The 72089-nt window shown below is 35.3% G+C and overlaps 1 protein-coding gene across 3 annotated transcripts; it reads left to right on the forward strand.

Moving 5' to 3' along the window:
* Positions 1-15917: 15917 nt before the first annotated feature.
* LOC145676187 (uncharacterized) lies at positions 15918-37193 on the forward strand. Of its 3 annotated transcripts, none has more exons than XM_081747096.1 (5): positions 15918-16106; positions 31727-31968; positions 33782-33953; positions 35604-35700; positions 37040-37193. In XM_081747096.1, exons 2-5 carry the CDS (start codon positions 31774-31776, stop codon positions 37104-37106), a joined length of 531 nt encoding a protein of 176 aa, XP_081603222.1. In that variant the 5' UTR covers positions 15918-16106; positions 31727-31773; the 3' UTR covers positions 37107-37193. The 3 variants fall into 3 exon arrangements, with proteins under 3 accessions (XP_081603222.1, XP_081603221.1, XP_081603223.1); XM_081747095.1 differs by lacking the exon at positions 15918-16106 and adding an exon at positions 26099-26233; XM_081747097.1 differs by lacking the exons at positions 15918-16106; positions 35604-35700 and adding an exon at positions 26099-26233.
* Positions 37194-72089: the final 34896 nt, after the last annotated feature.

Genomic DNA, 72089 nt, shown 5'->3' on the forward strand with positions numbered 1-72089 from the left:
CAATTGGGCTCGTACTTACTCGGACTTGCATTCACACGAGCGGGTCAAGATAGGAATTAGGTTGAGAACCACTGCTACAGATTGTTCACAATTTTTATAGACATGCTTAGCAAGAGGAGTCAGGAACAATTACAACAGAAAAAGAAATATTTTTTTCATTTTATTTATTTAAAGCAAAAAGGAAATTTAATATATTCTGTTTATCCAGTATATTAAAGCATCTACTTAAAAATACATAAACATATTAAATTAAAAAATAACAATATTCAAAATATTAAGTGAATAAAGTAAAAGAATAAGGAAAAGTAAACTTCTACAGAAATCAACAAGTCAAATTTCCTACGTGTAAGTTTTATTAATTCTCCAAAGGAAATCGGACATCTAGATTCCCTTTATTAATAGAGTTTAATGTACCTGGTATTCAGAGATGACAGGACTTCGAACTTCCAGAAGTAATGTCTATCTTCTGATGTCGGGCAGATTAATTCAGTGCACTTATTTCTATGTTGCGACAATTTTTCAATTTCTTCTGTAAAGAATAAAGAAAAGATAGAAAACGGCTCACAATCAAAATCTTGTATGCGATCCTGATTCTAGTATTTTATTTACTTATTTATTTTCAAACCGCAACGTATAAGTTTTATAATTCTTACTTTAAGTTCACAATAGGTTTTTTAAAAAATACTTTTGGATTATTTTAACCACTGTAAAATTAACCTTTTATATATTTTAAAATTACTTTGCTCTTTGATTCGGAGTGGGAATTCATTATAAATCATCTGAGCTCTGTAATATGTTTGATATTGAGTTATAGATTTACTCGTTGCTTTAATTTTTAAATTTTTGTTTGTCATATTTCTGGTTATGTACATGTTTTATTCCGTCCCATTTGTTTCTATTCTTTTTAACATATGACAAACACGTTCTGCGAATATAATTTTCAAAGTGGTAACACTGAAAATTGGTCATAGAGTCTATCTAGTCTACGTTGGCCAGATTTTGTAAACGAAAAACTGGGACATCAATCTCAGGCTATACAGGGTGATTCACGAAATACGTAACAGGACCTTAATTCAGGTTCTAGTGTACAGAAATCTTTGAAAAAATACCGAAGTGCATATGCTGAATTCGTATGGTAATGTTTCTAACATCGGGAACGTCTCAGTAATTTCTCTATGGGGAAACACATTCAAAATTTTAAATGGAAACAGGGATTTATTTTGTCCCCATTGAAAGAATCACTAAAGTTTGAACAACTTTGAGAGGAAACACTTGGTCATGTCTCTTTCCGTTTGAGAGCTACATGAGCTTATTAATACTTCAATGCGAGGATATTAAATAATTGAAACTAAAGCGAAGTAAGAAAGTGGACATGAGGAAACAAACTGTGTTATTTTCGGAAACAGTAGTTTCTCGTGAATACCTCTATTGGGGGCGGCCAACTTCAAAATGTCAGATAGAAACAGGAGGTCGGTTTTGCTTGCGTTGAAAGAAGCACTAAATATTGGACACTTTCATAACAATATTTCGTGATAGTTGGTACCATATGGATACTACAGAAGCTGAGTTGTTGGAGGAAAATATGATGAGATATGATTTACGACGCTACATTGGGGTGAATTTTGTTACTTCCTATTGCAAAATATCTTGAAAAACAAGCATCGGACGAAAAAAAACTGTACGAAATAAAAAAGTTAATATTTTGCAGGGATAAATTTACGTATGCTAGAATTAACCTTTGTTTCTCCACTTAGGGGCGAAACTGAAAACTGATATGCGAACTCATTTATTTTAATTGCAGATTCGGGTTCTAAGGGAAAAATACGTAAATTTTATCCGAAATAGTTTTTCGAACTCTGATAGGTGGTGATGTAAACAGTTTAATATAGGTTCACTAAGGTATCTTCATATCCAAAATGATTGTCGCATATCTATAACTGTTTTCTTGTAAGAATATAATTTGATAATGATTTTGTAGGGTACTTTTAATACTGATACTATTGTATAATCGGGAAATGTATATTTGTGGTAAAGTTCATAGGAAAAGAATTATAAATACGAAAATTAGAATGAGTAAAACAAAATGTTGCTAAATAAACAAGAAAGTTTTACTTTCGTTTTATTGTTCTTATTTACTGCTCTTTTGACATGAAATTTGTCACATAGACGTGTTTTCCGATTATACACGCACTAACATTGTAAGAAATACTGGGCAAATTCGTTATCAAATTATATTCTTACAACACATTTATAGACATGCGACATAATTTTGGACATGAGTGTACAGTAGGGAAGTTAAGGAATATGTTTCATATTTTTGGTTATATTTGATTTTATGATGATGATTGTATCTTCATGATTCTTTCAGAATAGCCAGTTGAAATTTTGATCAGAGTGGAATCTCCTGTCCACCTGTAGGTCTGAGGCTATAGTCCCTTAAGCCCTCGTTAATCCGACCCTGGTTCAAATGTCAATATTTTCACACCCAGAATCGAATACTTTATATGTAGATATTACCTTATTTGCAAATTACAAAATTTTATTTAAAATTAATTTATAATTATATAATACGAAAACAACAACATAATACACGTTGAACTGTAATTTAAGTCAAACATAAAACTATCATCTTTGGTATGCAAAAATAGCCGCCCCCCAAAAATGTCTATGTCTCTCCTTTGCCCTCCAAGAAATTAAAGTTGGCGTTGTCACTGTTGTAAAATTGTGCCTCAGAAGACAGCAGACAGGACGAAATAGTTTAAATGCGGTTAACAAGCAGCGACTGAGAGCAGTAGGTATTTCCATTGTTTACTAAAGTTCCAGCAATGAAACGGTTCTTCGCTGGCAATTGAAGTATAAAATAACTAGTAGTTAAAGCCTGTCACCAGAAAAAATACATTGTTTTTTCTATTGAAAGTAATATTCAAGAAATTAATGCCATAACATACGTTCCCTTTTGAATATTTTTAAAAATCCATTTTCTCCCTCTGGAAACTCGATAACTTATAGTACGAAAGAATGGATGTGAATTTCAAACTCCTGGTTGTTTGTTTAGTGAACTTAATTGGCTACACAAATCTTCCGAAAACCTTTCGTTTTTAGCTAAGACATACTATTTCTTGCATGTTAATTTTTTTCAACCTGAAGAACCAAAACCGGGACAAACAGGCATTCCGAAAGATTTTATCGGGACAGATAATTATATCATTGAAAACCGGGACTGTCCTGGAAACCCGGGACATCTGGCAACCCTAATCTGGTCTACTTCAGTCTTTGTTTTAAACATATTCTTACAATACTATTTTCTCGAACCATCAAAGGTTTTAAATGAGTAGGGTCAGCAGCATCCCAAATTAATATACCATATATAAGTATACTATTTACAAGAGCATGATATACAGTACGTAATATTTTTATGCTTACAATGTATGATAATTGAACAAATTTATATAATAATTTTTATATAGAAGTATCTTAAGTTTGACAACCCAAATATCTTTACTGTGGTTCAGGTTGCATAATTGACAGGCACTCTACCCAGTTAAATATGTATAAGGACAAAAACAGCGCATAGCTAAAATCCGCGCAAGCACAAAAACAGCGCATGAACAAAAACCGCGCAAGGATAAAAACAGCGCATGCAAATACCACGTGAACAAAACAGCGCATGCAAATACCACGTGAGCAAAACAGCACATGGACAAACACCATTTTACACTAAGCTCGCTCGTGCTCATTCTTTTCAACTGGGCTCGTACTCACTCGGGCTCGCGATCACTTACCTCAATTCGGCTCGCGCTTCCGACCATTTCCCTCGACTGTTCTCACAATACTTGGGCTTGCGCTCACTTCTCTCGACTGGGCTCACTATTCTTAACTGGGCTCGCGCTCAGTCGGGCTTATGCTCACTTCTCTCAACTGAGTTCGCACTCACTCGGGCTCGCGCTCATTTCCATCAACATGATTCGAGCTAGCGATCAGTTCCCTCAACTGGGCTCGTCATCACTTCCCCAAACTGGGCTCGCGCTTACTAATATCATTGAGGCTCGGTCTCACTCTAGTTCATGTTCAATTATTCAACCCGGGCCCGATTGAGCGTGAGTGCCGAGATCAAGAGCGTCGAGCTCGTTAGTTTGGACCAGAGCCCTGCAACCCCAGGCCTGAAGACAACCCAGCCCGGCCCAGATGGATCTATATTCTGCGCCCGCCCCGGCCCGAATATCGAACCGGGCACAAACGGGCCAGACCCTAAACTGGCCGGGCACAAATTGCCGGACAGAGATCTAAACGGGCCGGGCGTAACTTGCCTTAGAACAACTAAGTCTGATAAGTCAATCCTTCAATATGCAATGAAAAATGAGAAACGTGTCGTCATAATATAGCAATGTCTATTTGTTCTTCTCGAATAGGAAAATCGTGTGAAAGGTTATCCAAGGTTTGTTTCCTATATCCCTATTCTGTATGTCTGTTATCTATGCTTGCTCCGTTCAGCCATGTTTATTATAAAATAATACAATTGAAGGACGTAAAAGTTTTGTACTACACTCATTAGTGCATTACTAGTAACAGAGAAGATATGCAAAACTGCTAAGAAACATATGTAATACTAATACTACAACTACTACTGCTAATACTGCTACTTATATTACGATTGCGAATGCTAGTGCTAATTCCACTATTGCTGCCACTGCTACTGCTAATACTACTACCACTACTGCTACTACCCATTACAATACTAATACGACAGCAAATACCACTACTGCTATTACTAGTAATACGAAAACAAAACAATGAAAATGAAATCTTTGAGTTTTACGTCCCACAGTTATGCATGCTAGGCTAAAGGAGACGGTGATGATGAGAAACAAATAAAATGGTGGAATGAATAAAGTGGGAGGAAACTGGAGAACGCCGAGAAAACCATCCACACGGTTTTTGTCCACCACAATGTTCACTTTGCGAGAGCTGGGATCGAAACAGGGACCCCATGCACCAGAGGTGAACGCTCAACCACTGAGCAACCGTTCCAGGAACACCTAATCGACCCGGCGTCTTGGTGATTTATTTGATCATTATAATATCTTATGTTTGTAGTATCATACTATAAAGAATAAAGGAACATGCAACAACATTTGTAATTTGCCTTGATAATTGAACATTAGTACAAATTGCATTGATCTTACGAGCACGCCAGTTCACGATCTTGACCTCCGTGGTTTAATGGTAGAGCACCAAATTCTATTTAGTAGGTCAATTACTTGACTTTATCATATTTTCTTTAGGTAGCTACGGCTCAGGCCGTATGGATGATAATGGGATGAATTGGTGGAATGAATACAGTGGGAGGAATCGGGACTCACACGCACACGGTGTTTGCCCACCACAATACTCATATAGCACGAGCTGGGATTGATCCAATGATCTCTAGCACCAGATGTGAGTGTTTTACCTACTGAGCCACCGTTGTCCCTCGTAGATCAAGCATCGGTTCACATTCTACATAGCCCTGCTATAATAACTATCATTTCTCCGATTCTTTCTGTACTTAGAAGGTAAATTCGGTACCACCAGTCATGTCAACCCTGACGCGAAGTCATAACAGTTGTAGTAGTATTAGGAGTGGTTTGTAATAGTATTAGTAGAAGTAGTAGTAGAAGAAATAGTAATAGTAATAATATTACAGTACTTTGCAGCTTTGAATAAAGGGTCAGTTTCCCAAACACATTACGATTAACATAGGCTGATAACATTAGTTTTCGATCCGTCTCTCAGTGTTTGGGCCGGGCCGGCCCGAAAATACGTGTGCCCGGTTCGGCTCTCTAGCATTTCTGTCCGGCCCGGTCGTTTGATATTACTTGAAAGAATTTGCTATTTCCTAAAACGGGGCAAGGCCGGTTAATCCACCGGGTCAAACGGGCGCGCTCGGCCCGTGTAGGGCTCTGCTTGTCTGTGCAGATGTAGTGTGCGGTGCTTCCAACTATCTACCAAGGTCTCATTGTTTCCGTCCCAAACTGAATTGCTACTGTCCTGCGAACTAAAAGTAGACACATGAAATATTAAGTAGGTGGTCATATTGTTCTGGCTAGTCAGTATCTATTGGTAGATGGTTGATTTTTTATAATCTTGAGCATTGAAAGGCAAGAAAGTCACAATGTTGATATTGACAAAGTAAACAACGAATACCTCTTCCAAATGGTTTATCGGTTTGGAAAATTGTGAGCAGATTCCAGAAATTTTGATGGGTTTTGATATATTACTTGTGAACATTTTATTCTAATTTATTTAGGAAAAATCTGTTTCTGTTGATATTTCTTAGTTCAATGTATAATTGCTTAATAATAATAAATTATTATACAAGATTTTTTTTCCATAATATGAACAAGCAGTGACTGACTAGATGGAACATCATAAGTCAAAACTGTATTTTCTCTAAATTTTAGGTGCCTTCATGAACTTTACATATTTTAGCTGGGAGGTCCATGTGCCCTTAGTTAGGCTACTGTAAATATGTAGAAAAAATCATTAACATACGTAAAAATATGTGAATATATTTTCAAGCATATTTTTCTGCGATATTTTTCTGCGTGAAAAATATATATACATGTTTCATTTATTTTTGTTCTAGTTGCTTATTCTAGGTTGCTCTGAAAAAGTTATGCATATCTGCAAAATTATCACCACTAACTTGCCACGGACAGTTCAAATTTTCACAAGGAACTAATGAAAATGTATTGCAAGAAAATAGAAATCACATAATAATAATAATAGTAATAATAATAATAATAATAATAATAATAATAATAATAATAATAATAATAATAATAGTAAAACCCTCAGTTACTGCCCTGTATCTCCTACTCTCTATATCTATGTTATCTACAGATAATCAGAAGACAATAGTTCAAGCTCGTTTAGATATTATTTATTACAGAAGTATATTTCTTGTTTAAACTGTTTACTAGTCTGAAGTAATTACTGTATATCAAAACACAGATATGAACATACATAAATTTATGTTTAATGTTTTAGAAGACTACTATATTCACTCACCTTCTTTGAGTTTACGCAGAATTACAATGAAATACTTCTCAGTCTAGAATTTCGAGTGTCGTCCACAAAAAGCAACATATGATTTCTTTTACAACTGCTTTCACATTTATTTGTTGTAAATGTCTTTGCTTTGAGGAAAAAAATCCACATATTCATAATAATAATAAGATTACAAACTCAAAATGTTGAACACTGATAATATAAATATCTTATTTCTTTCCTTCTAACTAAGATCAAAAACGAAATAATTATCAGTACTATATCACTTCACCAGATAAAACAATGATAAAATAAAATGTTGCTAGTTAAAAGAGATTGTAAATGCTTTGTACAGTTCAAATTCTTAAAACGAGCAGCGAGAATTCTTTTGAGCTACTCCCGAAACATTTACGTACTAAAACTAAAATAACCATATACATGCAAAGATTATCGTTCCTGTACATAAGTATTCAAAAATTATGAAAGAAAGAGAAAGGAATACACTAACATGACTAAACATAACCAATGAATATAATCAAAAAAGGTAGTTACTAAACTATTAAAATAGTTGGCTAGGAAAAATTCCTTTTATAACAATACGACACTCTTTACTTCGTAGGTTTTTGTTTAATTAGAAAGGACTTCGATATTCCAATCAAAAGATAGCTTCATAATTAACTAATATATTGAATGGGAGATACCAAAAGTAGCAACTGTTTCACTATCTCAAAGTTGATAGTTAAGCATGCACTAGCAAACCTGTACGATACGAAGGTAATCTGCATTTAGTCCTCTTTATACATAACATGCTCCACTATACTTCATCTGTGCCGGAATTCACCATTGGCAAGTAGTAGATAATACCACTACGAATCTCTGTTCAAGGGATGAAAATTTGTATTATTCCATGTGTCAAGTTATTCTGGATAATAGCCACTATTACTTTACGTCATTCAACCTATTCAGCTCCAGAAGTTGACTCACAAACTCAAACTGTTCACCAACAATCTCCTTTGTTCATCGAACGTACACTGCAACTTGTATAAACTGGTACTGGAATGATCTCATTTGAGAATCAAAATACTTCACTTTATGCAGTACTAGCAATACTTTGTACTACAGTAATTCGTACAAATTATAAATGTTACTTTTCACAATGAGTAATAATATTCTTCCTTTATCCAAGTTATATAAAAAAGCACACGTGACCAAGTTGCGAACTATGTCAATGGAATATTTTTATAGTACGTCGCAAGAATTTCAACTTCGCAATTCTTTCACCATAACTACAGCTCAAAAACAAACTGTATATAGCAATTCTATAATTATCACTCACAAGAAACTTTGATAATCAAAATTAAAAATTGTAATTGATTAACAACTTCCTTTGTGTTCATTTTCTTCCCATCAGTGCACAGAATAATGTGCGCCAATTACCCATTACCAAGTAGAAGAAGAAGACAACGAAAGCTAAATAACTAGCAGCAACAAATAATGCTGAAATGTCCTTAATTAAGGATTAATATAAGTATATAAACTTACTGTTATTTTTGCATCATATTTACCTGCAACTAAAAGTTAAACATAAAATGAATGTCACAAGTAAATAAATATACATACATGCAGTAACCAAAATAGGGTTACTACAGAGTACCGTGTGGTCCAGAAGAAAGCTGACGAGTCAGCGGAAGTTTTTTTTTATCTTGAATTTTCTAATACCTCTGCCTTCTTTTCCCTAGAGCAATTGAATAGCTTTAAATTAGAGAAGTTTTGAGTACCTATTGGCTTACCATCTAATGTACTTAATTGGGCACTGTTTCTAAATATTCTTTCGACAAGATACGGACCAATGTAACAGTCTAAGTATTTACCAATTCGTTTATGCAAAGCAGAACTTTGATAATGAGTTTTTACCATTACCAGATCGTGTTCATGCAGTTCGGATTCCGCTAGAGATTTCTTGATTTTATTCTTGCGTTGATTTTTAGTAACATTCACCTCTACCATCAGATGTTTCTCTTGTGGCGACATCTTAAGTTCTTCAGGCCATGGATACCTAGACTTAAAATTATCAATGGCAGAGAAGTTCTGGAACAACTCAGCCGGAGCGAATCCTGTAGGGATAGATCGCGAATTATTTAACAAAGTTTGAACTTCGTGCAACTTAGTACTCCATTTCGTGTGATCTTTACTACAGAAACATCTAATAAGCTGATTTATTGATCTAAGCTGCCGTTCAACTGGATTAGCCTTTGGATTGTAACTACTAGTAGCAATGGGCTTGATATCCTTGTTGGAGCAAAACTTCTTCCACAAACTAGAAGTAAATTGACTTCGTTGATCAGTGATGACATATAAAGGATATGGGTAATGATAAAAGTATCTTTTCTCCAATACACCTAAAATTTCGTTAGTATTAGCAGTACGTAAAGGGTAAAGGCATACATAGCGACTATATACATCCGAAACTGAAAGTACATATTATATTTGTCACTTCTTCAGTCCTTTTTCATGCCTTTCCAATAAAATATTTGCCTAGCAAGGGAATAACATTTTATTAGTCCAAAATGACCTCGATTGTGAATTTTAGATACTATTTCATTCACTAAAGTCTGTGGTACTAAAAAACGCCACTGGACTTGTTTACTGGCTGATGATTTACTGAAAATCAAACCATTAAATACCTGCAAATTCTCGTTTGAATTTACTTTACGAGCTAATGACAAACAATATGGATCTTTAGTCTGTTCTATGTTCCAAATTCGATGGTCCAAAAATAACTCACTTTCCTGAAATACGAAATTCACATTGAATTCTTTTGTTTGTCCATTTTCTTCTGGAGGATACCTTGAGAAAGTGTCTGCTGCAAAATTGAGCTTTCCGTCAATGTGGACGAATTTTAAATCAAAATGTTGTAATCTAAGAAGTAACTTAATAGTACGTACATCTAAATTTTTAACAGTAAATGCATGTGTAACGGCTTTGTTGTCTGTATGTACTATGGTAGGTCTACCTGTAATAAAACAAGCAAAATATTCGCATAAATAAACAACAGAAAGAAGTTCCAATTGATACATTGACAATGACAATTCGTGTGGTTTAATCCGGCGACTGGCATATGCTATTACTTTTACATCATCTTCGTCATCAGGGATTTGAGCAACATATCCGGCTAAACTCTCGGAATTTGCATCTGTAAATAGATGGAACGGTAATTCAAAATTAGGTTGACAAAGTGCAGGAGGGGAACTTAACAACCTTCTGAGAATATAGATAGATTCTAAAGCTTTCTCGGTCATCACAAATTTCGCTTCCTTCTTTGTGAGATCAAATAATGGATTATCAATTGAAGTAAAGTTATTTATGAACTTTTTTCTCCACACAGCTATACCTAAGAATTTTCTTAAGTGCTTCTTAGTACGTGGTACTGGGAAGTTACGAATTGCTTCATTCAGTTTTGGGTCAACCTTAACATGTTTTCCACTAACAACATGGCCTAAAAATGTAATCTCTTTCATTAGAATTTACACTTCTTTAGATTCAAGGAAAGATTTGCATTCAAGAGAGTTCTGAAGACTTGCTCTAAATGTTCAAAATGATTATCTAAATTCTCTGAAAAGGTCAATATATTATCAATATATATAATTACAAATTTTCTAGTGTTCAAACTAAAGAGCTGATACATTATGTCTTGACAAATAGCACAACTAGACTTCAGTCCCATTGGTAAAACACGAAAGGAGAGCTGTCTACCTTCAAACACAAAAGAAGTACACTTATAAGAGTCAGGATGTAATGGCACTGAATAATAAGCATCCTTGGTATCACATGAAGAAAAGTAAGAAGCTCCCGCAACTCGGTTCAACAGGTCATTAATAGGTTCTACCTGAATATGAGGCGCTTCTACTTTCTCATTAAGAGCTCTTAAGTCTAATACAGGGCGTACACCACCATTTGGTTTCTTTACGCAGTGCATAGAGTTTCGGTATGGACTTGGCATCTCTACTATTATGCCCCAATCCAACCACTTCTGGATATGAGCTTCTAATTCTTTTCTCATGCTACACGGCACTGGGTAAATTTTTCCTATTACAGGTTTGTCGTCACTCAACTGGATCTTGTACGGAGAAACATTGAGAAGACGAGGTTTCTCTGAAAACAAAGTTTGATATGTTAATAACAGCTTCAATAGACGTTCTCTGACATCAGGATCCAAGTCTGTCCTAGCATTTACAAAGTCATGAATTTCTGTCTCAGAAATTAAATATTTTTCATCAATATCAGCTGAAGAGCTATTAATTTGCAAACCTGCAAGGCAAACATTAACCTGAGATAAATTTATTTTTACTTGACAACCATGCTTATCTTCAACTTCTAAAATATTCTCTCTTAAATTTAAAATAGCCTTGTGTTTCTGAAAGAAAGGCATACCTAAAATCATGTCAGTTTTTAAATTTTTTATTACATACAAAAGCACTTCAAACAATGTTCCATTAATGTTTAAATTTAATATCTGCATTCCCTTTACACAATAGTTAGTAGGACCAGCAAAACCTGAAGGTGAAATATGAGTAGCAGGCAAAAGCTTTGCCGAAGGAAATTTATCTTTAATTTTTAACCACACTTCGTAGTTTAACAAGTTTATCTCACTTCCTAAATCTATAGTACATTTCAGTTCCATGCCTTTAATGCAACCTCCTATAGTCGGGGACCTATAGGTAACAGAGTTTAAATCGTAGGTATTAGGTAAATCTTCTTCTACCACGAACCTTACTTGTATGACTACTGGCCTATCAAATTGCTTGCTATTAGACGGAAATTCCAAATTCTCATTAGTAGGATTAACTGAAATAATTTCTTTGACACCTAAAAGATTATAAACTATACTTGAACTATTCACCAAAACAGACCGACTTACACCTGTTACTTCACTGCAGCCAATCAGCGGCCTGGATGATGACTGCGTGAGACTTTTCCGTCATTACTACCCCTTACTGGCGCAGATGGGTAACTTCGACAGTGGTTTGTAATATTACCTGAATCGTCTTCAGCATGCTCTTCAGCCATACAAACTTAAACCTCTGATCGCGATTGTGCATTGCTCCCTGTAAACCTACCATGATTTGCATCATAACTCGTGCTCTTGGGTTCAGTTGGCTCAGTGTTATTAATCTGATCACTTATTTCTTGATTATTTTTCTCTGCATTGGTATTATAATACGGACGACGATTTTTCTTAAAATACCAATTTTTCGTTTGGTTATGGTATTCACAATTACAGTTACATTTTCCTTGCCTAGCAGTACTACTCTGACTGAAAATTTTCTTGTCAGCAACAGTATTAGCATGTTCATCTGAATAATTAATCACTTGTTTATCAATAGTACCATTATTAGTTTCATTATTGTTATCACTACTATCCTGCTTTCTACTAGACTCAAATTGTACATCTCTTACATTAAATTTCCTTTTATTATCCCTTTCGTAATTTACTTTATGTGTTTTACCAAAACCGTAACTCAACTCTATTTCCAACTTACTCTTTTCTTCAAGAACATTCGAATCTAATTCCATTTCAGTAATGCACTCTACTAATTTTCTTACTGTACGACAATGCAGTAATCTTAGATATTTAGCATACGAGAAAGGAATATCGTCTAAACAAAGATTTACTTCTTCCTCGTCCGGGTTTTCTATTAAGTTGGAATATTGGTAATATAACGACCACACAAAGTCTGCTATGGATGAATGTTCCGTACTATTGTATCTCAAAGACTGTAACTGCTTCAACTGAGCTCTAATGATTGGAGGATTGGTATACTGCTTGAGAAACAGGATGCGAAAATCTTGGTAGTTTTGTATCTGCAATTTCACGCTATTAAACCAAGCTAAAGCAGACTTACGAAGTCTCTTTTCAACAATTATTTGCTTATCTGTTTCATTTATCCTTGCTATTTCAAAATCTTGTTCTATTTCTTTCAAGAACTTTTTGGCACTATAGTTTAGAATTTGACCTGTAAATTCAGGAAAATTAGGTAAATCAGAAAGCTTCAATGCTTTACCAACATTTGTGTGGCTGAAATTGTGATTTTGCCCCAAAGGACTTTCTGTTTCTACCATTTCAAGTGGTTTGATCGAACTTTGGAATCGCGGCTGTCCATTAATTAAATTATTCAAAGAAATAGATGATGACTGCTTACATACAGGCAAAAACTCACTGTGAGCGGGATCATCAAAACTAACAATAGGCTTGCTTGTGCTAGTGAACGTAAGACCTGTATTACTGGATTTATTGACCGAAAAGTTCGAATTATAAGACAAATTACTGGGAAATGGGAAAGATATTGATTGATTGGAAACCGATGTTCCAGCTATAGTATTAACCACGCTACTAGTAACTACGGAACAACAGCTAACTGTTACCGCTACGGTTCCTAGGTAAGTATTAGCCGAAGAATTGACCAAAATTTCTCTTTTATTAGTTTCCTTAACTACCGAACTCTGTTCCCGAATGCTTTCTACGACTGAACTTAATTCGGAACGAATTGACTCAACTTCACTTTCAAGAGAATTCTCTCTACTCTTACACAAGTGAATTTCATTCTCTATCTCCACAAATCGATCATTCAACCCTGATATTCTTTGTTCTACATCAGTCTCTACATTATTTATCTTTTCTCTTAAACTAACATTCATCTCATCAGTTTTATTCTCAAGTGGATCTACTTTTGATATTATTTTACTTAATGCCTGTTTAGTTGGCCCAACAACCTGTTTAACCTGATCCTTAAGTTCAGCACTTTCTTTAGTAACCTCATTAAATCATTGATTCATATTTTGATTCAAACTATCTAAATTTCCTTGCATAGTATTCTCAAAACTAGCTAATTTCTCTAGGATCAACACTATATTAGTAGTTTCGCTTCCAGTATCTTTAATAACTGAAGACACTGACGCCTGACGACATTCCTTACAAAAACAACAGAAGGTTCGGTTAGCGTAGCATAAGCACTTGCTGCTAACCCTTCACATTTTAAGTGCCTCCAAAATTTACACTTACTACACTCTACACCTCTACCTGTAGATTTATCACAACATGAAAATTTACCATCTACTAGGTCAACCGTTTCTTCTATGTCTGACATTTTTTTTTAAAGCCAAAGTAAACGTTATTCTGAACTAATGAAATATGGATTTTACTTCCAAATAAAATTACTCAAAACAGTGAATAGCTCAAATTTCTCACGCTCACCTTACGGATTTGAACCGCAATGTACACATTTGATCTCTTTTTTTTTACTTCCGATCAATTAATATCATACAAGAAAAAATCATGTTGGCTGGGTCGCCATTAAAATCTGTAGCTCCTACTCTCTATACGTATCTATGTTATCTACAGATAATCAGAAGACAATAGTTCAAGCTCGTTTAGCCGAGTAGGAAATTCCTTGAACGGAGTACAGCAAGAAATATTTGATATTACAGAAATATATTTCTTGTTTAAACTGTTTATTAGTCTGAAGTAATTACAGTATATCAAAACACAGATATGAACATACATAAATTTATGTTTAATTTTTTAAAAGACTACTATATTCACTCACCTTCTTTGAGTTTACGCAGAATTACAATGAAATACTTCTCAGTTTAGAATTTCGAGTGTCGTCCACAAAAAGCAACATATGATTTCTTTTACAACTGCTTTCATATTTATTTGTCGTAAATGTCTTTGCTTTGAGGAAAAAAAATCCACATATTCATAATAATACTAAGATTACAAATTCAAAATGTTGAACATGATAATATAAATGTCTTCTTTCTTTCCTTCTAATTAAGATCAACAACGAAATAATTATCAGTACTATATCACTTCACCAAATAAAACAATGATAAAATAAAATGTTGCTAGTTAAAAGAGATTGTAAATGCTTTGTACAGTTCAAATTCTTAAAACGAGCAGCGAGAATTCTGTTGAGCTACTCCCGAAACATTTACGTACTAAAACTAAAATAACCATATACATGCAAAGATTATCGTTCCTGTACATAAGTATTCAAAAATTATGAAAGAAAGAGAAAGGAATACACTAACATGACTAAACATAACCAATGAATATAATCAAAAAAAGGTAGTTAGTAAACTATTAAAATAGTTGGCTAGGAAAAATTCCTTTTATAACAATACGACACTCTTTACTTCGTGAATTTTTGTTTAATTAGAAAGGACTTCGATATTCCAATCAAAAGATAGCTTCATAATTAACTAATATATTGAATGGCAGATACCAAAAGTAGCAACTGTTTCACTATCTCAAAGTTGATAGTTAAGCATGCACTAGCAAACCTGTACGATACGAAGGTAATCTGCATTTAGTCCTCTTATACATAACATGCTCCACTATACTTCATCTGTGCCGGAATTCACCATTGGCAAGTAGTAGATAATACCACTATGAATCTCTGTTCAAGGGATGAAAATTTGTATTATTCCATGTGTCAAGTTATTCTGGATAATAGCCACTATTACTTTACGTCATTCAACCTATTCAGCTCCAGGAGTTGACTCACAAACTCAAACTGTTCACCAACAATCTCCTTTGTTCATCGAACGTACACTGCAACTTGTATAAACTGGTACTGGAATGATCCTATTTGAGAATCAAAATACTTCACTTTATGCAGTACTAGCAATACTTTGTACTACAGTAATTCGTACAAATTATAAATGTTACTTTTCTCAATGAGTAATAATACTCTTTCTTTATCCAAGTTAGGGGAAGGTGCTCTCCCTAGGGACAGTATGTACCTGGGGACATTGCTTCTATACTTATTTGTACACAAACTGTGTTGTTGAGTATGTGTCAGGAAGGAAGTAAAAAATCCTAAGGATGTGGCAACATTGAAACAATTGCACACCGTGTAAGCAGTCGTGCGCGGGAAGGTGTTTTGAGTTTTTTGTGTCGGAAAGTAAATTTTTGTGATGATAGTTCGTTCTCATTTGTGAAGTTCTGACGTATGAGAGGGAGCCTGAATTTTGCAGAGATAAATCTACGTAGATTACTCCATAAAATAGCACAAGTAAGTAACTTACTGCATAATAACAAACCTAGTAATTAACGTTACGCTAAAAATTGGCACAGTGATGTACCAAGGGACCCATTACCGTACGTACTCCCATGTGCAAAAAATATTGCGCGTATACTGTAACTCACAATTTTTCGCAATTATTCCATTTTCCATATGTTTATTGGTAAAATTCAGTTATTAGTACGTGGAGATAATAGAAAGCAATCCATCTAAGGAGATATTTCCAAAAAATATAATAAAATAATAAAAATATAAGCAAAAAACAAAATTATGTTCGGTTTTGTGTATACTGGCAATAATGTTTTCGAGGGAATTTTCGGAGTAGCACAGCACGATTGCAGAGGGAATAACAAGATTAGTAGGAGAACAGCTGAATCAAGGAACTGGAAATTGGAGCAAAATATTGCATTTATTGGCTTAAATCTAGGGTGTAAATTGTCTGCCAAATATAAATTAGCTTCTGTAAGCAAGATGTTATACGGAAAATATAAACAAAGAGAAAAACTGTTGTCTTAAGTTTGGAAGTGACATGCTCTATAGCCATGAGTATTTATTTCTTAAGAAAAAGATAGGCAACAAAAGAAAATCTGTGTGGGCAAGTGGGTAGAGTGACGGACTAGTAATTCTTATACTGTTTTGACACCAGATCGAATCCCACCCAGTCCGGTTCACTTTTTTTTCTTTACAAAACATTGTAGAAAGTGTATAATTTTTATGTTAATAAGAAACGAAATAATATAATAATGAAATAACTTTTTGTTTTTCTGATGACGTATTTATTCAGAATTAGCTTACTATTTATTACTAATAGCGATTGTTTTTAGTTTATGGTATGGTATGCTTAACCGTTCCCTCTCCGTTTTTACACAGCTTCAACTCACTGCGAGTGTCTGTGAGTCAGGAACAAAAAAAAACAAAACAAGAGCAACCTGCAGCTTTACACACAGCGTGAGGAACACAGTCACAGCGATAGCTCGTTGTCATGAAGAAAAAACTGTTCTAGTGTTTCTGTGTGTGTGTTTCTTTTTAAAGTATTGACTCTCTCTCTCTCTCCTTTTGTTTCATATCCACAAGTGCAACAAATGCAAGTCTGTGTGAAAAAAAATCAAGAGTGCTTTCTTTAAACAAAACTAAATTTTACAGCTCTCTTTGTGAGGAACGCGAATGCTTCCAAAAGATGCCATGAATATTAATTATAATCGTACCGAATTATACAGTAGCGTGAAAAACTGATAATAAAATGATGTAACATGCATAAGCTTTTTTTTAGAGTAACCACACATTAAACATAACAAATTAAATTTTTTGGGATTACAAATTATCACATTACGTGTCGGTGTAGGCCTATTCGTTTTCACATTCGAGCGACGAAAAAAGAAAGTGTGGTGATAGTTATAAAAACCGAATACCAGATTTCAATAATTTCAAGTTACATGGCTTCTACATAGCGAAAAAAAATGATTTTTCGATGTCTGTCCATCTATTTGTCTCTCGGTTCGTCACGCTTTTACACGCACTCAAATAGAGGCCATACTCTTCAACGTATCTGCACCGAATTCTAGACATAACGTTTTAGTAACATAATATCTTTCGAATTTTATGTCCTTCGACACCTAAAAGCAAGGGTAATTACTGAAGGATTAAAATTTAAAATAATTCAATTTTCTCAAATAAAAAAAAAGCTGTGACGATTTTATTTACTTTTGATAAATATATATTTTATTAACAAATCTCCACCACATATGAATAATTTTTCTGAAAAAATATATATGGTGTAATTTACTGTATGGTATGCGTTCTTTTTGCACAATTTTCTCAACCACATTTCGTAAATAAACGTATCATTAATTACCTAACAATATGTCAACTCGTTGGAAGGAGTAGCTTAATCTTAGGGTGAGCTTTCCCCCGATGGTTTTCCCATTAACGCCTCGGGCAATTTTGTTCATATTTCGTAAAGAAATATTTCATTATAAACTAACATAGAGCATAAATAGTTTATTCCGATAACATACAGAAGAAGTGGTTTTCTCAAGGGTTGTTTTTTTTTGGACAATTGTCTCAGTTATTACTGAAATTTCTATTTTTACTGAAATTTGTTCTAATTTCAGTAAAAATATTTTCTGTAATAATCTTACAATATGGCATAACTCGCTTGTTCCGAAAAGAAAAATCCAAAAGAGATAGTTTGCTTTGACAATGAAATTTTTCCCGACGATTTGCTTAAAAATTACTCGATATACTGTCACAATTACAGATAGAAGAGTTTACCTTTGGGGGTAAGCTTTTGCCGATGACCTTACTAAAAGCAACTCAGGAGATGTTTGTTGTTCATATTTTATAAATACGTATTACATAAATACCTAGCTATATGGTATAATTCCCTCATCCGGAAAATCTAGAAATGGTATATTGCTTTTGACAGTAAGTTTTACCCTGCGATTTTCTCAACAACGACTCAGGCGATTGTGTTCGTATTTCATAAATAAATGTTTTATGAAAACACTAACAATATAGCATAGCTCGTTTATACTGAAAACATCCACAAGGGATAATTTATTCTTGGGGGTGACTTTTTGTATAATTTTCTCAGAAATTACTCAGACGCTTTTGCTTATAGTTCACATACAATTATATCCTTTATAATTCTAATATATGGATCAAGTTATTTCTAACGGAAATATGACCAATGGGTACTTTACTTTTGGGTCTGAAGTTTCTTCTAGCAAAGTTTTCCAAAACATTATTTTATTCGTAATTTCCCAAATAAATGTATCAATAACAGTTGCAGCCTAACATAAGTCAGTGTAAAATATTCGAGCGAGAAAGTACAGTGCGTTTACTCCGTACCCTTTCTTAAATATATTTTTAAATGTTACACCTAATCACAATTTTCCGAACAAAACCGAAACTTCTTTTTAAATGTGCCTTGTTGGGGTCAAATGGGTCAAGTGCATTGGTTCTGGATTAGATTTCCAGTGAGAGCTAGTGTATCTTCATCCAAGAGATGTGACACGTCGGTGCAAAGAAGAAAGTGTTTAAATAAGCCTAACCAAGCTAATCAACAAAAGAAATAATACAATGTTACGAAATTATCGTAGAAACGTTGTTAATATTAGGCAGGTTCGACTGGAATGTCCAAACAATTGTCAATTCCAAAGGTCTTTGTTTTCGTCCGGCGGGAGCTCATGTGGTTCGGATTTCACGTTAATCAGTAGGTCCACGTCTCATATAGCCTCGCTGCTGAAAGGGACGATAAACTCAAAATCACATCACACATCTTTGTTTTCGCCTTTGTTTTAGCTCATAAATGTCTCTGTTCATAAGCTCCTTAGGGGTTAGCGTACGCGCCTTTGGCGTGGAAGACCCGGCTTCGATTCCCGGCGAGAGCTCACGTGGTTCGGAGTCCACGTTAATCAGTAGGCCGACGTCTCATATAGCTTCGTTGCTGAACGAGACGTTAAACTCAAACTCAATGTCTTTATTCATAAATGTCTTTGTGTATGGTTTTTCATATACGTGGCATGGACATTAAATTTTGATTTCTACGCCATATGTATCTAATTACATACACACCTATAGAACGAACACAACAAACTTGGAATATCTACATTGTTTGCGTATGGAAAATAATCACGCTCTACTGTACAGGACAGCCGTGTGTATGGAATTCCATACACAGGGCAATCAACGTATTAAGAAATGTATAATAATAAGAATTATTATTATTATTATTATTATTATTATTATTATTATTATTAATAATAATAAAACGATACGATCACTTACATAATTTATAAATATAAGTTAACATTTAATAAGCATATAACTGCAATGGAATTAAGTTGTTTTTCTCTCTCCCTGAACGCTACAGCCCTTATTGTTCTAACGCTTAGAAGAGAACTTGTGGCACCCACGATTTGGGGCGGTGTGTGGTCACAACTTGGTATCCCTTTGTTGTTAGTCCTAGCTTTCTAAACGGATGCAGTTATTACCGGTAGAATATACAAGCAAATTGACTTTTGTATTACTATTAAAGTAAATAATTACACTCATTCCTTCAATGTGATACTTGTGGTTGCTTAACCGTATACAGACAGCTGATCCATGGAAAAATCGTTAATAATAATAATAATAATAATAATAATAATAATAATAATAATAATAATAATAATAATAACAAATAACAGGAACTCGACAAATATTCTTGCAAATAATAGGAAAAAGTTTGCGTCACACTGTTCACTTTGCTGGGCACACCAGTGTGGCGCGTTATACCGATTGTGGCACACTGGAATATAGGGTATGTTTTTTTTCAACTATTCCAACTGCTTCAATTGAAATGGATCTATAATAATAAGACAATGAATTTAGTCTTCTTACCCTTCAATTTAGAAATAAGGTTCGCGAGAATTTCATAAAATAATAATATACTCAGAATTGTATATAGTAGTTTGTTTTATTCGAAATTACATACTTCCTGCAACTGTTTTTTGATTGAAATGATTTGAAATGAAATTTTTAAGTTTTACGTCCCACGAAAATGCCGGATAGGCTAAAGGAGACAGTGATGATAAGAAATGAATGAAAAAAGTGGGATAAAACGGGAGAACCTCGTGAAAACCCACACACACAGTGCTTGTCCAGCACAAGGTTCACTTGGCGCGAGCATAGATCGAACCAAGGACTCCATGCACCAAAGGTGAACGCTCTACCACTGAAACACCGTGGTCTCTGAAATTACATATGGAACTACCGAGAACTATGCTGTAATATTTGAATGTGCTTCAAGTTTACAATAATTAGTTTAGTTAAATTCATTATTAGCAATTAAATAATTGCATTCATTATTAACAGGTAAATGCTGCTGATGCAAAGACTTAAATCTAGCGATACCGCGAGCGTAAGTATTAAACAGAGGGATTTTAAAGGGCCCCCTGAGCTGGGAGCCCTGGGCTCCATTGGCTCCGCCCTTAATCCGCTAATGCCTATAGATTATAAATTAAAGGGGACGGGCCGGGTCCGTTCTAAAAATTCCGGCCTGTGCAGACCTCTAGCTCCTGTGTATATGCTATCTGAAAATACAGTAGAGTTTCGTTTATCCGACATAAAACAGGCAGGCAGAACGCCGGGTAATATGGATGTGTTAAGGAAAGACCTATAAAAAGTCAAACTATGATATAATTTTACACATTACGCATCTAATTATCATCTTTGCAAGAAACAAATATAATGCATTGACTCAGTGACGTATCCAGCGTGAGGTCCTGGAAGCTGTCCCTTACCAAACCTCAAGCACTTTTTAATAAACCTACTTTTTCCCTTTTGAGTTTTTTTTTAATTTATGTCAGATTACTTTGAGTCAGTGTCCAAACTGTGGACAATGCGTTGTTGTTATAATTCTAACAAGTAACACTTCCCAAGTGTAGCACTCCGATTTTGATAAAATTTGGCAGGTAGATACTATACATAAAATAAAAAAATAATTGCTTTTTTATTTTTATTTTTTTTTGCTGAAAAACGGTTATAGGGGGCAAAAGCCCTCACCCAAAATTTGAAAGTTGACGCTCGAAAGGCAAAAACAAGTGGACCAAAGTGAACGAAATTGTGAACAGATATTGCGGACATAAAATTAGAGAATACGTGTTTTGTATTTTCCTGGAAAATGTATTCGTTTATTTTATGTGTAGTGTCTGCCTGTCAAATTTTATCAAAATCGGAGTGTTACACTTGGGAAGTGTTACTTGTAAGAATATACCGTAATGCCATTGATACCAGGTGGGATTAAAGAACACTTTTAAATGGGGTTACAATTTCGTTTCCATTCTGTTTATAACATTACTGTATTAGAACGATACACTCATTGCCATTTGCTATTTTTGTTATGTGATATACGTAGCAGACAGTTTTCCTTACATGTCTCTAGAAAATATGTTTTTGATTTCGTTTGTGTTAGAATGCAGTTTGACCGGTTCATAAATGAAAAGTAAGAAATGTTTAAGAGAAATACAGAATTGTTGCATTATTATTATTATTATTATTATTATTATTATTATTATTATTATTATTATTATTATTATTGATATTTTTGAAACATTAGAATTACGTGCTTACGAGCTTTCGTGTCGGGCCCCCTCCGAAAAGTAAAGCTGGATATGTGCCTGCACTGAATGATAGATGTATGAGTCAAGGTATAGACGGGCGTGCTAGGCGATCGAGTCCGGAGCATCAAAAAGAGACTAAGACCACAACTTGCAGTTTTTGTTGCCGATTGATGCTGCTTTTTACCTGCTATGATATGTCGGATAATAATGTGAAATAAACAAAGGTCAAGACCATGGCGTATTGGTGTTTCATGCACCTAGACCAGTAAAATATTTGTGCCGAAAACATCTTTCACCCACTAGCTAAATTTGTGGGTATGATCGCACATCTTGCCTTATAAAGTATAGTCTTATAAAGAATATATAGGCCTATAGCATGCTAAAAACCTAAAGACCAAATGCAATGATTTTCTATAGTTTTCTTTTTTAATAACGGGAAACTTGTTTATTTCAACACGATAAATCACGTTTGACACTAAGATGTCTGTTTCTGTCTATATATATTTTTCATACTTTATTGGAGACAAATCTGTTTTTTTTGTTTTGTTTTTTTTTTCAAGAAAAGAGGATGATAAAAGAAGCTATATAACAGCATAAACTGAAACCAATGGCTATTACTAATAGTACACTAATTCTAAATAAATACGTCATCAGAGGAAACAAAAAGTTATTCCCTAATTGTATTGTTTCAGTTTTTAATAACATACAAATTATACACTTCTATAATGTTTCGTAAAAAAAACTTAAACAGGATCGGATGAGATTCGATCTGGGATCAAAACAGTATAAGAATTACTAATCCGTCACTCTACCCACTTGACCACACAGACTTTCTTTTATTGCCTATCTTTTTCTCAAGGAATGAATGCTCATGGCTATAGAGCATGTCACTTCCAAACTTAAGACAACAGTTTTTCTCTTTGTTTATATATTTCCGTACAACATTTTGGTTACAGAAGCTAATTTATATTTGGCAGACAATTTACACCCTAGATTTAAGCCAATAAATGCAATATTTTACTCCACTTTTCTGTTCCTTGATTCAACTGTCCCCCTGTTGTGTTACCAATTCTGTAATTCCCTCTACAATCGTGCTGTGCTACTCCAAAAATTACCTCGAAAACATTATTGCCAGTATACCCAAAACCGAACATAATTTTGTTTTTTGCTTATATTTTTATTATTTTATTATATTTTTTTGGAAATATTTCCTTAGATGGATTGCTTTCTATTATCTCCTCATACTAATAACTGAATTTTACACATAAACATAAAGAAAATGAAATAATTGAGAAAAATCGTGAGTTACAGTATACGCGCAATTTTTTTTGCGCATGGGAGTACAGTAGACGGAAAATATGTAACAGACTTCAAAATATGTAAAAATATGTTACGTGATTTTGATTTATATGGCTCCTCACATCGTAATTCTCCAGCATTTCTGGTTTTCACCAAGGTACATACAAAGAAAAAATGTAAGAGCATAAATTCCGTGGATTAGTTATAAGCTATTCTTAATACTCGTGAATCTGTTTTACTTCAAGCAGAAATTCGGTTCTCGTCTAGAGTACGTTTGTTTTCACCTTGCACGCTTCCCGCCTAAAGGATGTATCTGTCTGCAATGTCTTATTGCCACGACAGGGTTAAGTTAAGAGTTACAATTCGCTAGGAAACAGCAAAACGCCACTCCTTTTAGAAATCGCAGTAACACGTTTCTCCGATTGTGGTAACTAAACATTCCAAATACACATGGAAGAATTAACACATCTGGAGGCACGGGGCTAGAAAAAATATGTGACCCCTGCTGACGTTGCCTAATAGATATATTTCAGTGAAAGTACAGTAGGAAAGTTAAGGGAATATGTTTCATATTTGTGGTCATATTTTATCTTCTGATGATTGTATATTGTATAATTCTTGAACTGATGATGATTTTATCTTGATCAGAGTGGAGGCTCGGGGCTACAGACAACCCCTCTAAGACCCGCATTAATCATACCCTGCCAATACGCACCAAATAGCAATGAATTCATTTGACGGGCAGGCTGAAAACTAATGTCACCTACACGAAAAAAAACAATAAATCGTCTATTGGATTAGAACATTAACGTGAGTGCTAGCAGGATATACTTTATAAGCCAATCAAGTCCATTGGCGGGAAGTGTATTAAACGCATTCTAAACTCCTGTCATAGTCCTACATTTCAGCGCCTGTGCATATTGCGGCAATGCGCTGTTTTCGTCCACGTGGCATTTGCATGCGCTGTTTTTGCCTTGCACGGTTTTTGTTATTCCGCTGTTTTTCCTCACGGGGTATTTGCATGAGCTGTTTTCACCTTGCGCGGTTTTTGTCTACGACGCGGTGTTTGCATGCGCGGTTTTTGTCCACGCGGTATTTGTATGCGCTGTTTTTGCCTTGCGAGGTTTTTGTTACTAGGCTGTTTTTGTTACTGCGCTGTTTTTGTTCAGGAGGTATTTGCATTCGCTGTTTTAGCCTTGCGCGGGTTTTGTCTACGCGGTGTTAGCATGCGCGGTTTTTGTTCACGCGGTATTTGCTTGCGCTGTTTTGGTCCTTGTGCGGTTTTTGTTCATGCGCGGTTTTTGTCCACGCGGTATTTGCATGCGCGATTTTTGTTCTTGCGCGGTTTTTGCCCACGAGATATTTGCATGCGCGGTTTTTGTCCTTGCGCGGTTTTGTCCACGCGGTATTTGCTGCGCTGTTTTTGTCCATCGCTGTTATTGTTTGCACGGTATTGACCTAGAACCGCTAATGGTTAATTTTAACCTTAAAAGGCCCAAGGGGTACCTGTGAGACTCCCTGCTGCATATACAAGCTACCTGAACCCACCTTCAGCATTTTTATTTTCCGTCATCAATAGAAATTGCTAATCACTACTTTGCTAAGCAATCATTTATGAATGGTAATAAAAAATAAACAGTAAGACATAATTAGAAAGTGCATATTTCAATAGAAGCCTCAGAGGCACCCCGTGGGTCGTTACGTTAGTACAAAAAGTAACCTTACTTATCTCAGGTAAAATTTTAAAAAATGCTTCGGTAACGCAATCAGAGGGTGTATTTCAAAGAGATAGAAGAGTTCTAGAGCGTAGGACATGACTGCCGTGTCGCGACAAAACGCTGTAACTTGAGTCGCAAACTGTTTCTGGAAGATTATTTGGCCTTGAATTCACATCAAATTGCACAATTTGCCCATCATGCTCATGCGAAGTGGTTTTTGTGCATGCTTATGGCAGCTTACGTATTATATGTATTTGCCATAAAGACATGGTCTTGCAACATTATTTTCTTACTTAAAGTTTTTAAAATCGGTATTTGTACGCAGAGGAATCAAAGGTATGAGCAGCATAGACGTAAGTAAAAATTAAAAAAACGCCTAAAACGTTTTCTATCTGACACATTGTTTCCTCTTTGAAGACATAAACACAGGTGGGCAGAAAGTCCAGCTCTAGCTTTGCCAAAACAAAAAGAAAAGAAAAATATAATACATGTGTATTAACCAACAATTAAAACTAAAAGCAAGAGAAAAATTAAAAGAAATACGTAATTCTCTTTCGATGGTTTTTCTCGTCAGTAGTTGGAAATAAAACAAGATTCAATTACCATGTTTTTCTTTTTCTATCATTGCCATTTCTATTTTGATGGTTAAGGTTATTCTTTTGTCTGCTCTTGGTATTACCCTAATAGCATGTTGGTTTGCAGCAAGTCTTTCATTATATTTGATTTTAACTTGCTAGACTTTCCGTGCACTGTACACCTGCTGCAGGCTTTTTGAAAGAGTTACCCGCAAATGTCGTAATTTGATTTTCACTTGCTAGATTTTACTTACCTCGGAGGCTTGCTGGAGATTTGTAGCAAGTGTATCAGTTCTAGTTTCTACCAACAGGTGGCAAAAAAGTCCAATTTTAGAAATTTCGCGCCAGGTCGCCATTTGTACAGGTGCTAAGGTAGAAGCAAGGTTCGTATATAGGTAGAAGTGGATAATTAAGATAATTACGTAAGTATCCAGATGTAGAGATAATTTATATTTTAAACGTGTATTGTTTGACTAAGTTGAGAAAAATATACTTGAGTGTATGTTCGTATGCAGTAAATGTTTACTTGCATTATACCCTTGTGTACGGGAAGGTTCTAGATTACTGGTTTGTAAATGGCATTCAAAATTAATCAGTTTCTACAGCACAATATGTCTTTATATACGTAAAAACACACACACATATCTTAATTATCTGATATGAGCCGTAATTCCTACTGTCTATTTTCAGTTGTTACTATGAAGTGGACAATCAGGACAAAATAAAAAAATTCAAAATAACTTATCACTGGTCCATCTCTATCATTATTCGATGTTACTATATATTGGTTAATAAAACCAATGTAAAAATATATTTTGTAACATTGGCTACAATGTGACTTGTGTATTTAATATGTACTCGAACTCATGTTTAAATACTGTGCTACTGCAAGTGAAGATTTGCTGTGAAGTTTACTTGCATTATACCCTTGTGTAGGGGAAGGTTCTAGATTACTGGTCCCCCATGTAGATTAGTAGCTGGGTAGGTTTTAAAGTTTATACATTTAGCTTATACATATTGCCGAGCGAGCGTTAGCGAGCGAAGGCGGGTTAGAGCCCCGCAGGGCACGTTGTTTTCTGTCTTTATTACTGCTCAATGGGAAGGGGCACCAGTAATCTAGAACCTTGCCCTTGTGTACATTGATAGTTAATTGAATACTTACGTAATTGTAGCTTTTTGATCCTGATTTCCACTTCATTAAAATCGAGAACGGGGGAAAGATACCGATAGTAATTGCAAATAATGGCTTAACTTTAATTATTCCCCTCCACTATCAAAAAATCGAAATACTTAATTCACAGAGTACTATTACCTTTTAGATGTATCCCTGCTCTATCAAACCTACGAAAAAGTGCAATAGCCTACTCAATTCACACAGTATTGCCGAGCGAACGAAGGTGGGTTAGTAGCCCCGCAACGCTCCTTGTGTTCTTGAAATTCATTACCGTGGTAGTAATAGTAGTAGTAGTAAGAACTCGAAATTACCATTCCTTACCTCACTTTTCCTACAAATTTTGCAAATGTCTTGTCAAAATGGAGGGGAGTAACTAAAGTTAATACTAAATAATGGAGAAGTCTAGGAACGCCCCTCCAGTTTCACTGGGCAAAAAGCTGCGGCATTACTCGAGCAGACGGCTCTACCAAATTTTCACACATTTATTACGTTTTCCGATTTCTTCTTGCAGAGCATGCACTAAATGAGGAGCTAATGCATAAACCACGAACTAATTTGTGCTAGGTGGCCACTAAAAGCACGAATGCTATCTAACCGAGTCAGAGCAGGAACGCAGCAGGGGGCCCGAGCGGAGCGAGGGGTGCGTCCGTAGGGAGCAGGCGCGTCAGCGACGAGGGCATACGCATAAACAAGGATAGTGGAAAAATACATAAGACATCCGAAATAATTTTCACCTTCAAACACACTTAAATAATTGTAATAACTCTTACTTTCAAAGTGGCTTCACTGGTTTCCCGGGTACAAATGGCCCGCTGCGAGGAGGAATTCGTATGTTTTGAATTTTTGCTTCTTTTCCACACGTCACATAGTTGATTTTACGTTTTAACACACCATGACGCTGCAAAAACTATAATATGACACTTCTTATCACCCAAACGACATAAGTGTATTAACCGCCTGCCCGGAACACCGACATATATTGCCACAAAAGTGCCGAAGCCACCCTTCCCCATCCTGCTTGCTCTGAGGTGAGGAGCAAAGTTCTAGAACACTCTCCCTCTCCATTGAGTTGTAATAAACGTAGAAGCAACGTGTCCTGGGGGCTTCAAACGCGCTTTCATTCGCTCGGCAATAGTGCGTGTGGATTAAGTATTTATTTGTTGTACAGAAAGCAGCGAATCTCACTCACGTGAGAGGACCAGTGTTCTAAAACCTTCACGGAACTAAGCTAACTGAAGCTCGTAATTTGTTTGGGAACCATGGATCCGCTTCCAAATTACCCGATCGAGTCACCATAGGAAACCGGGAAAGGGGGCATGTGTTAATTTTAGTCAAAGTTTTGAGAAAATTACCGTGCGAAATGGAGAATTTGTCGTTTGTATGCTTGATAATACGTGAAGATGTATTTGTTCCATAAGTGATGATGGAATTACTTAGCGGAATGTTACAGCATCGTTGGATTGTGGAAGTTTCCGAGCGGTACGTGCTAATATTTAAGAACGACACCGCGTTTGTTAAATCGAACAGATATTGAAGTAGGTCCAGCAAAAGGTGAACTATTTGTATTTTCCAAAATACAGGGTAAATAATCATAGTGAGTTTTTTTTAGCTACAATAACTCTTAACAAATCTGTTTACACAGCACATTTAAAGAAATAAATAATATGGTATGTATTAGCAGGGTTTGAAAAAACCCGGCCCGGGCTTTTTTGAAAAAGCCCAACCCACCTGGGCCCATATGGGTTTTTCGGGTATAATTGGGGTTTTTCAGGTTTTTTCGAAATGTTTCAATGTCTTTGGGCTAAAAGTGTTAAAATGTGATTTATATTTGAAGATTGTCATTGTCACAACTTGCAACAATTTTCTACTCACTGCTCTTTTGAAAAAATTGCCGTCATTTTGAAATTTTACATTAGATTCCCGAGAAAATCTGTACAGCAAATTTAGCGTAACTCGTGCTTTTACTGTCGAAATTTCAACTTAAAAGACTGAAAATTGCGCTTTGTACCGTGGATAATCGCTGTTTTGAAAAAATGGCCGCCATTTTGATATTTTACGTTGGTATACCGCCAAAATCTATGCAGGAAATTTAGTGTGTCTCGTGCTTGTACTCTGAAAATTTTAACTTAAAAGGCCGGAAGTTGTACCCTGTAGTGTGTGTGGTAGAGGCAGTCAAACGAGTTGAGTTGCTTTTGTGTTTAACGTCCCTTTCAGCAGCGAGGCTATATGAGACGGGACCTACTGATTAACATGGAATCCGAACCACATGAGCTCCCTCCGGGAACCAAACCTGGGTCTCCCACGCCAAAGACGCGTACACTAACCGCTTAGTCATGAAGGAGCTCGGCAGACAAACGAACAAATATACATCAAGTCATCCAGAAGCCTGACTGACGTTTGCCAAATATGAATACCAAAAGGGGTCTATTAATTTAAAACAAAGATACAATTCATGTTATATGAAATAAATAAATGTTTCAAAATGTTTTATATGAAATTAACATTTTCCAGCGTAAATGAACTTCCCATATTTTCTCCATGAGAATACGGACACCTCAGATCCCCCCTCAACTTTCCAACACAGTGCAATGAACTGTAGTCTGGTTATGAACAAAAGTATAATAATCCGCCGTGGCTCAGTGGTAGAGCATTCACCTCTGGTGCATGGGGTCCCTAGTTCGATCCCAGCTCGCGCCAAGTGAGCTTTGTGGTGGACAAACACCTTGTGCGTGGGTTTTTTGGAAATCTCACGTTTCCTCCCACTTTCTTCATTCCGTCATTTCATTCATTTCTCATCATCACCGTCACCTTGAGCATAGCAGGCATAACCGTGAGACTAAAACTAAAAGATTCAATTTAATTTTTTTTTCAAGAATATAATAAGCGAAAGTTCACTAAGCACCAGCTGCTTTTCTCTCTTCGTACCCTGCAATTAATTGTGCGGACTGAAGATGCCTAAAAACTTAAGATGTGCTATAAAAATGCTTTATAGGAAAACAATATGCAAATTATTTAAATCAGTGGTACAATCTGCCTTCAATATTCTTCGCGCGTTTAGCAATATTTATTTACATGGCTGTATTTGCCAAAATTACGTTCGTCAGTTTAATCTGATGAAAAGCTGATTTTTCTCCTTGTGTCGTGTGTAATTGTCAGGACCAGATTTACATTTTTCTAAGACCTGGACCAAGCAGAATTCTGTACCCTAGCCTCTGAAAAAGATTATAATTCTTGTTAACTTATCTAATGTGTTGCCGGAGAAAAGGTTAGTCATCTTCCCTGTGTTTGTAAATGTAGAAACACTCAAAGCCATCTTTTTTCTTTTAATGTTCCGGAAATTATCCGAGTTTCCATAAAATGCAATGGAAAAAGTAACATTGCAAATTTCGCTCGCTATCAAGTCGGATTTCGCCCGCTATCAGGGTGGTGTAATAACTTCCTCGAAACTGTTACCTGCAACAGTCCACTGTTCATTCACTAATTACAGGATTTCCAGCCAGTCAGATTTTTTTTTTAACTTTTCGAATAAGCTGATATTGATAGCAGAAATGGAACGGAGTTAAAATACGAAACATTTCCCTGTCACGACTAAATTTACGGGGACGCGGGACACTCGGGCCCAAAAACGGGACTGCCCCGTTTTTTACGGGACGTATGGCAGGCTTAAGCGTAAAATAAACAGTTTTATTGTTGAAGTATTCATTTCCGATCCTTCTGCGTTTAATTTCCCGAGCACTTCTTTCACGGCGTGTACATCAAAACTTCCATTAGTACGGAAATTTGAACTCAGAACTTGAAATAGCACTTGAAAAAATTGTCGGAGCTGATCTTTGATTTGTAATCTTTAGTTGGGCCGAATGACTTCTTGATATGTCTTCAAGTTCCCAGGTGTGGCAAAACCAAGATGTCAACTAAATCTAATATGGCCATCACTCAGGTTTAGTGTTTCTCTCTGTAACTTGGAGATTTAAAGCACATACATTGGCTAAATCTCAACAGAACACATTACATATTATGCTGGGTCAACCAAAGAACGTTTGTTTGTATAGTGTAAAAATTGAACTGTTACATTGTGTTGGGGAATTCTGCTGGACTTCAGTTGGTCGAATTCGACCCTTAATTGGTAATCTCTAACGGGCAGGTTTGGCAGACATATTTCTGAAGGGCCCTATTGTGTTTGCCTGGCTACAGTATCTTTATTAGCTGTTGTCACTCGGATGGTTAAGCCATTTTCTTGTCAGCTCCATTAAAATAGGCGTGGTAAAATGTGGGTGAATAAGAGCCATAATGTTTTTTTTTTCTCGTAATAACGGTTAACCTTCCGATTTTGATATGCCAAATCCCTGTAGGTGCAAATTATTTTTTTAAGGAGTGTAAGTTACGTGATGAACCGGGGATCAAACCTGGGACCTTCGAGCATACGTCCGATGTGCTACCAACTGCGCAGCCAATCGATTCACTTCTCAACCACATAACTTCCACTCTATAAAAAGTTGTATACATTCTCTTTATTGTTAGTTCCCTTTTTTCTCAACGTAATTACATTCACCAAGCTTTTTGTTGCTGGTGTAACTTTTATTGTAAACTAAGATTATTCTATATATACAGTATATATATACCTTAGAAATCTAAAAAGGAACAGGTTAGTGGTAGCTCATATAATTTCACGGAATGTATACGCTTTGTGAACGTTACAATTTATTCAACTTTACACTGACGTAATTGAAATTACCTGTTGCAGTACATGAATCGTTTTCGAATCGACAGTGGAGTATTCTACAACAGTGGATGATAGATTTATCAAACAGTGTAAACAATCTGGATAAAAAGGTGAATAATATTCTAGGCAGTAAGGATGTATCAGAAGAAGACGAGAATGACGACCATTTTGCTTCTTTGGGCGTGCTACCGTTGAAAACATTGGAAGACTTCCATAAGTTTGAACAACAGTTGAAGGACAACTCTAAACTCAGATTGAAATTGGTAAGCAACATTTTTCCTTGAATGTAGCTGTGTATATTATATTGTAGTTGGAGTTTATTCTGAGATCCTAATTCTACAGGTATTCACCTGTTCATCGATATGTCAGGCGTTGCTTTTTATTTTATATTTATAGGTTATACCTTTCTAGCTTGTAGTGAGTGCTACTTTCTTTGATCTATGTTTTTTTATTCACTGATAGAAGTCATGGGGAACCTCCCCGATATTTCGTTCTCTCATACAGTCTGAAACTACTTGGCACATACATTATGTGCTTCCCATCTAATGCTGTATGGTAAACCGTATTCCTCAAAATACTGTTTACGTGGGCCTGTTCGAACCAGGGGCCCATGGTGGCTCAGAAGTAGAGTACTCACTTCTAGTTTCAAGGATCCGTGTTCGATCGCAGCCCTGCCAACATCGTGCTCGTGGGATTTATCGGGGCTTTCCCATTTCCTTCCACTTTCTCATTCCACAATTTCATCCATCCTTTGTCGTCTCCTTCACCCTAAGCTGGCACAACCATGGGGAGCTAAACTAAATATTTCGTTTCATTTCGCTTAATTTATTTTTGAAGCAATGTTATCCTTAAACAGTCGACGGAATCGATTGAAAGTTAATTTTAAAAGGTGTGGAGCGTTGGGTAATTATTCGCTAGGTTGTGAGTTTTAATTACTTTTATAGTCATCCTGATTTTTTTTAAAGTTTTTTATAGTTCCACGTAGACATTTCCGAAGTGCATCACTGAGAAGAGATGGGGGCTTAGTAAACCCAAGATTTTTTTGAGTTCGACAGTTTCCACTATAGCTTGAAAAACAGAAGGGCAAAGATTGGCACGTGGGAATTGTCCAATCAAATTTATTAGTGCCTAATACATTATGGAATACTTCTATCTTTCTTTTGTAGATGCTAGTGATAACATGGGCAACAAGCACCATATTGTTGACATAAGTATTGTATATTATTATGATGATGATGATTGTTTGAAAGTTTGCTCATGTCATGTAAGCTGCGTACTAGATTTTTACGAATAGAATTGGATCATGCTTATTTTTAGGCAAATACGATATTTTATTTCTGTAAATACTTTTAGTTTACTAGAAAAGTGAAAAGATAACTAATAGTTGAAACCTCTGTATAGTCTTTCTTAAACAGGTTAATGATCCAGCTTCTTCTGTTGCATGCTTGCAAAACCTGCAGAAGCTTATTCGGAAATAATTTCTCTATTGAAATTTTTTATTACATTACCGAGCTCCAGTTCCTTTACTGTTGCTTGAAAAGGGCAAGGAACTATCTCCGATTTTCAGTTTCTGCTGATGGCCTTCACTCGTAGTGATTTTATTTGTGCACCGAAAAAGAGAGAGCTTATATACCAGATGGCTCTACGAATAGATGGCAGAAACCTCTCTGTATTTTTTTTTGTTTTAACTTGGTTCAAAATTTCAGAGAAGGAAGCTCATAACCATGTAAAGGGTTCTATTTATTTTCCATACTCTCCATTGTTAAAATCAGTTGACTGATTCGTGATTAGCAAATAATTCAACAGTGAAATTGTTGCACAAATGAACAAAATAGAAAATCACAATACGCCACGCATTAAATCCTTTATGTGGATAGGAACAGCCTTCTCTGCAAGCTTATACTCTCTAGGTTTAAATTTGTAATATCCACTTTTGTTTAATGTGAGTGGGAAAAACACGTTTTAGAGGAAAAAGATAGTTCTTAATAAGACAACTTTAGTCTCTTACATGTAATATGTAAGCTTGTAGTTGCTTATTGTGAAAAATAGAAGCATTAAATATCTGCATTTTTTCAGGTTCAAATGTTAATCAGTACTGGTGGTCGTGATGAGAAGACGCTCATCAATAATATGCTCCGACGCTTCTTACATGATGAATTGGCCCAGATGTTCACGTTAAGTGGGAGATCGACGAAGAAATTGGATAAGAAAGCGTTCATTGGGACACAAATTGGGAATATTGTATTACGTAAGTACTTTATATAAAATTTTCTTTATACTGATACCTATAAATCTCACTGCTCCGATCGGACTACCTGATGAGGTTTCCCCTTATGTCTTTAGTTCCAGCAGACGAATGATGGGATGGTAGATTCTGGGACTCTGCCTGTCCACATCCCGGCCTGAGCCTTAGATACCCAAGAGGTATAAATACATTCTTTCAAGTTTACTTTGTGAATATGTCTAAGATTTTAAAATGTGAGGGCAGTAAGCTATAAATAATATGCATTTTAAAATTTTTGAAAGATTTTGCAACTTTATTATGCTATCACCCACATCGTATATTGCACCAAGACACCAACATGGCAATTCTTCATTAAGATGTCAGGTAGGTGTTGCTGAAAGAAACTGAAATAATTGCTGGGAGTAAATTAACTTTGGAACATCGGTGATTCTTGACGCTACATTCGAATTATTGAATTAGGCAGCTGTTTAGCGTGATTTTATTTTAAATAAATATTGAAATAGTTGTCATGACTTATGACTTAACCCTCATATTAAAAGAGGTTCCATAAAAATATTAAATGTAGTTTTAAAATATTTATATAGGATTGCGCTTTACTCACCAGAAGGAAGACATTTTTCAGTTTTACCTATATATTGTCTGTTTACCAGAAATGTGGAAATATCTGCAAATTTGTGTAGCTATCAATATCGGGCCTGATATTTTAGTCGTAATTTTTAACAAATGACAAACCTGTAAGACGAGTCCGAGTTTCTTTCAACAAAATGTGTCGTTGGAAGTTTAAATTTTTCCTATTCTTTTTTGTTACTTTATACGTAGGACGACCTTTGGCTCTTAGAAGTTGTCTGTTGCCGTTTAAATAAGTTTTCGGGGCCAATTTACTGCTGAAATATTCGCTTGTCGCCTGCGGTGACGTTAGGGTTGGGAAGTGCTTTCTCCCATGTACAACAATGATCCGGTAACTTACCTTGATTCGAGGCTTTGTTTGCCTTTAGAGGCGCGTCAATATTGTCACTAACGAAGACGTAAACACATCTGCTTCTAACTCGAAAATACGAATTTGAGAGAAAAATCTATATATAAAAAAAAAGGTCCGATTATCGAAATTCAAGAAAATTGCGAGTTTTTCTCGCTTTTAGAATTTCAAATTTGATCTTTCTTTGAAAGATAGAATCGTGGGAAGCGCTCTCATATAAATCAAATAATAAATCTTTATATACTAATGATAGTGCTCTCCACGCTTTTCCCTTCGAAAGTTTTTTTTTAATTTTTATTTTATTTTTAAACTTGTTTTGCATAGTTGTTTGTAAGAATATAGATTTTAATTCTCACAGCCAATAGAACTACATATTGTATGAATAAATTTTATATTTCTTTTTTTGCGCTATAGTTTACAGTTTGTAAACTGCAGCAATGTCCGTGGTGTTTACCTTGTAATTTCATTTAAAATAAAAAAAACAAAGGGATGGAATTAACTCCATGTCCAAGCTGCTTTGTACAATATGAATAAATAATTCCAGATCTTTCTGTCCTTGCGAAAAAATGTGAATATATTGATCTAGTCTTGTTCATAAAACTTCGTCCTTACCAGTGTCTTGCATTGCTGTGTATACTCAAATACAATTTTTTAAAATTAATTATTTCTGTTTTTAGATGCTTGTAAGAAAGTGTACATTAGTACTACTGATGAGAAAGTGAAAGAAAACATAGGCGATTGGCTGCACCAAGCTAAAACTAGGTTGATTAGGCTGTAAGTAGTATGCAATTTTATAATTGATGGGTTTGTAAATGAAAACTAGATTTTGGGTTTCGTAAAAGGAAACTAGACTGGATATTTAATAGATTTCTTAATCGCGTCAGCGACTGATCAAATATCATATAAGGGTAATACGTACTTCTGCTTTGTAGTAAAAGTTATGCGTTTCGCTTCTTTAAGCTGATTCGTTGAATGGCTCGAGGGCTGATTAGATACCCAGTAAATCTGTTTAAAATATTGTCGAGGACTCAAGTTTTGTCCTCGAGTGTACCAGCTAGATTCAGAAAGATGATGAAGTCGGAGTGTAGTACTGAAGTACAAGATGGTCATACAGGTGTCCTATTTAGAATTGAATTTAGAAACAAAAGTAACAAACAGGACCTCTTTTATCAATTTGTAAGAATGAAACGGAAACACACTTGAGAATAGGTGATTGTTTGAAGGGAAAGAATATAGTAAGCTGACTGGACATTCATGAAGTCACGTTTAGGTTTCTTAAACTGAACATTTCAAGAATACAAGACTCGGAGAAGAAACAATAGGTGACGAAGATAACACGCGACAGTGTTGTCCACCAGAAAGAAATTATTAAAATCCCTGAAAAGGACACACAGGGGCTCATTCTGATTCATTTTGCTCACTCTGACTCATTCTGTTCATTCGCGCTTATTTCCCTCATTCGGATTCTTAAGATTTCAGTCTCTACACCGAACTACAGTCTCTCCATATCCATTTATAACCTGTAGCAGTACAGTAAACAACTCTATTGAACCGAGTATCTCAAAAAGCGGATTCAACGTCTTTACCGCCGATGCAATGGAACAGCAGACGTAGAAGATACAAAAGATGCCAGTGTTTATTAACCCTCAAGAAACCTAAACTGTGTACTGAATGTCTCATTCCTTTAAACAATTACACGTTCTAAGTCTCAATTATTAGAAATAATAATCACAGTCTTTAATCACTCACTTCTCAAACAAATCACCAGAATTTAGAGAAAAAATATCCAGCCAGAGAAAGAAAAAAGGTTTAGTTTGTATATAATATATTAGATTCGGGATAGCGTTGATAGATACTACTTATATAAGATTTAAGGTAAAACGCTGAGATAGTGACGAAGATATTGCACAAGCTGCGTGGGTGGACAATATATCGTAGTAGGCAGTATTTCTAGTAGAACACTCGAAATATAAAAGTAAACTCCAGTAGACACCTTGATTACAGACATTGTGGAATTAATAAAGCGAAAACTACTTTAAAATTAATTTAATGAAATATGTAATGAATTTATAATATAAGAAATTGACGGTTTGCATTTCCTTTTATATTTCAGTAAAAAGAAGCAGCAAAAAGAGGAAGCAGCTGCAGTTGGTGGGGAACAAGTGGAAGAATTAACGTAGTACTTTGAAAAGCAAATTTTGTATTACATATTTAGCCCATGGACGAAAAAAAAAGTTAACTAACAAGGGCAAAATATAATTAATGAAACTAAATTAAGTGTTGTTCATTTATATTATTTAGAATACTTTCCTTATAATATTGAAGTATTAATTTCTTTTATGTTTTTATTTAATTTCCTTTAGAATATGAACACGAGCCTATAAAAGTCGAAATATTTTTAAATAGACATGAAAAGAGCTAAAATCACCGGGAAGCATTCCAGTTTTCACCCTCCGACGTGTGCTGTTAAGTTAAAAAAGTATTTCTTGCTGTAACGTAAGTCTAGGGTGAGATTTTTCAACATCAAAGGTATAAAAAAAAGGTGGGCATTCTAGAGTCTTATTGATGCATCCATTCTCAGAAGATCAAGGTTTATGCACTAGCGTTTAGTTATAGTTTTGTCGAGGAATTCCATGTGGTTGGATTATAATTGCTATAATCAGGAAGCTTACACACATGTTAAAACTGTTTTAACGAACCACAATGCAGATACAAATAATAACTTGATTTTTCACGGTTACAGCAAAAGAATTTTTAGATTATTTTGTCACATTTTGCTGTTGCAGAATTTTAGGCCATATTGTCATTTTCTTTCATATCAATTGCATTCTTGTATGAGTGTAAGTTTGCATGCAGTACCTTCTGCAAGCGTTTCACTTCCATAAGTCAGCAGGCAGTGGCGAGATGAGCATTAACCTTCGCGGCCTAGACTTTCCATTGTAAAAGAAAAATGCATGTTTTATTATTTCTTTTACAAGTACATCACTTGGTCTCGCCAAGTGGTATATTTGTATTATAGCAAAATAATGCACTTTTCTTCTGCAATGAAAGTGCAAGCTGTACTCGCTAACGCATCCTTCAATGTGCTATCACTAGCAGAAGACTTGCAGAGGAAGTAAAGTGCTTGCTGCAGGCTTGCTATGCTAAGCTCCGCACACTTGCAGTAGACTTGCAATGTAAGTATATACCTGCAGAAGACTTACTACACTCACTTGATGAAAACCTGCTGTAGGCTTGCAATGTAAGTATATACTTGCAGAAGACTTACTACAAAACTTGCTGTAGACTTGTTAGGGACTTGCAGTGCAAGTCGTATACTTGCAGAGACTTGCTTATAACCTACAAAAACTTGCTGCCAACTTGTTGTGCACTTGCAGTGCAAGTGACATACTTGCTGAGACTTGCGTCAAACCTTGACTAGCTAGCTGGCAACTTGCTGCGCACTTGCAGTGCAAGTAGAAACTTGCTTTGCAAACTTACCATACATTTGCACTGCAGGCGTGCTGCAAGTTCGAAGAGCGTCAACTAGGAAGTTTGCATTAAACTTGCATCAAACTTGCAGACTTGCATCACAAGTCTGCTGCAAGTTTGCCAGACTTGAATTGCAAATCTGCTGCAAGTTTGTTGCAAGTCATTTTTGCTATCTGGGTATTGTTTCTTCATTCGGATCTATTGTTTGGTTTCTCGCGTGAGTTGCGAGTTTCTTATTATAGCTCTTATTGTGTGAACGTGATTGCTGGTTTCTTCTGTTTCTGTACAGTCTTGGTTCTGATTCCTCTTCAGCTTCGTGTTCTTTGTACACTGAATTTGATATCTTTGATTATTATTACCCTCATTGTACGAATAGTCTCGTTAGTTACCTTGAAAACTGAGACTTTGCTTGTTATTACGGTTATTACCCCGTTTGACCCTTTTTCGTCTGTGATACTTCGTTTGTCACTACCACCGCTACTAATGGTGTCCATAGATTCGTAATAAGCAGAATCGCTATAGTCTCTCTTTCCAGGTCGTTAAGGAATGTCTGTTTCTAATTAGGCTTCAGATTCATGTGTTTTATTTTTGGTACATTCTATTCTGTGGTTATTATCACAACATTCTCTTTGTACGACATCTGACTTCTGACCTAATTCGGTCTTCACTTCAATAAATTTATACATTTTTTTGGTAGTAATCTAGCAAAATTCTCTTTATTTTCATTCCTTAATTCTACAGAAAAATAACGGAGAAGTGTGCCTTAAACATATCTTAAAGATATTTACTCCGTAATTTGGCATTAACATACAAGAATATGTGAGCAATATATTACGTTAAATTGTATGAGCACATATCGTTTGAAATTAGGTGCACAGTTAATAAAAAATAAATAACAATATAATTTGTAAATGCGTATGTTTAAAACATATTTTTTGGTGTATGCCAGTGATGCTGAACTATTGTTATTCTTAAACACTGTAAATAGTACTTTCATGTAAAAACCAATCACAGCAAAGACAATGTTCATTACTCAATCATGGCAGTTATTAATAATTATAAGCCTACGAAATTAGGATAATAAACAAAATTAACTAATTTATTAATATAGAATTTTGCTAAAACGAATTGAAAGGAAAAATGCAGGAAAGTTTTCAACAGACAAATTAATCAGTGTGTACGGCAGGAGGGTAAATAAACGCACCCTCAGATTATCGGTTAAAATTTAATCACAATGGTCCTTATGCAGAGTCGTTTTGAAGTCTGATTAAAATCTTACTACAGAGTTGACTAACGGGTGGTTATCAAAATTGTATTCAGAGTATCTAATTAGGACGTAGTATTGGACGAAGTTAATCACATGTGACTAATTAATCTAGAGCAGATACTAATCTTTTACCCACGGGTTAAAGTGCGACACAACATTTTGTATTTCGTAATTCATGCATTTTCATCTTTACAGACTACGCATGCGCTCATTTGCTTTCCCGTAGTTGTCATATTTATTTTACTCACCGATGCGTTGGGGTTCTATAAGTTAATCATTCCCAAATCATCATTTTAGTTTTACTCAAAGTTGATTCTGAATACCAAAAAGTGCACTTTCCTTAGTAAAGAGTTAGTATGCATACTAACTAGTCTGTTACTAAACTTCGATTAACGAATTCTCTCTGAATACTGCCCAATGCGTTCTTGGGATCCCAAATAGTGTTTTCACAAAATTTCAGACAGCGGACACTTCAAAGTGGTTTCCAAAATTACGATAGAATTTACCATAAATGGGAAGGGTAGATAAACGGGCTTTCGGTTTTTCGATTCAGATTTGATCACAATATGTTCTTTGGATCCCAAATAGTGTTCCACAAAATTTCAGACCGCAGAAATATCAAAAAGGTGCCAAAAATTACGATAAAATGTAGCATTTGTTACTACCTACGGACATGTTAGGTAAAAGGGCCCGCGGATTTTGGGTTCAAATTTAATCAAAATGTATTCCTCCGGTTCCAAATAGATTTTACCCGATAATTTCAGAATTCAGAACCTCAAAAATTGTTCGCAAGAAATTTGAAAACATTAAGAAGGAATTTACCGCTTACGTTTGGAGTAAGTGAAAGGCCCCGCAATCATTCGCTCGCAATTTGTTCACAATGTGCTGTTTAAATCTTACAGTTATAGGGTAGTATTCCGAGAGAATTCGTTAATCGAAGGTTAGTCACAGCCTAGTTAGTAAGCATACAAATCATTTACCAAGGAAGGTGCACTTTTTGGTATTCAGAGTCAACTTTGAGTGCAACTAAAATGATGATATGGGTATGATTAACTTATACTGTGGACTCTTTTTAATTCGAAGTCTAAGGGGACACGAAAAAACTTCGAATTATCCAAAATTCGAATTATCCAACAACATTCATTTTCACATATATTGCAACAAACAAACCAAAGTACTGTGTATCAAAAACATGTTCATATGGTGTAGACTATACCTTTAAAGCAGCTTATTATTTGCGTGATCGAATACCGCAAACTAACAAACGACATTGACTCCACATAATTCAAACTACGTGTACAATGGAAAATATATTTACGTACAACACTACAACATACATTGAATAGCCCAAACAATTAAACACCAGTAACAATTTGAATATCCTGTTCTCACTTTTAAAAAGTCGTAAATCTCATTTGTTTAAATTTGATTGTTTTTGTACGGTGAATAAATCTTGAATTTTATGTATTGCGTGTAATACGATATTAATGACATTTGGTTGACTTTATCAAAAATTCATCTTAAATTTTCAACCAATTCTGAAACAAGATAAGATTGGTACACGTTCTCCATGTTTACTTTTTCCCCAACTCGCCTTCATCTTTATCATTACACAGATTTTCTATTTATCTTTTGTATTACTCTTCCCTATGGCTGCATCCGGATAACTGAAAGCACGTTAAAACTGTAATTCTCTGTTTATATCTGTCCAACATTAAAAATTTTCAACTGTATTTACTTCGAATTATCCAAAACATAGGTTCAAAAGTTCGATTTATCCACGATTTTTTACTATTGTTTCCAATACAGTTTTAAGGGGAATGGACTTTTGTTCGAATTATCCAATATTTCGAATTATCCACGTTCGAATTAACGAGACTCCACTGTATAACCCCAATGCATTGGGTTAGAAAAATAAATGTGGCAACTACGGAAAAGTAGATCAGCGCATGCGTAGTCTGTAAAAATGAAAATATATGAAATAAGAAATACGGAATGTTGTGTCGCACGCTACACCGTGGGTAAAAGATTAGCCTCTGAACTATATTAATTAGTCACATGTGATTAACTTCGTCAAATACTACGTCCTAATCAGATACTCTGACTCAATTTTGATAACCATCCGTTACTCAAGCCCGTAGTATGGCATTAATCAGACGTCAAAACGATTGTGCATAAGGCACGTAGTGTTTTAGTTGAAAAATCAGACCATAAAAGCTGAAAAAGAGAAAGAAAATAAAGAAAAAATAAATTTTGATTATAATCTATTTTCGGTATTCCCATTGATGCGAGCAGGGTTTTTTCCAAGGGGTATAAAAGATTGATGCACTTTGAAGCACGTGTTAACATAATACAACTATAAAACAACTGTTATTTACGTACGTATCCTTATTAACTACATCAAACTATAGAACTTTAATACAAATATATTAAGTACACGTGAGTAAGTAAGTACTCCTTATATCTTCGCATGAGAACTAGAGGAACGTAACTCCGAAAATGTGGTTTTCGTTTTCTTCATTTGTGGTCATAATTTTGAAAGTCCAACTTCATGTAAATGGAACGAAACGTCATCTATTCTTGTCGATCATCTGTTGTAATGTAGCTCAATTATCATCTTATTAAAAACATCTTTCTAAGAAAATAATATTTTTATCCTGACGCCTGTAAATCTACCAAAATGGAGTTACGTTCATTAAGTTTTCATGTGATTATATGTATTCTCTGATAGAAAACTAAATGTACACCTCCTTTGTGAACATGGCATTCGTGCGCTCTAACGATGGAGAATGTGACAATTAAATCTATCAAATGTGGAGTGAAGGGTAAGGAGAAAAGCGTAATCTGAATAAGACATTGAAGAGAGGCACAATGGTGTAAATAAATGATGACACCAAAAGATAAACTCAGAAACAGCAGGTAAACGGAGAAAAGAGTAAAAATTGTCGAAGTGGGAACATAAAATACAAATGCGATCAAATATGCCAACAACGAAACACTTGCTAAGCAAAGATACTGGTGTAGTGGCTAAAACGCTAGGTTGAAAATTCAAAGGAAGTACGTTCGAATCCACTCCAAGCAGAATGATTTTTAATAATGGATACAGCACGTGAGAGGTGGTAAAAGAGAGCATATTACCCGTTTGAGATGTTAAGTGAATAAGAGGTAAAAATTCCAGTGACATTTACTGGAGAAATGAAACAATGAAAACCAGAAAGCAGGTATATCTAATCAGGGGTATGTGTCAGAAGGGGGGATCGAAAAATGAAATTTTTCCGAATTTCACACGCGTGAGTCTCTACAATAGGCAACAAAATTCTTCAGAAATGTGCCTATTGCAGAGGCCATCACACTCCACCGCTTGCGCTAGCTAAGTTTGTTTAAGAAATGGTATAGTGTTTTTTTTTCCTTAGAACGATAAATTAAAAAGTGTATACTGCAGACGAACGAAGTATTTCGAATGTTCTGGTAATTCCCTTCCCCTTTCCTAATTAACAAGCGTAAATCGTTTCCATCATAATACAAGTGTTTGCGTCAACTTTCTTAAGGATCGCTTATTTAGTATGAGAACTTACTCCTTGATTCTTCACGATTGATTAAAAAAAACTTGAAAAGGATTTGAAGCTATATTGATTAGCGGTATGACTCAAAACTCCAGCACTTCACCCCTACATTATCTTCTCATGCAACATCATAAGCTAAATATTGCAAAGTTCAGCCCTGATGTTTGGAACGAACCTGCAATCTTCTTCCTGTAATGATATTTCCACCAAAGTGCATCTCGAAGCTAATTTATTTGAGGATCTGGAGACAATTTAGTGCCCACTAATAAACTAAATAACATACAATACAGGAAAATTACAGAAATGATATCGTATTATACAGTAAATTCTCAGGGCAAGTTCAAAAGTGTAATAATAATAATAATAATAATAATAATAATAATAATAATAATAATAATAATAATAATAATAATAATTCCCCTTCTGTCCTGCGCGGAGAGTGAGAAATAAATCAATCAAATGTGTAGTGAAGGCTAAGGAGGAAAGCCTAACCTGAATAATACATTGAAGAGGGGCACAAGCTGTGAATACGAAGCATTACCTAGGAAAAGGATCAATAGTAACAGTAAAAGGTACAGTGACATGCTGGTAAGCAATTTAAAGCCTTCAATTCGTAATAAACACAAATATTTATTCTTGGAAGGCATGTATTGCATGACAATGTGCATCCACACCGGTAAAACTCGTCAGACGCTGCGTTTCGAGATGTAGGAGCATCCCGCATATAGTCTTTATCTTGCACTGTCGTATTAGTATCTGCTTCGTCCATTTAATGATACTCTCACAGACTCTCGATTCAGCTCCAATCAACAAGGGAGTGGTGCATTTGTGGCTTCCTGCAAAACTCGAATCCTGGCAATTGAAACGGAAAGACAAATGTGCACATACTTCGGAAGGTGATTCGCAGCACCAAAAGAAAACAAAAAGTCATCTTACATGTTGTCGAATTCCGCGTCATGTACTTTGCATACATCTTTCTATTCCGTTGCAATTGTCAATATTCGAATTTTGATTCCAGGCTTGTACCCCTTCTACCTGCACAACCAATAACCTTTTCTGCAAAGTGTAAAGGAAACCTTGTGTTACAGTGGACCAGGTACGTTGAAAACCATGGTGACTATGTTTAAACTTAAATAAATAAAAAAACAATGAATTCCTGTTTTAATAAATATTAAAAATTGATTGCAGATACTGACTTACCCTCGAAGTAGGACACGTTAAACATTGTGCAATCTCACAAACAAACACTGTCATTTGAAGCAACTTATGCAAATTAACCTCTTCACTTAAATGATTCTCAAAACATTAATTGAAACCTGATTTACACATTGTGATCAAATTTGAAGCGAAAATCCACAGCCATTTTTATCTACCCTAAACAGAGATCATACGTTCCATCGTAATTTTAGTTACCTTTTTGAATTTCCCGCGGTCTCAAATTTCGAGGAACATTATTTGGGACCTCACGAACACATTGTTATCAAATTTGAACCGCAGACACTTTTATATACCCTGCCTATATATGGTAATTCGCGGGCCGTTTATCAGTCCTCCCAAACATGGTAAATCTATCGTAATTTTGGGGACCTCTTTGAAGTTTCCACGGTCTAAAATTTTGCGGAAACATTCTGCGGGGCCTCGAGAACACAGATACGAAATTTGAATCGAAAATCCGCGGGGGCTCGTTTATCTACCCTGCCCAAGTATGGTAAATTATATCGTAATTTTGGGCACCTTTTTGATCTTTCCGCAGTTTGATATTCTCTGGAAAACAACTTGGAGCCTCGAGAACACATTATGATCAAATTTGAATCCAAAATCCGAGGGCCCGTTTATCTACCCTGCCCATATATGGAAAGTTCTATCGTAATTATGGGCATTGTTTGAAGTTTCTGCAGTCTGAAAGTTTGTGCAAATTCAATTTACAACCTCAACAACACATTGTGATCAAATTTAAAGCGAAAATCAAAGGGTCCTTTTATCTACCTTGCATATATGTGGTAAATTCAATCGTAATTTTGGGCATCTTTTTGAAGGTTTCGCTGTATGAAATTTTGTGGGAACACAATTTGGGACATCAAGAATACATTGTGATCAAATTTGAATCAAAAATCTACGGGCCCGTTTAAATACCCTACCCATATATGATAAATTCTACCGTAATTTAGGCACCTTTTCGACGTTTCCACAGTTTGACATTATCTGGAAACATAACTTGGGGACTCAGTGAACATAATTTGAATCGAAAGTGCGTGGGCCCGTTTATCTATGCCCATATGTGGTAAATTATAAAATAATCTTGGGAACCTTTTTGAAGTTTTCGCTGTCTGAAATTTTAAGGAAACACTATTTGGAGCATCAAAAACAATTTATGATTAAATTTGAACCGAAAATCCGAGGGCCCCTTTATCTACCCTGCGCAACTACGGTAAATTCTACGGTAATTGTTGGGAAATTTTTGAAGTTTGTGCGGTCTGAAATTTTACAGAAGCTTATTTGGGGCCTCAAGAACATGTCATGATCAAATTTGGAACCGAAAATCCGAGAAACCGTGTATCTGCTCTGCCCATATGTGGTAAATTCTATCGTAATTTTGGGGACCTTTTTAATTTACCGCTGTCTGAAATATTGTGATAACACTATTTGGGGTCTCAAGACCACTATACAATCAAACTTGAGCCGGAAATCAGAGGTCCCGCTTATCTACATTGCCCGTATAGTGTAAAGTCTGTCGTACTTTAGGGGATCTTTTTGACGCTTCGACAGTTTGATATTTCCTTGAAATGCTATTTGGGGTCTCAAGAACACGTTATGATGAAATTTGAACCGAAAATCCGAGGGCCCTTTTACTTACCATGCCCATAGGTGGTAACAAATGCTATATTGTATAATAATTTTGGCACCTTTTTGAACATTCCGCGGTCTGAAATTTTGTGGGACACTATTTGGGACCCCAAGAACACATTTGATCAAATTTGAACCAGAACTACGAGGGCCCCTTTATCTACCCTGCCCATATATGGTAAATTCTATTGTAATTTATGGGACCTTTTCGAAGTTTCCGATGTCTGAAATTTTGTGGAAACACTATTTGCGACCCCAAATACACATTGTGAACAAATTGGAATCGAAAATTTGCGTGCCCGTTTACCTACCCTGCCTGTATATTGTATATTCTATCGTAATTTGGGGCACTTTTTTGACGTTTCCGCAGTTTGATATTTTCTGGAACCAGTATTTGGGGCCTCGAAAACAGGTTATAACGTAATTTGAATTGGAAACCTGAGTGCCCGTTTATCTACCCTGCCCATATATTGTAAAATATATCGTAATTTTGGGCACTTTTGAGGTTTCAGCTGTCTTAAATTTTGTGGAAACACTATTTTCTACATCAAGAATACATTGTGATCAAATTTGAGCCGAAAATCCGAGAGCCCGTTTGTCTACCTTGCCCGTATATGGTAAATTCGGTCGTAATTTTGGGCATATTTTTGAAGTTTCCGCTGTCTGAAATTCCGTGGAAACACTATTTGCGACTTTAAGAACACATTATGATCATATTTTAATCGACAATCCGCGAGCCCGTTTATCTACCCTGCCCATACATGGTAAATTCTATCGTAATTTTGGGGACTTTTTTAAGGTTTCAACAGTTTGATATTTCCTGGAAATACTGTTTGGGGCCACAAGAACACGTTATGATCAAATTTGAACCGAAAATCCGAGGGACCGTTTATCTACCCTCGTACCAGTGTGTACAGACAGAAAAAGCATAACTTGCTACCAGATTTGTAGTAGATATACTATACTTGGCCTAATTTCACCTTGACAGCCTCTTAAAATAGATAGTTGCTAGGTGCTCCCACAATGGAACTCCGGAAGTTCCCATGGGAAATAGATTTGTGGCCGGACTCCGTCGAATTTGGCCTTGAGTTTGCACGTGCTAGGTGACATAGCGAATGATGACTATGTTGAAGAACTGATGATCAAACTGTGTTGAAATAGGCCTTGGGTTCCAGGTGAAATTGATTAGTTGCTACGGGGATATAGCATTGATGGCTATTTTTTGACGGAAGTATTGATTCACATGGTATATGTTTGTGTGTGTATGTGTGACTTCGTATACCTGATGTAGTAGAATCACGTGATAAAAAGAAGCGAAATAGCTGATGACGTATATAGTACGTAGAGCGTACAAGTGTGTGTATGTGTAGATCGCTCCGTAAGCAGTTGTTGTAAAAGAAGAAACACCGAACTAAAAGTAGCATCGTCATAGTCAATGGATGCACTGAAAAATTAAAAGCAGAATTTACCACTAGAAAGGTTACCATGCCAGCCAGGTCACATTTCTTTTTGCCCATTAATATCAAGAATCGGAAAATGGATACTCAGTATTTTATTATCTCTCCATTAGATAATTTATTAGACAAATACGGGTTACAGATTTTGCCTACTAAAGTACGTAAGAATAATTTCACACTATTAATATCAAATCCAACTAATAGGCCCATAACAGTAGTAAAAAAACACCGTTCGCATATGTTGAAGAGAACGTTCTAGGAGATGTACAGGGTGATTACCAAACAGACGAACAAAATGATGACACATTCTATAGAAGTGAACAGGAAATTCAGAATAGGCTGGACAGGACCAAATCACTTTTTGATATTAAGTTATTCGACATAAACCCGGATTTAACGAACGAACAGAAAAAAGTTGTACATGATCTACATTTTAAGTATAGGGATATATTTTCATTTACACCAACAGACATAGGCTATTTTCGTGGTTATGTACACAAGGTAAGTATAGATAAAGGAGCCTCTTTCCATCAAAGGCCACCTCACATTTCTTTGGCAGTAACGCCGCAAAATGATTTGCAAATTAAACAGTTTTTAGAAGGTAAAATTTCAAAGAGACTAGTGACTGTTCCTTCTTATCGCCACTTCTCATAGTTAGAAAACCAAATACTTCAGAATTCCGCCTAGTTTTGAATCTACAGGCGTGCAATAAGATTACGATATATTTGAATATTCTATTCCAGTTCACAAAAAACATTTTGCATGTAGTTTGAAGCAAATCATGCATCTCAAATACCCATATAAAATCTAGTTATTTTCGGCTATTATTGAATCCTAAAAGTAAAAATACATGACTTTTGAACTTAATCATACTACGAAGGAGTATAAATTTCAACGCTGCGTCATGGGGCATACTACCTCAGCGGCCGCGTTAACTGTAACAGTATGCAAGCTTTTGAAGGGTTTACCATCTCGTATAACTGCCTTTGCTGACGACCTCATCATAGGAATCAAAAATTGGAAACAATAACTATCGGACTTGGAATTGCAGTTCAAAATATTAAGAAAACACAATTTTAGAGCAAGCCCGAATAAGATCCACCTATTGTACTCGGAATTGGTTGATTTAGGATTTACAGTTAGCGGCAAGATCAAAATTTCACCGAAAATTGCCAATCAAATACGAAATTTTAAGAAGCCAACCTATAAAAGGACCTTGAAGAATTTTCTAGGACTCTGCTCTTTTTCGAGGAAGCATATCAAAAATTTTACAGAAAACGTGGAATCATTTCAAATTCGTTTGGACAAAAATTCAAAATTGAAATGGACAACTTAGCATGACGAGCTATTTGAGAAACTTAAGATGGATATAATCCACTACTCATATTTGTTTCATCTCGATACATCATTGGAAATACGAGCGTATCCCGATGCATCTTCAACTTCAGCAGGTAAAATATTGGCATGTTATAACATTAAACTAATCAGGAACGTGTTGTTTTCTACTGTAGTCGTCAATTTACCAAGACCGAAAGAAAGGCATCGACATGGCAGAAAGTTTCGATATTTTTTACTGAATAGAAAATTTAAATTATTTATAGACGCTAAATGCTTGGCTTCTCTCAACACGCAGCCTGACACAGTCGGAAAATGTACTCGCTACAAGATGTTCTTAGCTGATTATAATTTTTAAATTCACTACATTAAAAGTCAACAGCATCCTGCAGATACTTTTAGTCGCTTAGAAGAGAAGCAAGACACGGCGGAACGGAAATCAAGAAGTTGATAAGTTCTTGGACACAGAAGACGTTAAAGTATTTGCTTCTCCTCATTGGAACACACCTTTTAAATTGACAAGTCCATGACGTTACCCAATTTATCGTAGGAACAAAGGAAGAACCCTTCATTTTCAGACATCATCACTGTTTTGGAAAATAAAGAACCTCATAAATTGTCTACATTCCTTGCGGCAAAATATTTTTCTCTTAAAAATGGACTATTATATAGAACTCAGAAACATCCACAATTAGGATTGCTATATTTACTAGTTATACCAAACTCTTTGCTAAGCAAAAGGTTTGAGCTATCCATAATAACCCATTGTCACCCCATTTTGGATGCAATAAGACGTGCTAGTCGGCACCTAGAAAATATTATTTTCCTAACATGAAAGGTTACATAGCAAACAGAATAAGGACATGCAATCTTTTCCAAAAACTCAAGAAGTTATCAGTTAAGTCGGCAAGGCAATTACTCCATTATCCACATACGCCTATTTCTACTGCATGTCAGTACGATTCAGTTGGACGGGTTCCGGTCGGAGAAGGAAAATTCAAACACATACTAATAGCTATTGAAATGGCCACACGATTTTGCATAACCAAAGTCGTAGACAACATCAAAGCTGAATAATTTGAACAATTTTATATATGAAATTATTCTTGAATACGGATCTTTTCCATACACGTATTTCGATAGATACCGTGTACATAATGCTAAGAGACTGCAGAACGTAGCGAAGTTCTACAACTTTGATTTTAAATTTTGTCCAGCATATGATCACAAACCTCTAGATGTAGTGGAACCATTCCACAGCATCATATAGAACGCTCTTAAATTCTTTGAACAGGAAAATCGAAATCATTGGCAAAAACTAATTCCATACATAACTTTTGCGATTAATACATTCATAGAGGCTGAAATAAGTATTCCATTTTTTTGCTTATGCACGGATACGAACCTAGGACCATCTCTGATATTGCTCTTGCATTCACTCGGACGTTATGCGTCGACAAACACACCTGAATAAAATACGTGGAATTCTACAGGACAATCTAATTGCCGGTTATAAGAAACGTAAAAAAAATACTACGTCCTTAAACACAAACAGACTAATTTTGATAAGGGCCAGAAGGTACTTGTATTTTTCCTTAATTGTTAGATTGGAATACCAGAAAGTTTCTCGTCTAGATTTGTCTGGTTTTTAGAAATTATCGAAAGAGTTAATCCTAATATTTATAAGGTCAAATTTCCTGACTCATATCGTCAACCCATTAAGGAGATTTCTGTAGACAGAATTATACAATATTATAAAGAAATAAACTATACTCAGCCAGGGGATAAATAGGTATTTTTTCTACACGAGCGAACGCATCTAATCGAAAAAATGCGTATAATAGCAAAACCGGAATTCAAGATATAAGATAGAATCTGCAATATTTCATATTTTAAATATACCTCTTCCTTCAATTGGCAGAATGAAAAGAAGAACAAGGGAACATAAACGCATCTAAATTATTTAACTCAATTTGCAAAGAACACTGAATAGCATAAAATCATTTTTTGCACTTCTTACTTTGAAAAATAATGAATACAATCACGAACATTCTTATGGACTTTAAAACATTTTTCTGTTACTTGCAAAAAGCTGAGTTCTCACTCTGCACAGAACGAAACATTGCCGAAATTGCATATCCGTACTTAAAAGGCGAATAATCCCTAAAAGAACAACTAACTTATAATTCTACACTTCCATTGTATTTTCTGATTCTTTTTCCACTATGGACTACAGATTATCACCAACATTATGCAACAAACATTACAGGATGCACCAAAAAATGGTCACAATTACATTAAACAGAAATTCAAGTTCATAACTATTATTATAATTAAAGATTGAAACAACTATTAGATACAGATAGATTGGAGTTGAGTTGAATTTGAGTTTAACGTCCCGTTCAGCAGCGAGGCTATTTGAGACGTGGACCTACTACATGGAACTAACTAACGTGGAATCCGAACTACATGAGCTCACACCGGAATCGAACCCGGGTCTCCCACGCCAAAGGCGCATACGCTAACCGCTTAGCCACGAAGAAGCCCCTACAGATACATTGGAAATAAATAAAGTAATAGCATATACTTAATAAACATACACAATACTTACCTAACAGACGCTAAATTTAAGTTTCCGTTTCCTTTATCATTCACCGACTTTTTCTATTTAATGACAACTTCTCCGTTTCTCTATAATATTTCTAAGTAAGCGTCCACAATTCCTCGAACTTGCCTCTACAGTTGTTCCCATTTACCCGACCTAAATATTTGTACGCTTTTACTACTTTCCTCCAGTCCTTTCCTACAACACCCTTTTCTTTCAAAAATAAGTTGATTACTTGTAGAATCCTACTGTCAATATGCATATTGTTCAACTAAAAGATTATTACTTGACTGGTATTAGGTATCACTTTTGGTATATAGCATTATTTTTTCTTTCTTTGTAGGAAGTACACATATTCAGTAGCAGAATGCTGATCATTTTAGCTTATCACTTCCTAGTTCTACTTATAGACGGTATAAATGGGGATCAACTTACATTTGAACAATATGAAATATCAATAGCCAAGTTCAAGCCTATAATAAATTATCACAATATAGAATTACTACCTTATAGACTTCATTTATATTTTTCGGCAGTACACTTTCCAAATAATTCTTGTGTTGAATATGAATAATTGGTGTCACTTTTACATGATAAATATCGTCAGTTTACTAATAAAATCAAAGATATCATACCTGCGATCTCAAAACAGGGCGTTCCAAAAGAGGGTGGCACGACGGATGAATTTTAATTTCTTACTTGGACTTGCAAATTTCGGACTTAATGGATATAATTTATATGAAGTTCATAAATTAAAATCAACTATCAGTCAAATACAGGCATAGAATGTTTTTTTAAATTCTCAAATACAACAAATTCACAAAAGTAATTTTGAACTTACACATTTGGTAACAAACGTTTCAGTGGCAGTCGAAAATTGATAACCGAAACTCATGACAATATTTTACAATTGCTATGTACAACGGCTACAGGTGAGCGTTTTCTGATAGCTCTCCTTAATTTCCAAGTAGTAGAACAGCACTCTGATGCATAATACAGAGCTTCCTTCAGAATAAGGTTAATGATGCCTTAATAAAGCCAGCTTTGGCTAAAGAAATGATTAAAGAAAACATAAATCTAAGAGGTACACAAATGGGAAGGGATATTGGACTATTTATTAGTGTTCGAAAACATTTTTAATCTCATTTGACCCAGAATCTGCCAATTTAGGTATTATAGAGCAAACGCCAGTAGTACGCACCAACGATTACCACATTTTTTAAATAATGGATTTCTTACTAATACAGTTCACATAGTCTTCAAAATTCTGAATATGCAATTTAGACGAATCAAGGAATCTATGAATTGGACTTATCACTGTGCCAATCTTATAATATGTTTTCTATATGCAAATAACAAGCATAACCATGATCTCAAACAACAGACTGTCTATATAATTTAGTTTTTCGAAATTCAACTAATAGCTGCCATCTCAAACCTACTTTACCACGAACTGACGAATTTTACTTATATAGTCCTATGGGACTTCAACTTACAACCGTAAATCTGTTAAAATTGGATTTCAAAGGAACCATATGTTCACTGCTGACGCTGGTAATGGCTCCTCAAATTACTTTTTTAGATATGAAGAATTCCAGCGTACAATAACACACACTCTGAATTTTCCTTCAAGACCTTCCGTGAACTTTACATTGATATACAAAAATTTACCGAAGAATCCTAATTTGAATTTTACCAATAATTTCCAGAATTTACAAAGTATCATTACTTCAATGAATTCTTTAATTCAGTTTGAAAAGAGTTCTTTATTGGATAAGATGCCGGAAATTCATCTCTCTAGTGCATTTTCATGGACCATACTTGCTATTGCTACTCCCATTATTATATTATTAATTGGTCTCGGAATATTTTTATGCTTTGTTTATAAACTCCTTATTCGTGGCAAAACCTTATAAACATTTTACTTTACATATGATTCCGAATAAATCACCGATCATAATTTGAATTTTTTCCAGTATGGAGCATCTTTACATCCCTGTGATAAGCGCAACAGTTTTTGTATTTGAAGCTCTTATTATTTTATACATACTATATCTCTGCCCTCGCTCGGTACCAAAAATGTCCAAAAGACCCCGTTTCGATATATCTCCTCCAATTGCAATGGACACGTTTAATACCATTCAAACAACTAAAGAGCAACCGAATTTACCAACTTTAACACCTCTTACGATAAGTGAACTAATATATGCATATTAACGCCAAAGCTAAAAACAGCCGTACTTCGAGGGAAATTAAGTGACATAAAATGCACCGGTCCTGCCTGTGATAAGGGAATAACTGTTAGTGCTTTCTTCCGCTACTTAAGGCCGTGTCTAACTTTTTGAGCTGAGATCATCAGTCCCTATATAATAACATGGTGAACTTCTTTCCAAAATATTATGAAAACTATTTGTCTTATGCAGTTCAAACTTTCTCCAGATGTTAACCTACCCCAATACTACATGTTCACTTTTTTTATTTTTAAACTACATCTTATAGTTCATTAATATTACTTTTTACAAGTAAATGAGACAATGCTGGAAATATATACACAAATGCAGGTATTGAAGAATCAGCAGGGTTTCATATCCTGCTCGCGGAGGTGAAGAAAAACACGCTCTCCTGATCCACTCTCACCATTGTTCCTCACTGATCTTCAAAAAGTTGGTAGGGGAGGGCAACAAGTTATGAATGAGATAAGATCGTTCATCTAATAATGTGGAGAATGCATATCTTCGAAGTTATGTTACTTGACAACCTGATCATATGGTAGGAAGAAGGAAGAGTTGCGAGAGGCAAGACTGGCTGCTGTCAGAAATGAGACCTTATCTACCTTCACATCATTTCATTGCACTCTATAATAAACCTTGTCAAACGGGATGCATTTTCCATATTTTCATGTTTCAATCATTTTCGATCCTAAATCTTGATTCCTGCGCGGTGAAATTGGAGACACGTCAGAGGAAACGCAAAGCATTGTCATCAAGATTTTGCTTTCTAAAATACGGAAGTGACTTTAAAAGAAATATATGGGAAGATGAAAGAACAAATCATGGCATTTCATGGGTGTGAGTAACACTAATATACAACAGAAAGAAAGAGATATTACCATATTTGTGAGGGTCTAGATCATTTGAAGCCAATACTGGTATTGCAAGGATAAGCATATGAAATATTTTACTTGATTTTGACTGAAAACATGATTTGCAGAATTATATATATAGAAAACATGTAATATATATATATATATATAGATAGATAGATAGATAGATGTGTGTGTGTGTCTATGTAATGTGTGTGCGTGTATTGTATGGTATTTTGAGTCAGTTTCCTGACCAACGTTAAGTTGCATCTTAGGAATCTACAATTACGTCACTTTTCAACAGAGAAGTTTATCCTTGTTTCCCCTACGTAGTTCATAACACTTCATAATTTTAGGGAAAAATACCTGGCAACGTGTATCACTTCTATTCTTCTGATTCATTTAAAGAACCAATTATCGGTTGGTCGCAAACTGGAATTATTTTCGACAGAGGGATCTTATCACACACTCAATCAAATTTGACAGATACATGAACTTGTCTTAAATTGGAATAATAACAAATCGCATGGAGTCAATAAAAATATATTCACAGAAAGCTATATTAATCCATATATCTACATTCGTGTGTACTTCTGTTTTGTAGTTGACCATCCATCACAACAATACTTGATTTGTTGATGATTTGCGGGTGAACCATCTCAATCAAATTCTCGCGATCCACAATCTCGCTTGGCGAAAACCTCGCGGACCAAAATCTCGCATAGCGGAAATCTTGCCGGACGAAATCTAGCTTGGGCAAAACCTCGCAGGATAAAACTTAGCCATTTAAATCTCGTGGTATCAAATCTTCCATTAGCGATTTCTTCTGTGTAGAATGTTTAAAATATATATATTAAATATTCACAGTACAACTGGAAAATAATAATTATTATAAATAAATGACAAGGCAGAACATAGTAAGTGATTTTATTAATTTTTAAAGGGTGAAAAGAAATATAGGTAAATAGTTAGTTCGCAGCTTATTAATATAATACTTGCGTCGAAAACAGATCTTCGCAGCCAGTAAGTACGCCAGAAATTTTTACTTGGGTGGTGTTCAAAATAAAAGGGGGGGTGTGTGCTCTCAGTATAGTGATATAATTTTTAAACAAACTCAAACAAGAAAACAGTATATCTTGTTACGCAACTACTGCAATACTACTAGTAGTAGTAGTAGTAATAATAATAATAATAATAATAATAATAATAATAATAATATCAGCTCTTCGCAGTGCTAGGTTTAATAAAGTAAGTTCACACATTTGAACATTTATTATTATTATTATTATTATTATTATTATTATTATTATTATTATTATTATTATTATTATTATTATTATTAAACTAAGTAATACACTGAAACCTCTCAAAACGGACATCGGTGGAACCGATTATTTGTCCGTAAATGAGAGGTGTCCCTAAAAGGAAGGGTTCTCTTTCTCAACACCACACCACACATATTTATGGCATGGAAGAATAAGAAAGTTTGTCCTATTATGAAGATGTCCACTATTGAGAGATGCCCGTTAAGAGAAGTTTCACTGTATTAGGAACTAACTACCACTATTTTACCCAGTAATTACATGTGAATTGATTACATACGAATTATTGTAATTATTTTGCAAAATTCTGCTATTATTTCAATTTATTAACCCCAGCAAGTTTTAGTGGGTGATTTTTTCCAAAATATTAATTGGCGAAAAATTCCCTCGTCCCATGCTGAAATTACATTCGTTTAGTAATTAATACTGTACAAAGTTCCAATTTCATTATTTTAATATTCTAAACCTGTTGTTAACGTTAATTGTTGTAATATTATTTGATCTCTTAATCTCCGTTCCTGCCTCTACCTGGCTACGTTATTCGCTCTGAATATCTTTCATAAGAAAATTATTCATTGATTTAGTTGATTTCAAGAAATCCAGTTTTGCAATTTACAAATATTTTGTATGTTTCTGTTGTTTCTTCTTTAATATGCCCTAATTTTAATAATCCCAGGGCTCATAGTGGTCTGGTCTCTTGTAAATAGTTGAAAAGTGACCAAAAATGGCCAAAAGCACGCGAAAAAGTTACCAAAATCTCATCATGCCCCTTTTTTCCTTTGTCAAATTCTCCATCCCCTCTCTCTCTGCTTGTTGTTTTGTTTCTTCTTTACTTCTTCTTTTTGAGCTTCCTCCTTTCTTAGGTTTTCAAAGTATGCTTTGTAGTTACGGTAAGCAAACTTAGCAGATGTAAAAGGCTTCTGAGTAAGTGAAACCAGTTCTGGCCTATTTCCGAATTCCTTCATCCCAGTCATTATATTTAACTTCGCATTAAGAGTTCTCAAAAACGTGAAATATTCAAATTCATCACCCACTCTTAAGAAGAACATACAAGAAGCATAACACAAGACGAACATGATGAACCACACAAACATACGCAACGTTGAACGGAGCGTTAACTATTACGAGAGAAAACTTAAAGATTATTATGATAGAAGAAAGAATAGACACAGAAGGGTTCTCAACCCCACCTTGAGAGCTTAAGCAGCCACCAACCGTTCACTATGCTATAGAAAGAATAAAAGCTGAAGTGAGATTAAAACTGACTGTTTTACATGTGGCAGCAAGTACTGAAGCTTTCAGAAGAGAAATGAGTAACAAGTTACTGCCTTTTTTTCATTTGTTTTTATATTTTTCTTAGAAAACTGCCAATGCAAAACATAAATCACACGAAAAAGTCACTTTACCTCTCAAAAAAGTAACTTTTAGTGACAATTTTTTTAAAAGTAATTTTTAGTGACCAACTTGAAAAAAAAAGTAAATTTTAGTAAAAAAAAGGGGGGACTCGCTAGGAGCCCTGTTCCGCTCAATGAATTTACGTGAATAAAAATATACTTCACAAAAAATTAAGCTAGCGCCAAATGCGTTCCTGGATAACACTAGACTCAGTCTAAAATATATACAATTCTTAATTCGAGCTCCTCTTGGCTAAGCGGTTAGCGTACGCGCCTTTGGCGTGGGAGGCCCGGGTTCGATTCCCGGCGGGAGCTCATGTGGTTCGGATTCCACGTTAATCAGTAGGTCCACGTCTCATATAGCCTCGCTGCTGAACGGGACGTTAAACTCAAAATCCAAATTCTTAATTCGACCGATCTCTTCAGTTCTAAAAACGTTTTGACTACACCTTTCTAACGTCCGTCCGTTCATACACCACTTGCAAAGCAGGCTCGAAAACCAGCCACAGAGCTTTGGGGGGCCATGAATATGTTAGGAGGAGCCAAGTAATTAAAAATGCTCTTACAAATATCAAAATTGTGCATTTTGTATTGAGGTCTGGAGGGGACATGAAAAATTTAGGGAGGGCAAGGCTCTCCCTAGCCCCCCTCTGGTTGCGAACCTGTCTCAGAGTAGCACTTACCAACTGAATCTGGTATAGGCTTATTACTATATTGTCACATTTTTCCTTATTGAGGAGGAGGTAGGTGAATGACCACTCAAGACGTTGCCAATCAGTCATCTGCATCTGTCCATCCATCTCTCTTCTCGGAAACGACCACGGAGCCCAGGAAGGTAGGCAGCAGCGGTCTGTTTTGTCAATTGTTTCAATCGAAACACCGCCCGAAAGAATGAGGTCATGTGGTTCTCGAAGCCGTACATGAAAACGAGGTCGCTTCGTAATTTGAAGTGAAATAAAATAAATAATAATATTGCCTTCTTTTCTAAACGCTAAATCTTTTCTAACTTGATGTAATAAATAACCTATATGATACTGATTGATACAATTGGATTTGGGGAAGTATTCCTTTTCCATCCAGGGGTGTGTGTAAAGAAATTTGGAGGGGTGTTACGGGGGTGTTGGGGGGGGTGTAGATTACTCCCTGTTCGCAGTTCATACTCTCCTTATAATATAATTAGATAGAGGTGCAGAACAAGAATGAGGTGCCACTTTGTTTCAGAAACTTTACGGGTAAAACTTTTTAACTCAGAAACTAAGGACTTATTTATGCAACTGGATAACCTGTAGCTCATGTAACTGAGATTGAAAAGTTTGCTTCATCACCATGATATTGCTCTATATGAACAATGCAGTGAACCTAAGTATTTAGTAATATTATGAAGGACAATTTACATTTATGCATGAATAATTATAACAAATATGTTTTGATCAATGACGCCTTAAGGAGGCTATTGGACTCAATCCCCCCCCAAATAATTTTATTATTATTTTTCGCATTATACGTACAACACAAATGCTTCTTACTGGTTCTCAAGCCTCCCCCTCCGAAACAAAATCCTAAATACGCCACTGGTAGTAATAACAATTGAATCAACATTATAAGTAAAAATACTTTATAGGAAATTCAAACCTGAATTATCACAGAAATAAAAACACGTAAGATGTTAGTAACTGTAGTCGTATTGTTGAACGAACTCCTAAAGGACTGACCTCTTGAAAGTGTCGAAGATACTGGTACAAGTAATTTGCATTTGAAAGTAACATCTCTTAATATACCTTGGTAGTTTATACTGGAAAATATTTAACTATGGCGTAAGAAAAATAGAAATTGGATATTTATCGATATTCGAGATGTATTTAAATTTTAGAAATTTGAAATTTATATTTTACTTCTAGTTCACATAGTGGTTGGATAAACTTCTAGTTTACGCGCAGAAGTACCGTTGCCAACTCACCTGCTCCCTATAGACGCACCCCCGCGCAGGTTTATCTTATTCTAAACGTAGTGGTGTTCACGAGACCAGAAATTCCTCACCTCATCTGGATTATAATCTCGAAAACCACACGAGAAGCACCTTTCTAAATTCGAGACGAGGCAAGAAACAGAACAATTAACGTCTCGTTTTCGAGACGAGAAATTTCTCGAGTCCTATGGGCAACACAAATTCACCCAAGTCTTGGACCTCAAACACTGTTTCAGTGTTACGAGATTCATATGTTAAAAATAAACTGCAAAGTGGTACAATGATGGGACGAAAGCAATGAAGAGCATTTATTTACGTTTAAAATATGAAAGTCATTACACAATTTACTCCAATAATAAGTATGTTTTAAATGCTGTTATATCACACTATTTGTGGAACAATCGTGACGCGGAAAGGTTGTGATAACTTCGAGATGAAATTAAGGAAAAAGTTAGGGCATCTTTTTTTTTTTTTTTTTTTTTTTTTTTACATAAACGGAACAATAAAATTTCGAGACAAGTGTGAAAGAAGTCTTCGAGCATCGAGACGAGACGAAACCTATTAAATTTACGAGACGAGAAAAGAAATCTTATTTATCGTCTCATGGGGAACAATACCTGAACGAAGAAGATATCATTGTTGCTGGTAAGAGATATCGAGAAGGGTTTTTCCGGAATCTATCTAGCGTCTTAAGAATATGTTTCATATCCTCAATCAATCTTCTATATAAATCGGAAATGATAGAGATCGACCACGTACGGGCCATAAATCAGAAACTACAACAGCTAGCAACGAGGGTTTTAGGGAATTGATTCTAGAAAATATACCTCTCTATCTCTCTATTGAAAATGGGGACTGGTAGAATTTTAATATTATTCCCGGATTCAATATTGATTTTCATAGCACAAAAACGATACGATATATATCGAAAAGCAGTTCTCGATCATTTTCTTCTTACACATATATTAACCATTCTGTAGTTCGCTATACATCACAACAGGGTAAATCCTCTTTGATCACTTTGTAAACTTTTGTCAGTAGATGCGACAAATAAGCGAGTTTACTCTACACTACACAGTTTGAAACTACTTTTATAGGATGAACACTTCCCTTACTTGAAAGCAACATAGACAGATTTTTTTGAAACTTTTGTACGTCTTCGTTCCAATATGTCTCTAGAGTTAACTATTCGCGGAGATCTTTTAGAATAAATGAAATCTTTAAGATATATGAAAAGAGAGAAAACAGACTTTGCTCTTATCTGCTGTCAATCTGCATTCCATCGGTTTCTTTATCTGCGGGAACAACCCAAAGTTCATGCACGTGACCAAGCGGGGGGCAGAGAATGAAAGAACCCTACCTGGTTAGCCTCCTATCTGCTGTTCTGCGTTGTTGCAAAATCTGGGGCCATATATTAAACAGCTTTTATATGGAAGAAAATTAATTTTTAAATAGCGCACTCTATTACCATCTTAGCAAGAAAAAAAATTAATATTAGTATTAACAAACATTCGGACGAATTTTGAAATGTATAAAATAAATAGTTCTCATCATATTTTGGAAAGAAATAAGCCGTGTTGTTATATAGCAAAATCCCAACGCATTTCGAGTGTTGGACACAGCCTTAGTAGTGATCGGAAAAGTGATAATGTTCAGTTTTGCCATTGTTATTTGTGTGTTAAGTGATTTTTATGAGTGATCCGTCAGTGCTACCAAGCCTCACAAGTGGAAAAGTAACCCTTCGGCTTACTTTTTAAACAAGTCAGGGGGTTAATGTCCCAAGTCTGTAGTGAACAAACAAATCTACACGCCAGTGTGGACAAACACCACCACGTGGTTTACAATATGAAAATTGATTAAATACAATAAAACATAAATATGTAAATGGTGCTGCTTATACACATAAATTGTAAGCAATCATATTTCGCGCGCTACTTACACTTTGTGGACCGACACTAAATAATATATATAGGCTATATATATATATGCACAAATGCTTCCTTTCAAAGTTATAGTCTGTCGAAAAAATGAACAAAGAAATTTAAAGGTCCATAGCTCTTAAACTATGAGACCTACCGTAGTGGGGTCAAGACTTCACTTAGGAACTGATATGTGCGCTAACCAAAAGTACATATTTCATAATCCTAAGGTACTTACGCAACTACTTGAAATGCCGCACGATTCTGAGACTTTAATATTTGGATAGGGCACATACATGTTTCTAAGTGAAGTCTTGTTCGATTGCGGTAGGTCCTATAGTTTACGAGTTATGGACCCTTAATTTTCATTTTTTCATATTTGTGACATTTTACGATGACACCTTTAGAAATATTTTGAATTTTACATGATCTCTCAGAAGATGATTCCGATGAAAATAATGACAATTTACCAGATTCGAGTGAAGTGTATGCAAACTGAAGTGACTAAATCTGAAGAGAACATTTTATACTCAAGTGATGAAGAAAGAAAGATAGTAATGAAGAAGAGGATAACCGGGCCAGCAATTTGTAGGAAAACAATGACTACGGATAGGTTCTGTGAAATAAAACGGTACCTGAGATTTGGTGAAAAGACAACAAGATTTGCAAGGCTTCAAACGCACAAATTCGCACTTGAGTTGAAACTGTGGATTGCGTTTATTGAGAACTGCATAAAATGTTAAAAAACATTTCACAACGTGATCGTTGACGAGCAACTCTGTCCTACGGAAGTCAGATTTTAATTTCTTCAATATTTGCCAAAGAAACCCGATAAATTTTGCATCAAATCTGCTTGCTCTCCTACATTCATTAAAAGTATGTCCTCAGTGGCTTTCTGTATCTAGACAAGGATCTCGAATATCCTGCTAGGACATAGTTAGGTGAATTTGTAGTGTCTAGTTCGATAAACTATTTTACTAATTAAGGAATAAATGACATGTGATAACTTCTTCACAACAAGGAAAGTAGCTGTATCAATTAGGGCTGAAGGTACTAGTTTGGTTGCGACAACAAAGCAAAATAGAAGAGAGCTTCTTACAGGATGTAAATCCCAAAAACACAAAGACTTGTAATGCTGTGATACTTACCGCGACCACAGTCGTAATACATTAACTATCTACAAATGTATGTTTAACAAAAGTGTTTGTGTATTTAGTTCCATGCATAAGTCAGTGTTAATTTCCTCGATACAAAAGAGAAAAGCCAGAATCTATAGCATATTACAATTATATGAAGTTTGGTGTAGACATTGTGGATCAAATGGTGTATAAAAACACAGTGAGATTGTGCGTGTAGACGCTGGCCAATGCAATTTTTTTCAACGTGGTTGATTTATGATGTTTAAATTCCTGAATAATATATAAAGAAGCTCTCGGGAAGAAATCACTATGCAATAATATCTCCAACGTTTGGTTTAAGAGTTGATGGTCAATATCACTGATGACTGTGACAGTGTATCTGAAGATCAAGAAGTTCCTTCCGCACTCAAGCGAAAACAAAGTCAAGAGCCGTTCTGTATAAACAACAAAACAGCTGACACATGCTTGAAATGTGGGAAGTGTAGTGGACAGATCCGAAAGCGAGTATCTGCGCCAAGTGTAACTGACTTTGTAATGATATCCTCGTAAGAAGATAATTTCGAAAGATGTCATAGCAAATGGTATTATACACTAAACATTTAACATCAAAAAGTTTACAGCAATCTTTGGTTGTATTTATTATTTTAAAAATACTGATACTTATTTTATTCATAAATATTTTTAATATTACAGATGTACTTAATATTTATAAATAAAAATTATGAAATAATTAATATGCTTTCTAGGTTTACTTTCAGATGTGTCTCAATGATGATGTAAATGAAAACAGTCATCCCATGTCACCATTATTTACTATTTAATTCAGAAATAGCAAGCAGTCGATTTGACTGCTTTGTGCTTCTAGGGCGTTCGAACTTTCTCTTTTTTTATTATTAAAATGTTATGAATATGCAGTCTAAGTTATGCCTGATGATTGCAAAATATGATATTCTGATAAGAGCTATCACAGAAATACAAGTTGAATAAAACTACAAAACTGAATGGTAGAGAAATAAGTTCACGGTAATATACTGACAAGAACTGCTAAAAAAAAGGTTTAAAATAAAAGTAAATTACCCTAGATGTATGTTGGCGATAACTTAGCCATTTAAATCTCGTGGTATCAAATCTTCCATTAGCGATTTCTTCTGTGTAGAATGTTTAAAATATATATATTAAATATTCACAGTACAACTGGAAAATAATAATTATTATAAATAAATGACAAGGCAGAACATAGTAAGTAATTTTATTAATTTTTAAAGGGTGAAAAGAAATATAGGTAAATAGTTAGTTCGCAGCTTATTAATATAATACTTGCGTCGAAAACAGATCTTCGCAGCCAGTAAGTACGCCAGAAATTTTTACTTGGGGGGTGTTCAAAATAAAAGGGGGGGGGTGTGTGCTCTCAGTATAGTGATATAATTTTTAAACAAACTCAAACAAGAAAACAGTATATCTTGTTACGCAACTACTGCAATACTACTAGTAGTAATAATAATAATAATAATAATAATAATAATAATAATAATAATAATAATAATAATAATAATATCAGCTCTTCGCAGTGCTAGGTTTAATAAAGTAAGTTCACACAGTTGAACATTTATTATTATTATTATTATTATTATTATTATTATTATTATTATTATTATTATTATTATTATTATTATTATTATTATTATTAAACTAAGTAATACACTGAAACCTCTCAAAACGGACATCGGTGGAACCGATTATATGTCCGTAAATGAGAGGTGTCCCTAAAAGGAAGGGTTCTCTTTCTCAACACCACACCACACATATTTATGGCATGGAAGAATAAGAAAGTTTGTCCTGTTATGAAGATGTCCACTATTGAGAGATGCCCGTTAAGAGAAGTTTCACTGTATTAGGAACTAACTACCACTATTTTACCCAGTAATTACATGTGAATTGATTACATACGAATTATTGTAATTATTTTGCAAAATTCTGCTATTATTTCAATTTATTAACCCCAGCAAGTTTTAGTGGGTGATTTTTTCCAAAATATTAATTGGCGAAAAATTCCCTCGTCCCATGCTGAAATTACATTCGTTTAGTAATTAATACTGTACAAAGTTCCAATTTCATTATTTTAATATTCTAAACCTGTTGTTAACGTTAATTGTTGTAATATTATTTGATCTCTTAACACTGCGTTGGTCGCGCCCTCTACACTTACGTGAGTGGTCGCGCGTTCTACTATTGTAGAACATTAGTATTTTTCTGTACTGCTATGACTTTTAGCAATATTCGGTCTTGGGTATGTTAGTTATAGTATTATATATGTTTTAAAATAGTTTTAAATTACTTTATTTCATTAACACAATAATATTGACAAAACTAAAGATTTGGTACATCTTATTTAAAATATACCAATGTTGAACAGAAGACGGAATAAATGTTTAGGTGAAAGTGTTGAAAAAACCTTCTTCTATGATAGATCATACAGGTATATTAATGTACTTTTTCTGAATGATTGTCTACTCCAAGCAATAGTCACGCACGCTTTCCTCTTGGTCTGGACACACCCATAGTTTTCTATAAGGTTATTTCTTGTTGACTTGTTGGGATAACAGCCACAATGGTAACATTTTCCAACCACGGAAGCTCTGTCTTGTGGTAATGAAATAGCTTTGCTGAAGCCCAGCAGAAAGCCTTCCTCTGCATCGATGCTCTTTTGGCAAGGATTCCATGGCTAAACGCTGGTTTATTGCTGGTTTTGGCAACTCAAAAGCTAGATCCTGTAGGAAATTATAACGTCTGACATTCTCATCGCTCTTATTTCACTAAATATATTAAGAGCATTAAACCAGCTATGTTCATCATCAGTTCATCATCAATTAGGCATACAAATTATGGCAAAATTACGTGGAACAAGCCTAAGAAAAGTTCGTATTCAAATTGGGAGTTCGTGAGTTTCTTGGCATTATGGAATCTACATACCAGCGAGGATGTTCTACATTTTTATCTCTACGATAGAAAACGCACGTGTCTCGAGAGAAGGTGGTGTATCAGGACCCATGACTTCAAGTCTGGCTTGTACTGGAATATTTTCTTCTTCTTCCGGTATATTGTCTCGTACATCTTCGGTATCACTGCACTCGACTGTTTCTTCAACAAAATCTTCCTCGAGCTTATCCATGTCTTCAATCCCGAATACACTTTCACCGTCACTTTCTGCCTCTTCTAACCAAAGACGCACCTGTTCTCTGTCATACTCTGACTTTTCAAATGTATACATGGACGTATTCCGCAAAAATAACGTGAAAATGTAAAACAAAATAAATCACTAATACGAAACAAACTAGTACGCCAATAGTCGCGCGATCTACAATAGTAGAACACTAATGAAAATCATGTAACAAATCGGAGCAGGTGCAAGAACAAGCGCTGAAACTAGACTAGAATGTAGAGAAGGTTGGCTGAGAAAGGTACATAGCCGCTCATGGCCGAGTGTGTTGCCAATTGCTCAGGGTTCTAAAAATAAAACACCTGTTCTACAATAGTAGAACGCGCGACCACTGCAGTGTTAATCTCCGTTCCTGCCTCTACCTGGCTACGTTATTCGCTCTGAATATCTTTCATAAGAAAATTATTCATTGATTTAGTTGATTTCAAGAAATTCAGTTTTGCAATTTACAAATATTTTGTATGTTTCTGTTGTTTCTTCTTTAATATGCCCTAATTTTAATAATCCCAGGGCTCATAGTGGTCTGGTCTGGTCTCGGTTTAACAAAAGTGTTTGTGTATTTAGTTCCATGCATAAGTCAGTGTTAATTTCCTCGATACAAAAGAGAAAAGCCAGAATCTATAGCATATTACAATTATATGAAGTTTGGTGTAGACATTGTGGATCAAATGGTGTATAAAAACACAGTGAGATTGTGCGTGTAGACGCTGGCCAATGTAATTTTTTTCAACGTGGTTGATTTATGATGTTTAAATTCCTGAATAATATATAAAGAAGCTCTCGGGAAGAAATCACTATGCAATAATATCTCCAACGTTTGGTTTAAGAGTTGATGGTCAATATCACTGATGACTGTGACAGTGTATCTGAAGATCAAGAAGTTCCTTCCGCACTCAAGCGAAAACAAAGTCAAGAGCCGTTCTGTATAAACAACAAAACAGCTGACACATGCTTGAAATGTGGGAAGTGTAGTGGACAGATCCGAAAGCGAGTATCTGCGCCAAGTGTAACTGACTTTGTAATAATATCCTCGTAAGAAGATAATTTCGAAAGATGTCATAGCAAATGGTATTATACACTAAACATTTAACATCAAAAAGTTTACAGCAATCTTTGGTTGTATTTATTATTTTAAAAATACTGATACTTATTTTATTCATAAATATTTTTAATATTACAGATGTACTTAATATTTATAAATAAAAATTATGAAATAATTAATATGCTTTCTAGGTTTACTTTCAGATGTGTCTCAATGATGATGTAAATGAAAACAGTCATCCCATGTCACCATTATTTACTATTTAATTCAGAAATAGCAAGCAGTCGATTTGACTGCTTTGTGCTTCTAGGGCGTTCGAACTTTCTCTTTTTTTATTATTAAAATGTTATGAATATGCAGTCTAAGTTATGCCTGATGATTGCAAAATATGATATTCTGATAAGAGCTATCACAGAAATACAAGTTGAATAAAACTACAAAACTGAATGGTAGAGAAATAAGTTCACGGTAATATACTGACAAGAACTGCTAAAAAAAAGGTTTAAAATAAAAGTAAATTACCCTAGATGTATGTTGGCGATATCAGAAAATGATGAATATTTGAGAGCAACGTATGTTTTTGTACGGATTGAAGTGAAAGATATGTAATTCTATCATCCTTGATTGAGCTTGTTTCAGAAATTTTGAAAGTTATTTTGAAGTTGGAGAGTAATTGCTGTGATGTTATGTCCAAATAAGTTAATTGTTATTGTTACAGTAAGGGATCTTGAAAATAAAAGTTACAAATATGCTTAACTAAAGAACAAAATTATATATATATATATACAGGGAAAGGACAAAAATCTGAAACCACTCATACAGGACACATAAGTTTGGCCTTTCACTGTACAACACATGTTGCGTTTGCCGATCGTTTTTTGTCTTCAATGTGTCATGTGGACCTTTCTTTTCTGTCAGCAGTAATCAGTTCATCTGTGAGTGTTGTAGTGAGAATGTGGTGCGGTAAAATGGGCGACCTGACAGACTTCCAAAGAGGCATGATCGTTGGTGCCCCTCTGGTTCCAGCTTCAGTGGCAGCAGTGGCAAACATTGTGGGGGTATCCATAGTCGCTGTGTTCAATATCACGAGATCATACACAATTCATGGGCAAATGACGTCTGCAAAGCACAACTGTGGTCGAAAGACAATCCTGTGAGATAGGGACCGGAGGGCATTAAAACTGATTGTACCAGCTAAAAAAAATACCACTATAATGAAAATTACGTTTGATCTCAATTGCGGCCTACAGAACTCGGGGACATCCAAAACAGTGCGACGGGAACTTCATAAAACCGTAGCAGGCCTTAAATGCAGTCTGTCTGCTCCTAACTGTAAAGCATGGGGTGGTTCTGTTACAGTTTAGGCAGTGATATCGTGATTTTCTGCAGCTCCCATCATAGGCCTGCATGGAATGATGAATTCTAAGGCGTGTGAGGCCATTTTTGGGGACCAGGTTCTCCCCATGGCCTAAATATTATTCCCTGATTGTGATGGGAACTACCAAGATGATTTGTTACCCTTCCACGTTGCAAGAACAGTGAAATCATGGTTTGAGGATCATGACCAGGAGCTATCACACCTCCCCTGGGTCTCGTAATCACAAGATCTGAACATCATTGATCCATTGTCGTGAGAGTTAGAAAGACGTGCTCGGTCCCATTACCCTCCACCAGCATCCCTTAAGGAACTGAAGCATGTTTTGGAGGAAGAATGGTACAAAATTCCACACACCACGATTCAGGATCTGTATACGTCCATTCCACGTCGGGTGCAAGATTTTTGGTCACAAAAGGAGGCCCCATACCATACTAGGTATGATTTTCACACTATTGCAATTTTTTTTAGATTTCTTATCTACCCCTGTAGAGTCGATTCCGGACACTCTTTTTATTAACTGCTCTACCTCTTCCTTATATGAGACGAAATTACACAAAGTTTTACATGGTAGAGGCTTGACCGACTCAGAATAAGCTCTGAATACTCCCCTACCGGACAGTATTTTTATTAATCGGAAGTGGACATTTTTTCTTTGGAAGGTATGTGAATTTTTAAGTGTTAGTGCTTTTAGTGAACTGAATTTTGTTCATGCCTCAAACTAGAACTGGTAAAAACACTTTTCCAGAAAACAATTTTAACATGGAGCAGAATTCGCCCCCTTCTTTTAATATACCACACCTCTCTAAGTATTCGGGACACGTTACGGAGGACATCGATAGATTTTTTTATGCTTTTTGACCATCTTGCATTGTTGCATTCATGGAATGATCAGAAAAAGAAAGAACTATTACCTATGTACTTACAAGACGTAGCACTTGACTTAGTCCTACAGTTAAAGGCCCAGAATCAGTTAGACGCGCTTAATTATGAATAATTAAAAGACAAATTAGTTGCACTGAGTAGACCAAGATTACCGGCATACCGGGCGGAATTTGAAATTTTTCAAGTCCAACAAGGTGAAAACGAGCCAGTAGATGCTTATTTTCTTAGAAAATTAAGGGTTATTAGACAAGTTCTGCCTCAGGCCACCAAGGAGCAGAAAATAAATTATTTATCCTTAGGTTTAAAGAAAACTTTTTTGCAAAAGATAGCGTTAGAAACATTTACAACTGTTCACGCCTTACAAACGCATTTACACAACCTCGAGAAAGCAAATGACCTAATGAAGAAACGAGATTACGTGGAATTACAACAGGCATTCTATTCACTCTGCGATCAGAGTACACCAGTCAGCAGTTTACATTCATCAGCAATCGCTGGCGCTTCCTTCCCTGTACATCAACAACAACTGACCTATCCAATATGTAACCCAACACCTAGTTCGAATCAATACCAGCAACCAGCTTCAGTTTTTCCTACACCTTCAGCACCACAGCTACAGGGTGCATCACAAAATCAGATAATTCCAAATCCTTCCCCCCAAGTTGCTAATCCGAATCCCCCTCCCGAACCTCCCGCGCCTAGCACATCTAGTAATTCCAGTGCAAACAATACATTAGATTTCACTAAATTAGCAAATCAAATGGCTGAACTATCTCTTCTTGTAGCTCAAAATGCCATTAAGAACTCACAATTTAGGAGAGGTGGACGTAACAATTATAGGTCGAAAAATACAAATAATGGAAATCAAAATCGGCAGAGAAATGGAAATAAGAACAATTCTAAAAATAATAATAAAAATAATAATAGTAATCCTAGGCCGGAAACAGTTACGGTATGCGGTACGTGCTATAAAAAAGGTCATTCTTCCAGTACATGTTATAAGAATAATCAGCAGGGAAACGCCTAAGAGGGCCCCAGGACAAACCCTCTCAAGAACATGTTCTAAGGGCCGAGAAACATGAAATAAGTGAACATCAAAAATTGGCAAATACATCACTTTATGCAGTAGCTCCGTTATCAGATAGAAGGGAAAACATTAAAATGTTAAATCAGGAACATAAATTATTAATTAATGTAACAATTAATAAAGAAAAGTATCCTGTAATCATAGACACTGGCAGTTCATTGAGTCTTTGGCCTAAAAATTGGCTTCCACCAAACACAAAATTGATTCCTTTTAGCACTAATCTACGAGGAATTGAGAATTCTGTCGTAAATTTACGCTATATAGCTTTGATTACATTTAGAATTGGCTCAACAACATTTTCTCATTATTTCAGAATTTTAGAGCATGGAGATTTTTTGCCTTTATTCGGTGAAGACATTCTAAATCGATTACAGACCAAAATTGACTTAAAGAATAACATGTTGTCAGTATACAAGAAATCACGGCCTCCGCAGTATCCAATTGAAATTGATACCCAGGAAAAATTATCTGCTAACGCTATGCATACAATAAAACAGCACAAGTCGGCTGATGTTTTTACAACTCGAAAGGTTGCCATACCAGCCAGGTCACATTTCTTTTTACCAATTAGTGTCAAGAATCGGTAAAGGAATAATGAATATTTTTTCATCTCTCCATTAGAAAATTTCCTGGACAAATACGGACTACAAACGTTACCTACTAAGGTACCTAAGAATAATTTGACTTTATTAATATGAAATCCTACTAGTAGACCGGTAACGTTAGTAAAGAGCACCCCAATTGCTTATGTAGAAGAGAATCTTCAAGAAGTAGATTTACAGGGTAATTGTCAAGATAATGGCCATGATGACGAAACTTTTTATAGATCAGAAAAAGAAATTCAGGATCGATTAGAAGAAACAAAATCATTTTTTGATATTAATTTGTTTGACATAAACCCGGATTTATCAGAAGAAAAAAAGAAAGCCGTACAATATTTATTCTTTAAATATAGAGATGTTTTTTCCTACACACCAACAGATATTGGATATTTCCGAGGTTATATACATAAAATAAGGATAGACAAAGGAGCATCCTTCCATCAAAGATCTCCTCCGGTTCCATTAGCAGTAAGACCTCAAATTGACTTACAAATTAAGCAACTCTTAGACGCAAATATTATCAAGGAAACTAGCGATAGTTCGTTTTCATCGCCATTACTCATTGTGAAAAAGCCCGGGACTTCGGAATTCAGGTTAGTCTTGAACCTCCAAGCTTGTAATAGGTTCTCACATTACCTAAGTATACCATTTCAAAATACGGAGGATATTCTACACGTTTTAAGAGGAAAAAACTCTATATCCACAATTGACATAAAATCCTCCTATTTCCAACTATTGTTGCATCCCAAAAGCCAAAAATACATGACTTTTGAGGTCAACCATACTAGAAAGGCATATAAATTCCAGAGGTGTACCATGGGTCACTCCAGTTCCGCCGCCGGACTCAGTATAGCTGTACGCATGCTTTTAGAGGGCCTACCACTCCGTATAACTGCCTTCGCTGATGATTTGGTCATAGGAAGTAAAAATTGGAAACAACAGTTATCGGATTTAGAATTACTTTTTAAAAGATTAAGAAAGCATGATTTTCGTGCCAGTCCAAAGAAGACTCACTTACTATACACAGAATTGGACGTTTTAGGCTTCTTAGTTATCTTAGTTATCAAAGAAATCAAGATTTCACCCAAAATCGCTAACAAGATTCGAAATTTTAAGAAACCAACTACTAAAAGAACTCTGAAAAGCTTTTTAGGATTATGTTCTTATTTAAGAGCACATATCAAAAATTTCTCAGAAAAAATAGAACCATTTCAGTGCATTTTAGACAAGAATTCAAAATTTAAATGGACCTCTCAGCATGACGAATTATTTGAGAAACTTAAGACTGACATCATACACGCGCCATCTTTGTTTCACTTCGATCCCTCATTGGAAATACGTGTGTATACCGACGCTTCCTCTATCTCCGCAGGAGGCTTATTAGCATGTTATAACCAAAAAACGAAACAAGAACGTGTTGTTGCCTATGCTAGTAGACGTTTTACACCAAGTGAAAGGAAAGCATCCACTTGGCAAAAAGAGCAATACGCCTTAATTTATGTTTTGAGAAAATTTAGATACTTCCTACTAAATAGAAGATTTAAATTATTTATAGACGCCAAATGCTTGACATCTCTCACAACACAAGCGG

Source organism: Thermobia domestica, chromosome 18, assembly GCF_964235325.1.
Source record: "Thermobia domestica chromosome 18, izTheDome1.hap1.1, whole genome shotgun sequence".
Taxonomy (NCBI): Eukaryota; Metazoa; Arthropoda; class Insecta; order Zygentoma; family Lepismatidae; genus Thermobia; species Thermobia domestica.

Coding starts and splice junctions, on each gene's coding strand:
- LOC145676187 (XM_081747096.1), top strand. CDS start 31,774: ATGATAGATTTATCAAACAGTGTAAACAATCTGGATAAAAAGGTGAAT. Junction 33,954..35,603: donor AATTGGGAATATTGTATTAC/GTAAGTACTTTA, acceptor TTCTGTTTTTAG/ATGCTTGTAAGAAAGTGTAC. Junction 35,701..37,039: donor AAAACTAGGTTGATTAGGCT/GTAAGTAGTATG, acceptor TTTATATTTCAG/TAAAAAGAAGCAGCAAAAAG.